Here is a 72,089-nt window from a genome sequence, read left to right on the forward strand (position 1 = left end):
TGAATCACAACCATCTGCATCGCAACCATCTACATCACATCCACATGGATCACATCCCTACATATCACAGCCACATGAATCGCATCCATCCATGTCATAGCCACTCGGGTCACAACCATCAGTATCACATCTACTTGGGTCGCATCCAGCTATGTCGCAGTCATAGGGATCGCAACCATCTTCATCATCGACTCCATATATTGCAGGCCTTCGCCTGCGAGGAAGTAGCTCTGACCCGCCTACACAGTCTTTACATGCCTCTGATACACATGCTTTGGATGGTGATGACGAGGTAGTGCATTATGATCGATATGGTAGGATCATCATAGTCCCTGAGGGTGATGGGTAGGTGTTATTCATTATTTTTGCGTCTATTGATTTGTAACATTTTTACTAAGATATTAATGTATTTTTATTGTTAAATTGCAGGTTCATGCCGGGTAATAAGACTACGAAGATAATCACCAATGCCATCAGAAAGCTTTATGATGGCCCTTATGCGACTTGGACTGATTGCCCATTCTCGCTGAAGGAGCAAATTTTCAATCGATTTAAGGTATAAATGTTCTTTTAAACAGTTTAATAATTTATATTTATGATATTTCCATCTAATATTTAACTTCTCAAATACAAATCAAGTGTGTATGGGAAGACCGCTATAGCGCGGAAGTGACTGCACATTTTCATCATAAAGCTCGCAAGAGATTGGCGGATGCTTTCTCGGATGCTAGAAAGAAGAACAAGAGGCTTGGCTGGTTACTTGAGAATTTGTGGAATGATTTGCAAAGGCAATGGCTTACCGCAGAGTTCTTAGAGAGGAGCAAAAAAGGAAAGAAAGCTCGCGCATCCAAGAAGAGATGCTCCTTGCACACTGGAGGTGCGATCAGCCTAGGGACAATAAAAAGAAGATTGGTATGTAATTGCTTAAATTATTTTACTTTTCTAAGTATATCTATTCTGTTTATTAACTAAATTAATTTATTTTCAGGAAAAGAAGTATGGGCGTCCAATGAGTCATGATGAGTTATTCAAGAAGACAAATATTGTGAAGAAGAAGAAGAAGAAAGAGGGGGATCAAGATAGGTGGGTCGAGGACCGGGCCTCGACTACATATTTAAGCTTTCAATTTTTTTTAAGTATTATAATTTACTTTTATAAAATTTTTGAAATACTGATTTAATTTAAAATAATATAGGGTCGCTACCAAAGTAACATGGAGGAATTCATCCGTAGTCATCCAGTTGGTCAATCGGGTGAGCCAACCCAACCTTCGGATGAGGATGCTGAAAGAATATGGTTGGAGTCTGTTGGCGGTCCAAAATGGGGGAAGGTATATGGGCTTCCTACTAAAAACTTCCATCGCTATAAGAGTGGAATGCGAGGAATAGGGACTTCCTCGCAAGGCGAGCAACTTAATAGGGAGAGCCTCCCCGCTATGCGGGAGACAGTGACAAAGCTCACATCCGAGCTAGAAGCGGCCAAGGAAAGAGAAAGGCTTAGAAATGCTCAATTCCTTGGCATGCAAGCTCAGATCAGAACTCTCCTATCCAGTGGAGCTTTTCCGTAGCCCCGATCTCGTGAGTCATCTCCAGAGGGTCGACCTCCATGTGATCGTTCCTCCCGTCCTGCTCGTGATCGTTCCTCCCGTCCTCCCCGTGATCGTTCTTCCCATCCTCCACAAGACCGTTTTCTATACCGTCTTCTAAATGAAAGTTCATCAGACGGTGATGATGATGTTGTAGAAAATATCCCTTGACTTTTATATACTTTGAACTAGACAAATAGAACCAGTTTTGAACTAGTTGTAATTAGTTTTAACTTGGTTTTGGATTTTTATGTTCAATTGAACTTTAATTTATTAGTTTTAAAGTATTTATTGAATGTTTTGGTTGTTGTTGTTGTGTTGTTGTTGTTGTTGTTGTTGTTGGTATTAGGTGTATTGGTATACTGGCAGGTGGTGTAGCTGCCAAAACAGGCATTTTATGCCAAAATTAAACCCAGAAAGTTGGTCGGTTTTTAATTAAAAAAAAATTATTCCAAAATACCGACCAAAGTTGGTCGGTTAATGAACATTGAATTCCTAGAATTCAACATTACCGGCCAACTTTGGTCGGTATTTTGCCTGCACTGTTGAGGTTACCGACCATAGTTGGTCGGTAATGTTTAATTTTAATTATTTAAAAAAAATATATATTTCAATTACCGACCAAAGTTGGTCGGTTTTTTTAAATTTTAATAATTAATAAAAAAATATAATTTAGTTAAACCGACCAACTTTGGTCGGTAAAATTAAATTAATAAAATATGTTTCCGACCAAAGTTGGTCGGTAAGTACTTAAACTTGTCAGATGGTCGTTTTAAGTTACCGACCAAAGTTTGATCGGTAAGCTATTCCGACCATCAAAACACCGTCCACACCTTAATGGTCGTGTTTTGGTCGGTAATTGGCCATAACCGACCAACTTTGATCGGTTTTTAGCGAATTTCTAGTAGTGTTTCTATTAATGCTAAATTAAAGCCATTTCTTAATTTCCTCATTATTTGCATTAGGAACTTAAGGAATGTGTCTTTACCTTTTTTTATCTGCATTGGAAATTTTAGCAATATTTTTTCAACTCTGAACATTACTTAATTCCCTTGTGTAAAGTATCAAAATTATGTAATTCTATTAAGAGACGGACTATCTTTGTTTTTTTAACAAAATATTCTCTAGTATATGACTCCAAATTTAAGATTAGTTTATATTTCTGTATATAACTTAGATCTAACTTTAAACTTCAATAGTACAGGAAAATTTGCATAACTTTTCAAATCTATTTTTCCCCTAAAGAAATGTGATAAACGCCTTTCATTAATTATCTTTAACTGATTTTCTAATAATTAACACCAAATACTGTACAATCACACTAAAGTACAATTTTCGAAATTATAGTTGGAGTAAATAATGCTGACTTTCCTCGTTCTTCCTCCTGAAGGCTAGCACATTAAACCTTCGTTTGGATCATTGTTACCAATCGTTTTATAATATATTGTATTGTATTGTACTGTATTGTACCGTATCGTTTTATGAATACGACGTTTGGATAGATTGTATGGTTTGTTGTTGTTAAATAATATTTTGTTGTTTGGTTTGACTGCATCGTATTGTACTGTAATTGATAAATTTACTAAAATACCCCCAATTATTTTAAATATTAAGTTTATCAAGAATTACATATAAAAATAATTTAAGAAAATTTATTTCGACTAATTTATCACCAATTATGTCTTATAAATAGATTACACAGTTAAATTCATGCAAATTCTAACAAAATTAGTATAAAAAATTAATAATATTAAAAATAATAATAAGTAAACTCCATTAATAAGTAGATCATAATAATAATAAAATAATAAAATAAAATATTAAGTACACTCTATTCAGAATTTAGATCATATATAATATAATCAAACTTCTCTATAACAACCTCGTTTGTTCCGAATATTTTTGGATATTATAGAGAAGTGTTGTTATAGAGAACATATATTATAACATAACATGAAAATTGGTTTCGGAAAAAACTTGACTTTTATAGTGAAGTGTTGTTATACATGAATGCCGTTACAGAGAGGTCTGACTATATTTCCCAACATGACATATAATCCATAACTTAAAGTACATAACATAATAGTTTTCTAACAAAGTAACATATAATCCATAACGAAATATTCATATTCCATGAAATCCTAGGAATTATACCATAACTAATATTACTCTAACTCAATTGCCATGTGAAAGCAAGAGCAAAAACCTGAAAAATAAGCTTAACTATCATTAAAAAAAGAATAATGATAAAGAAACAAGGAGTTAGGAAGATAAATAATAACACTTTATACACTTGAAAACAACCATACTTGAAAACAACTAATATTATGTCTAATTGGATATTAAAGTAATTAGAATTGGAGTTAAAATTAAATTAGGAGAAAAATCGAAAAAAAAGAAGGCAAACTATACTTTTTTACCTTTGATATTGGAGTTGGCAGAAAAAAAAAAAAAAGGTAAGGAAGACAAAGTGAGTTATAAGTTAGAGATTTGAAGTTAAAATGAAAAAAAAGTTAAAGCGTAAAATAGAATTGTGAAGTAATAAGTTAGAACATAACTGGAAAGAAAAATAAAAAATAATTCTACTATACCAAATTAATTATTTCAAAAAATAAAATTTTTTATTGTTCAATACAATACAACCAATTTTAACTAAATAATCAAAACAAACATTGTTTTGGGATAACAATACTAACATAAAATACATACCATGGGTAACATCCAAACAAGACTAAAGTATTTCCTATCTTCTTTGTTCACTCAAGCCCTAATTCGGCGGAGACAGGGAGGGAAAGAACTGAGAAATGGGAGCGAGCAGCGATCCGAACCAAGACGGGTCCGACGAGCAACAAAGACGGTCCGAGATCTACACGTACGAGGCGCCATGGCACATCTACGCCATGAACTGGAGCGTTCGCAAGGACAAGAAGTACCGCCTCGCCATTTCCAGTTTACTCGAGCAGTACCCGAACCGGGTCGAAATCGTGCAGCTGGACGACTCCAATGGAGAGATTCGCTCCGACCCGAAACTATCATTCGAGCACCCGTACCCGCCCACTAAAGTCATCTTTATACCCGATAAGGAATGCCAAAAACCCGACCTCCTCGCTACCTCGAGCGATTATCTACGGATTTGGCGGGTCGCGTCCGATAACAGTCGGGTCGAAATGAAGAGCTTGTTAAATAATAACCGGAACAGTGAATTTTCTGGTCCGTTGACTTCCTTTGACTGGAATGAAGCTGAGCCGAAGCGAATTGGTACTTCTAGCATTGATACCACGTGTACAATTTGGGATATTGAGAGGGAGACTGTGGATACTCAGCTTATTGCTCACGATAAGGAGGTTTATGATATTGCTTGGGGCGGCGTTGGAGTTTTTGCTTCCGTTTCAGCTGATGGATCCGTTAGGGTTTTTGACCTACGCGATAAGGAGCATTCGACGATAATTTACGAGAGTTCTGAGCCCGATACGCCACTTGTTCGCCTCGGATGGAACAAACAGGATCCTAGGTACATGGCTACTATAATAATGGACAGTGCTAAGGTTGTCGTTTTGGATATTCGTTTCCCTACGCTTCCTGTAGTGGAACTACAAAGGCATCAGGCGAGCGTGAATGCCATTGCTTGGGCCCCTCACAGCTCTTGCCATATTTGCACTGCTGGTGATGACTCTCAGGCGCTTATTTGGGACTTGTCTTCAATGGGCCAGCCTATTGAAGGTGGATTGGATCCAATTCTGGCTTATACTGCAGGTGCTGAAATCGAGCAGCTTCAGTGGTCTTCCTCCCAGCCTGATTGGGTTGCCATTGCCTTCTCCAACAAGCTTCAGATTCTAAGGGTGTGAATTAGCATATGTTCGCTCTTTCAAACAGCTGCGCAAGTAATTTTTTTTTTCCTTTTTGGTATTTTACTCCCAAAAAGTTGAGGCTTATTACTGACAGTAGTTAGACCTGAATAGCTGTGCTTTTGCCCGAGCTCGATTATGGTGGAAGACTGGAATTCATGTGGTCTGTGATTCAGTTCGTCCACATTAATGTGGTTGGTCTGCAACTTCTGTAGTTTGTATTCTGTTTATTGAAAACATCAGTTGGATTAATTAATCATATGTGTTTTGATGTTCCTAGGAGAATTGTTTCTACACTAAGGAACTGTTAATACTTCCACATGCTAGGTTTAGAAATTGCTTGTGTAAGATAAATAGTAGTACTAGCTTAAAGTTCTTATCAACTGATCACAAGAGTTTCAGGCACCATTTAATAACCATTTCGGAAAGTTAGTTCCCGTGGTACTTCTCGAATTGGAGAAGTTGTAAAATGAGCAAAAGGGTAGCAACATGTGTTCCACTTCGTAAATGATTGTATTTAGTAACAGTGTTAACTTCTCACGAGACCTATGATTCCGACGCATATCATTTGATAAGATGTTAGGCATTAGTTCCAGAATCTAGTAGCGGTTTTGTGGATTTAACTGAACTTATTGCTGTCGGCTCAAAATATATATATATATGTGTGTGCGCGTGTGTGTGTGTATATATTTACAAATTTAGAATTTCTACATATAAGATCACACTCATTTCAAACCCACAAACTCTAGATTTACTCTGCCAGTTCGAAGCGTAAGTATCTCCAATGATTTCGGAGTAATCACTGCCTCAGTAATCAGCTACTTCCCAGCAGCTAAATTTGGAACTATGTGCTTGAAATATCCAACTGGAGGCAGTCATTGTCGTAATAAGCGCCTCTGCTTGGTATTGGTGAAGGGTGAAGTTTTTCATCGTTGGAAACAATGATATATGGCGAATCTTTGTCCCATTAATTGGTAGTGTGTAGTTTTTCATTGTTGGAGACTTCAAAACCTTTGGATTGAGATACAGGGAATCAGACTATGTGATACGCTGGAATAAAGAAGATGCTGAAATGCTTTGGCATCTTAGTAGCATCTTCTTTGACTATTTAACATGGAACTTGTCCAACGAGCAGCTTGCGTTTTCCCTGCTATTGTTGTCCCTGGTATCTACTATTCAGTTGATAAGCTTCTCCAGATTAGAATATTCTCATATTCTGATACCAGAGACACCGTCTTGGGCCAAACTATTTGCAGCTCCCAGCTAACGCTCCCAAGTTTGCTCATCACAATAATCACCATGAAGGTTTCATGAATTTCATGCACCGTGATGAAGAGGTATAGTGCACTCTTTCTCTGCAGGTTTTTGGCGCAGCAATTTTTTTAGTCCATTTCACAATCACAAGGAAGAAAAGGGTTATTAAGCATGTGTATTACACAAGTCGTTCTATTATGTCTATGTGATCTTAGAATGGCAGGAGTAGGTACTTTGAGCTGATTATGAAGCTATGTAGCGAAGAGAAATAACCTTTTTGGTTCCCTCACTACTTTAAGTGTGCATGTGTGGATAGTTCTAATTCTTTTGATATTTAACTGGATGCTGCATGCATTTTCAGCTCAACTAGATCACCTCAAGGTTTGATCCTTGTCGTCATGCGGAGCAGTACCCAATCCCTTCTCGTGTCTTGAGAGGAAAGCGCAACAAGGTGATGCTCTGTTTACTTAGTTATTCACCCAGTCTTGTTTTCCTCCTTGTGTCTTTGATCATAAAGCGTGACAAGTCGACGCTCTGTATATTTATTATTCAACTTGAAATTTTTGAAAATCTTCATTTTGTTGATGAGGGAGCGTGAAGGTGACGCTCTGCTTATTTATTCTTTACCCTGGAAATCATGAGTTTTGTGGTGTCTCAATTGTTTCCGAAACTCGAATCTTGGATTTTGTCCAATCGACATGCGACCTCATCTAGTCCATTGAATAATATAGATATTCTCTATTGCTGCTAGTGTTTTTTTTTTTTTTACCAGGGGGGTGGGGGGGTCACTTTGATTAGACACCCAATAGAATTTCAGCTGTAGTAAGCTTAAGTTATCTGATCTTTTTGGCATGTGCCTGGCTATGATGGCACTGGTGATAACTCCATTGATGTCATGTCGTCATGAGCTTGAATGTTGAAGGATCAACAACTTCACTTATTAGCCAGTGACACAACAGTGAAGTTGAGGGGAGATTAGATGGAATTGAGGTGCTTAAATGTAGACACTTTATATATCTAGGCTCACTGTTCAAGGAAAATAGAATGATATATGAAGATGTTGTGCATAGGAGAATTTGATGCGAATAAAATGGGCTATGGATCAACAGTAGAATTTCCCCTTTGCAAGAGCAGGAAACAGGGGTGGCAAGTGGGCCGGTCCGGGCCCTAAACGGGCCAAGTGGGCCAGTCTCGTGGGCCGCGGTCCCGGTCCAGTCCCGATCCTTAAATAAACGGGCTTAGCGGTCCCGGGCTAAACGGTCTTTTTGTAGGAACCGGCCCGGGACCGGGCCCACGAACTCATGGTCCCGGGCTAAACAGACCGGGCCCGTGTGCTAAGTGGTTAAGTGGGCCCAACGGCTAAGTTGTGTTTTTTTTTTAAAATTAAATAGAAATTAGAGACAAAAAGATATTAAAAAAATATCTAAGGCAATGCCTTGTAAATTTATTATAGAATTGTGACCTAATTTTTTAATTCAAATTTAAAGACAAAAATATTGTAAAAAGATATTCAAAGCAATGTCTTGTAATTTTATTATAGCAATAAAAAACATGGCAATATCTTTTCTTAGTCTTCCTTTCCTCCTATGGAATGAGTACAACAAGGTGCTAATACCACCATTGAGAAGAAAAAGGAACTAATCAAGATGTACCAAAATACAAGTTACATAATACATACTAATTTTTGTTCATACAAGTTACATGCTATCTATTACAAACTTCAAAAATCCTTCAAGGTTCGGAGGAATTTCCGTTGGTGGCGGCGGAAAAATAGCTTGGTCATCGCCGCTTCCATTGTTGGGTGAAGCAGCATCTTCAACAAGTTCAGCTAGCATTTTTTCGTAAGCTTCATCTTTCTCTGGTTGTGATTCAGCAAGTCCAAAATTTCTTCTTTCCGAACGGATTCAATCTCTGAAAAGTATTGATTTTTTCAAGTTCTACCTCATAGACGCTTTATAATCACCGATTTGAAGTTTTGCTTGACTGAAAGCGCTCTCCGATGCCACTGTTGAAGCTTGAATAGTAAAAATGTCTCGGGTCATCCTTGAAAGAACCGGAAAGTGTTGTTTTTTGTCCTTCCACCATTGCAAAATATTAAAGGAGCCGTCGGGATTCACTTTCTCAATTTGCTGCGACAAATAAACTTCAAGCTCATTTAGTTGTGAAAAATCATTACTACTAGAACCAAAAGAACCCCTAAACCCCGCTCAAGCACTAAGTACTCTTACTCCCACAGTTCTTTTAGATGATTGAGAATCAGAATGAGTTGGAACATTTGGTCTAGCCTGATTTAATGCAACTTGATAAGCATTATAAATAGTTTGAGCATTTATTCTCTAATTGAGGCTATTGCTTCCGGAAGTTTAGGCAACTCAATAACTCATCATCTTCAAGTGCTAAACCATTATAAACAGTTTCATACCAAAATTGAGGACCTCCTAATTTCATACAAGGATTTAACAAAGCAGCAACACCATAAATAGGGGGAATAGGGAAAAAATATTTTTTAAACTTTTTTCTCATAGAATCAATAACAAGTTTATAAATTTCTCCACCCTTTGAAAATAGGAAAAAAGTGTAATTATAAAAAGTTTGGGGTTAAAATTAAGTTGGAGGGTTAAATGGCTATTTTTTAAATAGCCAACGACTATTTTTTAAAGCCCGACAACTCTTTTTTAAATAGCCAAACGACTAGTTTTTTTTTTAAAAAATATCCGTTGGGCTCGTTTGGCCCGCCAAGTGACCGGTCCGGTCTCGGTCCCTTGGCGGACCAAACGGTTACTACGCAAGAAACGGCCCACGAGACCGGCCCAAGCCCACTTATAGCAGTCCTACCGGTTCCGGCCCACTTAGTCTACTTAACCCGGGGGCCCGAGCCGGTCCTGGGCCCGGATGAAGCCCACTTGTTACCCTTAGCAGGAAAGGGCTGCCAAAACATTTGAAGAAGACTTGGAACACCATATGCTATTTGGTGGTGTATATGGAAAAAAAGGAATATAAGCTGTTTTGAGGATCCGAGAAGCTCAATTTGGCAGAGTCCCACATGAGCAGTGATAGGGAGGTACCTACCGAAGTGAAAAGGCAAGTGCTATAGCGAAGCCAACAATGTTGTATAGGAGTAAATGTTGGGCCTCTAATCCCAACCTATCCACAAGATGAGTGTAACAGAGATGTGAACCTTAAAGGTCGATGTGCTGTCATACAAGATTAAATAAGATGAGAAAGGATCAAATTCGTTAGAAGGAAATAGCGTACATAAACGATAAATTATAACAACAACAACCCAGTAGAATCCCACCAGTGGGGTATGGGGAGGGTAAAGTGTACACAAACCTTACCCCAACCCCGGAAGGGTAGAGAGGCTGTTTCCGGGAGACCCCTCGGTTCAGAGACAATAGATCCGTAACAACAGCAGAAACCAGAAAAAGTAATATCAGCAACGTGAGAGACAACAAATAAATAGAAAAACAGTAACACAAATACTATGCAAAAGTGTGAAATACAACATAAACCGCTAGCAGTCCTAGAAAAAACACTACCAGACTAGCCAGTGCAAAGAGGAAAAATGCTCGACTACCTTAACCTACAACCCTATTACTCGACCTGCACACCTTCCTATCAAGAGCCACGTCCTCGGAAATCTGGAGTCGCGCCATGTCCTGTCTGATCACCTCGTCCCAATACTTCTTAGGCCGTCCTCTACCTCTTCTCGTACCTCCCAAAGCCAACCGCTCATACCTAGGGGTGTTCTCGGTCGGTACGGTACAGTATTTAGACATTTCGGTTCGGTATTTTTGGTATTCGGTTTCTTAAAATCCTATACCAATACCGTACCTAATTAAATTCGGTATGGTTCGGTTTTTCTCCTTTTGGTTTCGGTTTATTCGGTTCGGTAACTTCGGTTTATTCGGTTTGAATACTAACTAGTGGATTGAGCCATAGACCGTAATGTTCTAAATTAAAGTACTCAAAAGTACAAAACTGAAAAAGTTTGTTACAAAAGTTTTGTCCAAAACTAGTAAATATCAACCAATAGAGAGAAAACTGTGCATAAATGAATAAATTTGATCATTAGAAATGTCTTTGTTACTTGTTTAAAGTTAATTGATGAACTTAGAGGATGAAAGAAAGTAAAATTTTAAATTTTTTTATATTTATGTTATAATTGATAATATGTGTTTTGTGTATTATAATATATATTTCGGTACGGTATCGGTATTTCATTTTAAAATACCAAATACCATACCTAATACCATTTTTTTTTAAAACTTAAAAAACCAAATACCATACCGAATACCAGAATACCGAATACCAAATACCAAAATTTTCGGTTTCGGTACGGCAATCGGTATTTACCAAATTATGCACAACCCTACTCATACCTCTTAATCGGGGCATCTAGGCTTCTCCTCTGCACGTGCCCGAACCATCTAAGCCGCGCTTCCTACATCTTGTCGTCCACCGGAGCCACGCCCACCCTTTCTCGAATATCTTCATTCCTAATCTTATCCAGCCTAGTGTGCCCGCACATCCATCTCAACATCCTCATTTATGCTACTTTTATCTTTTGGATATGTGAATTCTTGACTGGCCAACACTCAGCCCCATACAACATGGCCGGTCTAACCACTGCTCTATAAAACTTACCTTTAAGTTTCGGTGGCACATTCTTGTCACACAGGACTCCAGATGCTAACCTTCATTTCATCCACTCCACCCCAATACGGTACTTAACGTAAACGATAAATTAAGAGAATGTAAATCCTTATATAAGACAATTTTAACTTATATAAATCCTTCCCTTTTTCAAATTATATACGCAAAAACTTTTATAATTCAATTATTTCCCCAACATTTAGAACATTGAAATCTAAAAAACTACAAAAATCTGCATGAACTAATATTTTTAGTATTTTGAGGTCAATTATGAACATTCCACTTTGACATTCCATCTATAGTATTTTGGTCATTTAAGTTTAAATTATAAAAAGAGAAAAAGAGAGGTTTTCAATTACTTTCCAGTTCCATCCACATCGCTACTCCTATTCCTATGGAATAGTTTTGTTGGCAACTTTGTTAAGAAGAGAATAACTAGGTAAAACTAGCGGTCTAATGTGAAGAGTCATAAAAATAAGTTAATTATTTCCTTCAATTTTTTAATAAAATAGATAGTTGTTAGTAAATACTATAAATTTCCTCGTTCAAAATTCATCCTCCTCCACTATTACAAACAGGAACATTAATCTCCTCCAATATGTATCACCGGAAATTGATTATAAAGCAGAGGGATGTGGTTGCAAAGCATGTATTCTAAGGAGATTTTTAAGGGCAGCACTCCGTAGCCACACTGGACCTGAGCAAGCAGACACAAGTATTTTAACATTAGCCAAGTATGTTTTTCCAATGGCAGGGGATAGAAACATGGTCTTCTCTCCGTCATCAATACAAATATTGTTGGGTCTCATCACGGCGGGTTCAAGTGGTCCGACCCTTGACCAGCTTCTTTATTTTCTCAAATCCTACTCTATTGATGAACTCAACCGTCACTCTTCTGAGCTTGTCAATTTTGTCTTTGCTGATGCTAGTCCCAATGGTCGCCCTCTTTTGTCTACCGCTAACGGCCTCTGGCTCGACCAGACTTGGAACTTTAATCCTTCTTTCATACGTATTGGGGACAATGTTTACAATGCTGTTTCCTTTCCTCTAGGTAAATAACTCAGAATTCAACCAAGTGTATCATTCAACATTTTTGTAGCATGAGCCTCAGCACATAATATTAGATTAATTCTAAAATTTATGTACATAAAATACCTAGTTTGGCAGTGAAACCGTGAGTATATGATCATATGCATATGTAGTTAAGGGCTGCTTAGAGACGAAGCATTATATGTTAGGCATTATTGGGGGAGACGAAGCATTAAATTGGGGTTTATCGGGACCAATGCTACGAGCTTCCGGAATAGAATGGGATCTTCGTAAAGTTGATCATTATGAGTCTTACGACGAATTTGATTGGCAGGTTCAATGGCAACGAGAAGGGGATTCATTAGCTCGTTATTTAGTACGAATCAGTGAAATGACAGAATCCATAAAGATTATTCAACAGGCTCTGGAAGGAATTCCAGGAGGGCCTTACGAAAATTTAGAAATCCGACGTTTTGACAGATTAAAAGATGCACCATAATTTGGGCACTGAATCCCCTCGGGAGCCATAAATTTCACTTAAGGGTTATGAAAATATAAAAAAATAAACTAAGAAGCTAAGAGAATTCAAGATATAATATATATACATAAAATAACTAAACTTTTGATGTTGCTATACATTGTAATTTTCTGACGAGACACCCCTTAGCCTAAGGTGGCTCCATCACTGCAAGTAGGGATGATTTTCTAACTGCTTTACTGTTTTGAGCAATAATTGCAATGTATAAGGTATATCAAGCTACCAATTACTTAGATTTGACCATAGTTATTTTTTAATGAAATTACAGTAGCTACTTCTATGTCTGCATGTTATTTTGAGCACGCAATAATCAGAAGTAGTATTAAGTATTGGAATGAACAGACAACAAGTGGATAGACAGCAAATGGATTGAAACAGTGGATTCATGAATTTCAAAACCAACTAATTCCATTGATTGATTTAGCTATGAGGTTGCTTAATGGTGACATCATTATAGTATGAGGAAAATTATGAGTTCCTGAGTTATTAATTACTACAAAAAATGCAGATGCCATCTAGTTCATTCGTTATTCCTTTCTTTTACTTAAATCATGAATTTGTCATACTTTCTAATTATTAGGCTTTAATATTGTGCAGCTGATAACCAGCTAGGTGTATATAGCATAAATGAAATACTATAATTGCGTTTCTACTTTTAGCTTGATCAAACTTGGTGCAAATGGATTGTGAACTAGGACATCAAAAGTAACAATTTCATTATAAAATCTTCCTACTCCAAACAACCAAAAATAAAATAAAATAAAATTAAAGAATCCTTTTTTATATTAGTTTTACAGAATTTTGATTGATGTTGTAGGCTTCTGAGGTGGCAAATCAAGTGAATCAATGTGTTGAAAAGGAAACAAGAGGCCTTATCAGAGGAATTCTTTCTCCCAAATCAGTTGACTATAGAACAACACTTGTCTTGGCAAACGCACTCTACTTCAAAGGTGCGTGGGATAAACAGTTCAATGCTTCATTGACAAAACGCAAGGTGTTCCGCCTTCTCAACGGGACCTCTGTTCGAGTGTCATTCATGACTAGTATTAATAGGCAATACGTAAAAGCTTTTGAAGGTTTTAAGGTTTTAAATTTTTCAAAAGTCCGTTATTGAGGTAAATGAAGAGGGAAGAGAAGCTGCAGCTGTAACCTATTGTTCGTGTTTTTTAACGTCATATACGTCTGTGGACACAGTTGAGTTCGTTGCTGATCATCCGTTTCTCGTCCTGATTAGAGAAGATGCAACAGGCATGATATTGTTTGCCGGTAGCGTCCTTAATCCTCTCTCTGAATAAGTCATATTCCACTACATGGAGGTTGATATGTGCTCTTTTCGTCTTTTTGAGTAGTGCTTGGACTTCTTCTCGTGCACAGAGTTGGATCAAATTCCGCCTTCAAGCCTTTTCCATCTTGAAGTAGAAGTAATTTATTTTGGAAGCGTATTGTCATGTACTCTTCATTGAATCCTACTTATGCTTTACGTTCTACTTTGAAAAGATTTAACATCAAAGGTCTGTCCAGTATTTCAGTTTCTAGTTATGGTTGCGATGTTTGTTACCAGGAGCAACAAGATCAGGCTGGTAAGGATTAATAGCCTGTTTGGCCAAGCTTCTAAAATCTGCTTATTTTGAGAAGTGTTTTTCAAAAAAGTACTTTTGGTGAGAATTGGTTTGTGTTTGGCTAATTAATTTGAAAAACACTTTTGAGCACTAATTAGTGTTTGGCCAAGCTTTTAAAAATTGCTTCTAAGTGTATTTTTCTCAAAAGTGTTTCTCAGAAAAGTGCTTTTGGAGAGAAGCTACATTTTTCTGCTTCTCAAAATTTGCTTCTGCTTTTCTTCAAAAGCACTTTTTTCCTTCTAAAAGCTTGGTCAAATACCTCAATTTTTGGCCAAAAGCTTTCGGCCAAAAAAAAGAACTTTTGGCCAAAAAAAAAAAAAAAAAGCTGACAAAACAGGCTATAAGGCTTCATTTCTGTAGCTACATATGTTTTCTAACTGTGGAGAAGTACATGTGTAGGTTTATCTCAAAATCGACCCATGCCTAAAGCAAGTTAGGAATTGCTACTAGCACATCCACTTTTCTATTAAAGTTATTCTTGTTGATGATGCATATCTCATTTAAAAGAGTATATCACTGCGATAAACCATGCATGTATACCAAGGTGTCTTCTCAATAACTTGTTACAAACTTTCTGGTCCTTGTAAATTATCGGGTCTATCTTTAGATGATGTAATTCGAGGTCTAAATGACAGCCTAATAAGGCTACTTTGAAATATTATTCTAAAGCAAATCAAATACCTTATGATTTGATAAACGTGAGTGCCTCTATCCTTTGCCAAGCATTTATTAACATGAAATCTTTTATTGTATCAATGTTTTTATATGATAGTAATCAATGTAAATTTTAATCTGTTTCGTTTTAAAAGCCTATTAGATATGTTGTCTTATTTCCATCAATGTAAATTTTAATCTGTTACGTTGTAATAGCCTATTAGATATGTTGTCTTATTTCCCTTGCTCTCTTTATATAAACTTATCTACACTTCATTGTATAACTAGCTAGCCAAGCTGATTTTCTTGGAAAATGGAGAAAATTCTGGCAGATTAATCTTGGTTAAGTGGTTTAATTCTTCCGGCCTTGAAATTTGATTATCCTAATCATATAATGTGTGTTGGGGAACTTTTTCTTAATATGCTTGTGGTTGGCTGGTTCTTTAAATATTCTTGTAATCTAATTTGGCGAGATGGATTTAAAAAAAAAAGCAAATTATACTACTAGGCAGGCTGCCTAGTAGCTATTTTATTAATAATAAAAAGAAAAAATCACAAAGGAAGAGTACAAATAAAGGGGGCAAAAGCTGCAGTCGTGTTGCCTCTATTACCTTGGCCATATAATTATCCATGTGCGCCTCCATATGACAGCCTCATGATATGGCTCATGATGTGGCTGCTGGCAAAGTCTCACGAGGGCGGATGATCTCATAGCCGTTTGGATACATTCCCGACAGCATAGGACATATAGCAAACACATACTGAGTTAGATCTTACCTTACAATTCCTATTGAGGCATGAACAACCTCAACTACTAGCAAACATGTAAAAAATAAGAACTAGAACGAACTAGATATTCTATGATCATTACAAAGTTTATAACACACTTTATGATGATATTACAATGATGATGCTAATAAAATGATAAAATAAAATGAAGTAGAAATTAGAGTAACCCCTTCATTGACATTGCCTAATAGAGTAACCCCTTCATTAGAGTAGAAATGAAGTTAAAATGATAACACACTCTTTGCCGCTGCTCTCATAGGAAGTTGCCTAATAGTAACCCCTTCATCGACATTGCCATCAAAACTATTCTTCCTTGTATGTGCCTTCTTTTCGCCATACGTGTTCGGTTGTTTTTTTTTTTTTTTTTTTTTTTTTTTGTTATATTTCATTGGACGATAAGTATTATTAATAGTAGCTTAAAGTTTTATCGGCTATCAATGCTGTGACCTAATGGTCAATTAAATGGAAGGAAAATTATGAGGTCTTAGGTTCAAGGCTAAAGTTGTGGTTTAATTGAAAAATTGAATTATGAAATTTTGAAACTCATTCACTCATAAAATAAGTACTGATATTGATACTTATCGAGTATGGAATAAATTTCTTTTTCTTTGTTCCTACGAGCTAAAATAATATGTTGATATCTCTAGTAAACTCCATGAAAGAAAAAATTAATGATTCATAAAGTTTTCGCAGGAGAATAGTCAATAAAATGAAAGAAAAATTATGAGGTCTTAGGTTCAATTCTCAAGAATACAAGAAATGTGATTTCTTTCCATAGTGCACGAAGACTAATCCAAACACCATTGTTAATCAATTATGTTACCAACCGGCTGGGTTAAACTTGTATATAAATATGAAAACATTAAAATTATCGGTTGTCTTGAGCCAAGAGTTTATCGGAAACGATATTTTTATCTTCATAAGGTATGAGTAAGGTCTGCAAACACGCTACCCTCCTCAGACCCTACTTGTGGAATTTCACTGAATATGTTGTTGTAGAATTATTTGTTGTGTATGTATAATAGTAAGGTCTCTTGTCTCCCCTAACTCTAAATTCTAAATTCACTTATGAATTCATCTCCAGCCTCGGCAATCACCTGCATCCTAACAACTAAATTTTACAACTATATATGTGCTTTAAAATTGAATAGGAGGTGTCATTGCCACATTATATATACTTATTACCACAGACTTCTATCATTGGCGAAGCCACATGGTCATAAGGGTGGTCAACTTCGTCGAAAAATTATACTGTGTACATAAGTAAAATATTACGTTTTAGAGGTATATAACACATATTGAACATCTTTTTACACTTCTTTTAAAATTGAACACTCTTGAAGAAATTTTTAGTTTCGCCGCTGCTTCTGCTTAGAGCTGAGATTTCCATCGTTGGAATTCGATAAATTGGGAATCCACATAATCCTAGATTCCTTGGTATTATTAGAGAGTGTACTATTTCATGGCTGGAGACATTAAAAAAAAATTAGGATTGAGATATGGTTAATCAGAATATGCGATACGATGGAAATATGGAATAAAGTAGATTCAAGAATTGCTTTAGTATCTTTGGCAGAATCCTCTTTGACTATTTAACACACAACTTGTCCACTCTTTCGTCTAGTTTAGACTCCTTAATTATAATTAGGTACACGTAAATATCAATCTATTTTAATCATAAAATAAGCGTTGAAAATACACAAGCGATAAACATTGGCTGGGGCTGATAATATAGCATAGGCAATCACGATTGCACAAGTACATTATTGTCAACTTCTCAACTACGTGGGTGCTAAAATATTAATCAACATGTTTTTGGAAATTTGGCCGAAGCTAGAGTGGCCGAAGCTCTGTTCATTCGTAACTCTTTCGTCAGAAAGTCACACTATATATAATTTTTTTTAAATATATGTATAATATACGTTGATTCCCTTGATAAGATTTCATGTATTACTATTGTTGACGTTGTTGAAATATATGATAACTTAATAGTTCCTGAATTCCTGAGCCGAGGGTATATTGGAAACAACCTCTCTATCCTCACAAGGTAGGGGTAAGGTCTGCGTACACAACCTTCCCCAGACCCTGCGGTGTGGGATAATACGGAGTATATTGTTAATAATTCCTGAATTATTCACTACTGCATTTAATTGGTTCTTTGAGGTTTTTGGCGCACTGAATACCAGTGCCTTTTAAGTTGCTCGACCTTATCTCTAACTGAGTCGCTTCTCTTTCAAGTTTAGAATATGGTATAGGCAAACAATTGTCCAGTCAAGATTTTAAGTCGGTAAATATAATGTATGATATTATTAATTACTTAAATGAGCATTTAAACTTGATCGATTATATGAATTTGAATTCGTGAAACTTCTTTGATATTGTGGTCCATTATTTAAAGTGATATTTGATCTCAATTCTTCAAACTAATTTATAATTATAAAATAATAGTAGGCAGTTGTTAACGTAAGAGAGAGATCCATTTTTATGATTGTCTTTTTCCCCATTCTTTCTTTGTCCGATTCGACATGCCAGATTTAGTCGCTTACGTAATCAAAGCATTATGAAAGTACTAATTTAGAGTTTATTTATTCTTTTTATTTTTATGGATTGAGATTCATAATTTTTTTTCTTGTCAAATTAATGTTTTTTTTTTTATAATTGTGTAGGTCTTATACGGATTACGTCTGATCGCAAATAGCCTAAATAGTACCCAAAATAGTACTAATTTAACGATAGTGGTCATCATGTTGACCTGAATGCAAAAAGAAAATTAACTTTTTAAAATGTTTGTGGTGATGGAATCCATTATATAAGGCAGATTAGAAGTACCTTTAAGTAGAGAAAAATAAAAATAAAAATAAAATTATTCTCTTTTTTAAAAAAAGATTGATAATATTTTCTTATTAATTTGTTTAAAAAAAGATTGGTATCTTTCAATATTTTCTTAATAAAAAACATTGATAACCACATAAATTTTATGGCAAATTTCAGATCACAAGTTTTAAAGTTTTACAGCCATATAAGTGCTATGACTTATTTAACACCATATATCCCAAAAGTCTTCCCTTTTTTATTAAAATTTGTGCGAAGTCAAGCTAAGACAATCTTTTTGAAACAGAGGAAGTAGTATGTTTCTCTAAAATTATTTGTATTAATTTGTTGTTTCACTTATACAACAACAATAACAAATTAATTCAGTGTATTCCCCATATCTTGTAAAGATAGAAAATTATTTTCGATTGATTCTCGACTCAAAAAGAAATGAAAAAGAAGACGAAACAAAAAAAAAAGTAATAATAGCAAGAAAAGATGAATAAAATAATCGAGACGATTATTGTTTCACTTATCAGTTAGTAAATTTTATTGATCAAAACGTTACGCTTCAAACTGTAAATTCTTACTATGATTAAGCCTTTTCTTACTTTGTTAAGTATGTAACAAAAAACAAAATATTTGTTAATTGGAGGATTAGTAGGTGGATGGTCCCTTTAATTTGGACAGTAATGATTCCAAAGTGAGTATGGTGGAGCAACTTGCTATTTTTATTTCTGTGAGATCAGCAACTTGCTATATACTTCTTTAGATTATTCTTTGGTTCCTTTTCTTTTAAATCTCATAAGACGCAAGTGGAGTCTCTTTTTGGTTAATCACAACCTTTTTTTTCGTAAAAGAATGTGTGACATAATATTACAATAATAAGAACAATAATAATTGCAGTCAAAGCTAGTGAGAAATGAAAACAAATAGGAGATAATTAACTGTAACTTGAAAGAACAACACTAAAAGCAGAATAATATTTGCAATTAGCCTAGATTTCCACTCTTAAATGTTCTATCTCACACACACATAATATATACTGTATATATATAAGAAGAAGATGGGTTAGCATTTCGAGAGAGTTTCACATGCTTCTATATTTTTTATCTCTTTTTGAGAGATTTTTTTCGTTTATTTTTCTTGACAAAATTATACTATAATCTTTTCTGACAATTCATCTGATGAAGTTGCCAACCCTCCAGATGAAAACGGTAAAGGACAAATCAATTAATTATGTCTTAATTTTTAGTCGGGGTCAATTATATAAATTTTTTGAATATTGAGAGAATTCATTAAACTTTAATTACTTTAGCACCACTAATAATGTAAAAATACTCTACTACGATAAAAATTTATCTACTGTAGTAGCTTACATACTTTATTTTCATATTATTAATTATGAACAGTAGTTCTAGTTATTTTTTTAAAATACATAATAGTATAAAAAATACACTATCATATAATAAAAGTTAGTAGTAAATAAATAGTAGTTGTCAATATCTACACTTTTTCTTTTTTATTCCAAGTTGGAGCCTTTTATATTTTCGAAAATGTGGTCCTGATTTGCTCTTGGTGCAGCTGTGGTTTGTAATAACACTACCTAAAACTACACAAATGTTGTCATCACTCTGATTACCCATAATGGTTCAAACATTAATCTAATATTAATTCCTACTAATCCCTCACGCAATATAATCATCTCTGCTTAGCACGCTCCAATCAAATTTCTCTTATTTCGCGCCCGAAAGTGTTACGAGCTTTTTTTTTTTTTAAAAACTTTTAGCCCGCACCATAAATTATATATATTCGGTAGTCGAAAATGTGTATATATTCAAAAAATATATATATTTTTGACAATTATTTTAAGAGCGGCTATACAATATTATTTTTTTCAAGTGTTTTTGTTCTAGCCAAACCACGCGCGATTCTAGGAGCGTGTATAAAAAGTTCTTTTCCTTTTTATTACTTGTATAATAAATAATTAATACATGCAAGTTGATGTTTTTTTTGCCCTTTTTAAACATTTTTTTGTTTACGTCAGAGAGCATCTGAATAGAGTAATGGATATTAAGAAAGTGGCAAACACACAATTCCTACTCACAAACACTGTACAAACCACCCACCCAAAAAAAAAAAAACAAAAAAAACCACAAAGAAGTGCATGAATTTAGACCTTTTTACTTTTACCATTTTGAGTTTCATTTGCTCTTTCTTGAGCTAAAGAATCCAAAATCAATTTGTACTTGTTTGTTGTGAATGTTGGATTAGATGGGGGTGTTTTCTTGATTTGTAGTTGACTTTATAACGGGAATCCCCAGAGTTTTAGAGGGGTTATTTTGGGGGGGGGGGGGTTAGGGGGCAGGTGGTGGGGCCAGTTCTTTTGTTAAGAGGAATCTTCTCTTGTAGGCAGACTTTACTTGAAGAGAATCATCAGAGCTAATGACAGATAATAGTAACTAAGAGAGAGAGAGAGAGAGAGAATAGGTGGATTTGTGATTGGTGGGATGTGGAGGGAAATTGGAGGGGAAGATATAAGAGGGACATTTAGTCCCTACACATGTTTTGTTGCTGATGTTGCTTCTTCTTAGACAGCCACACAAGAACATTTCCAGCCAAAGTTTACATTTTTACTGCACAAAAAGAATGAATAGAGCAAAGTTTTGACCTTTGGAATATCCAAGAATCTTTTTTCATAGTGAGTTCCTCTTCCTCTCATTTCCTCTTTTGTCTCTATGTTCTCAACTTGGATCATTCATCTTATCTCAACTATGTCTCCAATTATTTTCTGTTCTCGTCAATTTTCTTACCTTTTTCTCCGTTCAAAATTGTTACTTTTACCGTTGGTTTTATGTCTCATACCCTTTCTTCTCATTTTTATAACTACTCTATCTTGAATTCTTGCAACTTTCTTTTGTTATAGGCACTGTTGTATAGATCTATATTTTGGTGGTAGCTGGTTATTTCTTCTACTTTTTGACTTTGGAATCAGATATGTATACCAAGATTGCAAAATCCAACTTGGTGGAATATGTTGATATCTACATATATTTGATTCTGGAACTAAATAATATTTGAGAAGTTCCTCTTTTTATTGTTGTTTTGAGATTCTTTGGTTCCTCTATCCTTTTTGCTTTACTGCTGATTCTAAGTTAGAACATAATTTTGGCAGATTTGGTTTTCCAAGGCTGGAGCTTTCTTAGGTTATATTGTGTCTGGAAGGATTCTTAGTGATTACCATAAATTTGGATCAAGTACAGTACTAATCTTAGGAATTTGAAGACAGATTGAGTGCAAATGGATGAAAGCGTTATTCCTTCGAATCCTTTGTTGACAAACCAATCTGATTATCTCATGGATTTGGATTATATGGATGGATTATTGTTAGAGGGATGTTGGTTGGAAACTACTGATGGTAATGAATTCATGCAAAATAGTCCAGCCACTTTCAATGCTCCATTTGATTCTTCATTTATGTGGCCTAATACTATAGATACCAACAGTGTAGATTTTAGTGAGATCCCATCAAAAGATAATCAACAAGAAAAGCAAATTCAGCTTTTTGGTGAGAATGTAAACAATGCCATGTGTACTTCAGGTCAATCGGAAAATCATTTAGTTGAAGCTCCAGAGTTGAATAGAAGGTGGTGGATTGGACCAAAAGCTTCATCTTCTGTAATGGATAGATTGATTTGGGCACTTGGACACATAAGAGATTGCTCTAGGGATAAGGATATACTTCTTCAACTATGGGTGCCGATAAATAGGGATGGAAGGCGTGTGCTCAGCACAACTGATCAACCTTTCTTACTTGACCTTAATTGCCCGAGGCTTGCCAACTACCGTCAAGTCTCTGTAAACTATCAGTTTCCTGCAAATGAAGATTCTAAGGAGATTGTTGGATTGCCAGGCCGAGTGTTTGCAGATAAAGTTCCTGAGTGGTCGCCTGATGTTAGATTCTTCCGGAGCGAAGAGTATCCGCGTGTTGAACATGCTCAGCAGTATGATGTACGGGGCACCCTTGCTGTTCCTGTATTTGAGCAAGGTAGTCGTAACTGCTTGGGTGTTATTGAAGTTGTCATGACCACACAGAAGATCAAGTATCGCCCGGAGCTTGAAAGTGTGTGCGAAGCTCTTGAGGTTTGTCATTCCCTCTAATTTCTTTTTGTTAGATAGCTTAAGTTTTATATTCCTGCTAGGCTTCGATAATATAAAGCTCAGTATAAAGAAATCTATTGCTGTTTCGCATGTTAGTTAATTTGTTGTGGTTTTAAAGTAGTATCACTGACAATTTCTTGGTTGTTTTAGGACAGTGCTCATGGGCTTTGAAATCTTTATCTCACTTAGCCAAGGAGTGGAACTTTTAAAACTGTAATCATTTCTTGTGATTTCTTGGTTATCAGAAAGAATAATTTTGTGCTTTACTTATACAAAAAGATAGTTCACAAAGATCAAGATGAAATGCCAATTCCAAATGAATTAATATTCGATGAAGTTACAGAGATTGAGACGATAATAATTAAGTTTACAAAAACTACATTACTTAGTCAAAAAAAAAAACTAGTAAAGTTAGCAAATCAGAAGGATCTGTAACACGTTGAGTTCCATTAGTACTTGTTGCTAATTTCTTCACTTTGCTAATTTATCTAATCATTTGATGTTCCTCTCCTTTATTTAATCCTCATTATTGCTCTTAGTTAGGGATCAGATTGTTATAGTCTCATAAACGGCATTCTGTTTAGTCAAGATTTTCGGTGTTTGTTTTTAGTGTGCATAAGTCTTGCTTTTGTTATCCACGTGGAATTGCTTGTTTGTCCACACTTTGGTAATATAGTGAGGTTCCAGTTTCCTGAAATTCTCTCAAACTTATTATTTCTTTATAGGCTGTTAATCTCCGGACTTCCGAAGTTTCAACCACTCAGAATGCCAAGGTAATTGGACTGAACTTGCAAAAGAAAGCATTTGTTGAAGACTATAAAATTTTTCAGCATGATATATTGAATAATTTTATCAGGAATGTGATTTGAGCTACCAACCGGCATTATCTGAGATTCTAGAGGTTCTGAAATCTGCATGCGAGACACATGGATTGCCATTAGCTCAGACATGGGTTCCGTGCGTTCAACAAGGCAAAGGAGGTTGCCGCCATTCTGAGGAAAACCTTATTCATTGTGTTTCCACAGAGGATTCTGCTTGCTATGTAGCTGACCCCCATGTTCGGGGTTTTCATGAAGCTTGCTCTGAGCACCATTTGCTCAAAGGGCAGGGTGTTGTTGGGAGAGCATTCATGACTAATCAACCATGCTTTTCAGCTGATCTGACCTCTTATAGCAAGACGGAGTATCCACTTTCTCATCATGCACAAATGTTTGGACTGCAAGCTGCAGTAGCTATACGTCTGCGGAGTATCTCAACTGGTTCATGTGACTTTGTTTTGGAGTTCTTTCTACCCTCAGACTGCAGAAATCCTGAAGAACATAGAAGAATGCTTACTTCATTGTCCATTATCATACAAAATGTTTGCCGGACTTTGAGGGTTGTGACAGACAAAGAGTTGCAGGAAGAAGCTGTTTCTATAGGCGAAGCGGCAAACCCCTCATTTATTAGATCCAATAAAGAACACACTGAAACTTCTCAAGAAAGGACATCGTGGACCTCTTGTGACGCAGAGTTCCAGGAGAGTTCTACTGTTGTTTCTGCATTCCAGGATGAAAAACCAGATGAAACGCTAAGGAAAGAACCTGTGGAGTTTAGGCACCATAATGATTCTGGTTATGGGATGAATTTTGCCTTAAATGAAAACCGTTGTGCTTCTGGGGAGGGTGTCTCTCGTAATGGTAAAAAGGGAGACAGGAGACGCACAAAGGCTGAGAAGACTATTACCTTGGAAATTCTTCAGCAATATTTTGCCGGTAGCTTAAAAGATGCTGCGAAGAGCATTGGGGGTAAGCATCAGTTGTCAAGTAACTTTCATGGATAAGATCCAAATGCATGCCCTTTTTTACCTCTGCTTTCTCATTTTGGTTTATAATTTTTATACTGATCCTATAGGTTGCTTTATCCTGTTGGACCTTTAACATACAAAAATTTTAACCTGTCTTTTGCTGCTTCTTCTGTCCCCTTCTTTCTAATTCTTGAATTACAGTTTGTCCTACCACTCTGAAGAGGATATGCAGGCAGTATGGAATTAAACGCTGGCCTTCTCGAAAGATCAAGAAGGTTGGTCACTCCTTACAAAAGATCCAACGTGTTATTGATTCAGTTCAGGGTGCCTCTGGCTCTTTACAAATTGAATCCTTCTATTCAAACTTCCCAGTGTTAGCATCTCCAAATGTATCAAGATTGAGCCCTTTTGCAGACTCAATGTCAAATGAACATCAAAAGGCCTTGAACGCGCAACAAGAAGGATGTGTTATGAGCCCCCATGCTGCTGCATCTAAGTCACCCTCATCTTCTTGCAGTCGAAGTTCCAGTTCAAGTCAATGTTGTTCATCTGGGACAAAGCCACAATCTTCCCCTTTGAGTATTGCTGGTAATGACGATCCAATTGTCCAGGAAGAGTCTGTTGATAACACAGTGAAAAGGGTTAAAAGTGAACCGGAGCTTCATTTATCAAGTGAAGCACTGAAGATTTTACCAAGATCGCAAAGCCATGCATGTGTTGCTGAGAATCCTAAATCAGAAAGCCTTCTAGTGAAGAAGGGTCCTTTGAGATCTCAAGAAGAAGCTCCACGAGTAAAAGTAACACACGGAGAAGAAAAGATTAGGTTCCGGATGCAAAACAGTTGGAGATACAGTGAACTGTTGAGAGAAATTACTAGGCGCTTTGGCATAGATGATCCCAGTGGACTTCAACTCAAGTACATGGATGATGACTCTGAGTGGGTTTTATTAACATGCGATGCAGATCTAGAAGAATGTATTGATGTTTGCATGTCTTCCCAAAACCAAATGATCAAGCTCATTTTAGTTCGTGATTCGCAGCATCATATTGGAAGCTCTTTCGGTAGCAGCAGTCCCATATTAGTGCAGTAGAGAAGTGGTGTAGCTCTAGTTGCAATTAGTTGCCAAAATGGACATAGTTTCCTCTTTTAGGATTAGATCTGAAATGTTGATTGCTACACATAGTAGATTCACTCTATTTGAGTTTCATGTAAGTCAATCCTTTTGACTATTACAAATGTATTAAGCCATAAGGCAGTAATTGTTTCATTATGCATGGGAAGAAGGGCATTCAGTTTATTACAAAGGTTATATGTAAGATCCTCCTCAAGTTGAACTCTAATGAAGAGATGAAAGGGTTTGATTAAGGCTGTATGTAGATACTGACAATCCTTTGATAACACTGACTTGGAATATTTTAAGAGAGCCATGACTATTGTTCATATTCGCAAAATTTTAGGCGATTCGGATCCGGTAGCTCGGATTCATGCAGATGGTGTGGACTATAGCAAGCGAAAATTTAAAAATTAGCCCGAATTCTTGTTTTTTCGCCATAAAGTGCCAAAAATCGAGGAATCGTGCCGAAGCCATAACTATTGTTCATTAGGTCATTTGTGATGGCCCCAAAAGTTTTAGGCGATTCGGATCCGGTAGCCCGGATTCATACAGATGGCGTGGACTATATAGCACACAAATTTGAAAATCGGCCCGAATTCAAGTTTTTTGGCCCTAAAATGCCAAAACGAGGAACAGTCATGCCGAAGCTATGACTATTGTTCATTAGGTCATTTTTTATGGCCCCATAAAATTTTACGCGATCCGGATCCGGTAGCCTGGATTCATACCGATGGTATGGACTATAACACACGAAAATTTGGAATCGGCCCAAATTTTATTTTTTGGCCTTAAAATGCCAAAAAAGAGGAATGGTCATGCCGAATCCATGACTATTGTTCATAAGGTCATTTTTGATGGCCTAGTAAAATTTCAGGCGATTCAGATTCGGTAACCCGGATTCATGCATATGGCATTGACTAGCCCACGAAAATTTGAAAACTGACCCGAATTCTAGCTTTTTGACCATAAAATGCCAAAAGAACAAAGAACGATCATGCCGAATCCATGACTATTGTTCCTTAGGTCAATTTTGATTGGCCGGTAAAATTTTAGGCGATCCGGATTCGGTCGTCCGGGCCCATGCAGATGGCGTGGGCTATAGCGCACGACAATATGGGAATCTGGTGGAATTCTAATTTTATGGTCCTAAAATGCCAAAAACGAGGAACGATCACAGCGAGGCGATGACTATTATTCCTTAGGTCTTTTTGACAAGCCGACAAAATTTTAGGCGATCCGGGTCTGGTCGCCCGGGCCCATACATATGGCATGAGTTATAACACACGAAAATCTAGGAATCAGGTGAAATTCCAGTTTTACGGCCTTAAAACGCCAAAAAATAAGGAACGGTCATGGCGAGGCGATGATAAAAGTGATAGGTATGTGTTATTTCTTGGCACTCTCTTTCTATATTATTCCAACCTAAAAAGAGCGATGGAAAGTGGATTTCAGGTTTGATAGTCTCGAGAAGGTATTAGCCACCGGTGACCATACTTTCGTAAAAGCACCACTGGGCGGTGAGAAATTGTTCCTTAGGTCGTTTTTGATGGGCCGACAAAAATTTAGGCGATCCGGGTGATCCACGTTCAATCCGCACTCAATAGTGAGTGAAAACGTTCGTTGGAAAATAGTACCTAACAAGAGTCGGGGTCGATTTTCTTAAGGAGTTACAACGGGTGTTAGGAATATACACTTGACGAAAGCGAATAAGATAACTAAATTGCACTTCCACAAAATATTTTGATTTCTAATTCTAATTTAACTCTAGCAATTATAAGCTAAGAAAAGAAACTAAAAGCGAATGATTGTTTTTTTTTTTTGTTGGTATTTTTCCAAATAATTAAAAAGCCTATGGATGTGACCATAACCTACGTGTTCGCCTAATGGATTAAATACGTTAATACTTGTTTTGTTAATTGGGGTGTATTATAGCTCTCAACTCTACGTTACCCACTCAATACCTCTCGGTCAAAGAGTAATTTTTTCTAATTCGACTTTCTCAAGTCCGAGTGGGTATCAAACAAAATATTTGATATGAGCTAAAGTTGGGTTCTCACTATCTCTAGTTTGAACCGTTTAATTACGCTAATCAGACCCTCAATTAGCCCAATCAGGCCCTCAATTAACCCAATTCCTTGTTAACCAAGTTATCCTAGACAAGGTCCCTCTTTCTCAAGTAGAGACTAAGTCAAAAAGGCATGAATCAATGTTCGATCCCATTAATTTTAAAATTGAAGCATAAATTAAGCTAAATAATCAACACCCAATCATAAACAAGCATTAAATTAGGTACCCATAAGGTTTACACACTAGGGTTGGGTCACAACCCTAGTAAGAATCTAGCTACTCATAGTGAGAATTGAAGAAAATAAAGAAGAAATGCTAAACTCATAATCTAAGATTAGAATGGTAAAATATGATATTTAAGACCTAAAACAATCACAAAATTCCTAAAATGGCAAAATGTAACGGTTACAACAGCTTAGACTTCGAAACTTGACATAAAAATGTGAAACTCGTCTATTTATAGTGACCCAAAATTTACTGATAAAAATGCCCCTCGGGAGGTTCTGCGGCCGCACGATTCCATGTGCGGTCCGCATATTTCTTCAGTTAGCAAGATCTTGGATTCTGCAGCCACACAATTCTGGATTGCGAATGCAAAGCATCTTCTGCGGTCGCATAATTCTTGTGCGGTCCACACTTCAGCAAGGCTTCGGGTCTTGGTCTTTTTGCACACTCTCTGAACTTTGAATCATTTGTTAGTGCAGACTTTGTTATGCAGCCGCACATTTCATGTGTCGTCCGCACATTAGCCAAATTCCTGCCAGGCCCTTTCACTTGATCTGCTGCCGCAGATGGAATTGTGAGGTCCGTACATTCTTCTGCGGCCGCACAATTCCTTCTGCGGACCGCACTTCTTAAGTTCTGCACCCTTTCTTGCCTTGTGATTCGGAACACTCTTTTTTGAGTCGAATTTCATCATGGGAGATCAAACTTCCAACATTCCTGCAATTGCAAACTTTCATTAGTTTCGGGAACATAAATCAATACTTTAGGACTAAAACAAAAGCAAAAAGGTGCTAATAAGTAGTCAAAATGTCCACTTATCAAGTCCCCCAAATTTAAATCTTTGCTTGTCCTCAAGCAAATAAATTAGTTCCCAGCTCCTAGAGTTAAGGATCATTTTAGCGAGTCAAAGGTGAGCAGTCATATATCAATCGGGACCAACTATTACCCACACTACTCATGCATTATCAACAAGGTGACAAGTCAATTATTCATGCACATATAGTTCTAATGTGACATTTGAGCTTCAAGAATTGACTTTACTCATCACGGACTCTTGTTCTATCGTGTAGGTCATGGTGGACTCCAAACTCTTCCTCCTCTACTTTTCATTTGCCAAGCTCACTTAAGAAATTAGTACTCAATCTTAAGATTCATGAAAGGTTCACTCATCTCTCACAAGAGAATGTCACAAGTACGACTTCAAGTACCATAGGCTTGCCCCTCTTGTAGATCGCCACTAATGTAAGCTCACTCGATTTGAAATCAAGTAAGACTTCTTTTGGGTTGTAATGAGGGCTTTTGGATTAGGGTAGGATACCATATGGATAAGTGGTTACACCTTTCCTTAAGCACTCCACATTTTTATTTCTCAGCTCACAATTACCAATTCTTAGAGGCATTTTCTTTCCATTGGGGGACTAGAGAGACTTAACATCACTTTTTTTGTTCATTTTATTATTTTTCTCCCTTTTTGATTGCTTATGCTAGGGATCATTACCTCTTTTTGAATCCACCAACCCTTCAACTTATTCACGTTTTGCATTTTTCTTTTTGTTCTTTTCTTTTCTTGCTTTCTCTTGTCATAGAGATCATTTCTTTTCTCTTTTTGTTCCTTGATACCTTTTTGAAATTCCTCGACTCTCCCCCAAACTTATGTTTTAAGCCACTTGTTTCACAAGAGTGTTAAGGAAATTCCGGGTGCCAAGAGAGGATAATGACAAAACGGGTAAAGTCTTATAACGACAAAATGGGGTATCAAACAAAATAGTTTATATGATTAGAGGAATTTGAAAAAGGTATCAAGGCACAAAAAGAGAAAAGAAATGATCTCTATGAAAAGAGAAGGCAAGAAAAGAAAAGAACAAAAAGAAAAATGCAAAACGTGAATAAGTGGAAGGGTTGATGGATTCAAAAAGAGCTAATGATCCCTAGCATGAGCAATCAAAAAGGGAGAAAAAGAATGAAATGAACAATAAAGAGTGATGTTAAGTGTCTCTAGTCCCCCAATGGAAAGAAAATGCCTCTAAGAATTGGTAATTATGAGCCGAGAAATGAAAATATAAAGTGCTTAAGGAAAGGTGTAACCACTTACCCATATGGTATCCTACCCTAATCCAAAAGCCTTCATTACAACCGAAAAGAAGTCCTACTTGATTTCAAACTGGGTGAGCTTATATTAGTGGCGATCTACATGAGGGGCAAGCCTATGGTACTTGAAGTCGTACTTGTGACATTCTCTTGTGAGAGACGGGCGAACCTTTCATGAATCTTAAGATTGAGTGCTAATATCTTAAGTGAGCTTGGCAAATGGAAAGTAGAGCAGGAAGAGTTTGGAGTCTACCATGACCTACATGATAGAACAAGAGTCCGTGATGAGTAAAGTCAATTCTTGAAGCTCAAATGTCACATAAGAACTATATGTGCACGAATATTTGACTTGTCACCTTGTTGATAATGCATGAGTAGTGTGGGTAATTGTTGGTCCCAATTGATATATGAATGGCTCACCTTTGACTCGCTAAAACGATCCTTAACTCTAAGAGGTGGGAACTAATTTATTTGCTTGAGGACAAGCAAAAACTTAAGTTTGGGGGACTTGATAAGTGGAAATTTTGACTACTTATTAGCATCTTTTTGCTTTTCTTTTAGTCCAAAAGTATTGATTTATGTTCCCGAAACTAATGAAAGTGTGTAATTGCAGGAATATTGGAAGTTTGGTCTCCCATGATAAAATCTGACTCAAAAAAGAGTGTTTCAAATCACAAGGCAAGAAAGGGTGCAAGACTTAAGAAGTGCGGTCCGCAAAAGGAATTGTGTGGCCGCAAAAGAAATTACGGACAGCAAAATTCCATCTGCGGCCACAGATCAAGTGAAAGAGCCTAGCAGGAATTTGGCCAATGTGCGGACGACACATGAATTGTGCGGCCGCATAACAAGGTCTGCACTAACAAATGATTCAAAGTTCAGAGAGTGTGCAAAAAGATCAAGACCTGAAACCTTGCTGAAGTGCGGACCGCTCAAAAATTGTGCGACCGCAGAAGATGCTTTGCGGCCGTAATCCAGAATTGTGCTGCTGCAAAATCCAAGATCTTGCCAACTGAAGAAATCTGTGGACCGCACATGGAATTGTGTGGCCGCAGAACCTCCCGAGGGGCATTTTTGTTAGCGAATTTTGGGCCACTATAAATATACGAGTTTCACATTTTTAGGTCAAGTTTCGAAGTCTGAGCTGCTGCAACCGTTACATTTTGCCATTTTAGGAATTTTGTGATTGTTTTAGGTCTTAAACATCATATTTTACCATTCTAATCTTAGATTATGAGTTCAATTAGCATTTCTTCTTTATTTTCTTCAATTCTCACTATGAGTAGCTCGATTCTTACTAGAGTTTTGACCCAACCCTAGTGTGTAAACTTTATGAGTACTTAATTTAATGCTTGTTTATGATTGGGTGTTGATTATTTAGCTTAGTTTATGCTTCAAATTTAGAATTAATGGTTGCAAACATTGATTTATGCCTTTTTGACTTAGTCTCTACTTGAGAAAGAATGACCTAGTTTAGGATAACTTGGCTAACAAGGAATTGGGCTAATTGAGGGTTTGATTAGCCTAATTAAATGGTTCAAACTAGAGATAGTGAGAACCCGACTTAAATCATATTAACTATTTTGTTTGATACCCATTCGGACTTGAGAAAGCCGAATTGGGCAAAATCACTCTTTGACCGATAGTTATTGAGTGAGTAATGTAGAGTTGAGAGCTATAATACACCCTAATCAATAAAATAAGTATTAACGTATTTAACCCATTAGGCGAACACCTAGGTTATGGTCACATCCCTAGGCTTTTTAATTATTTGAAAAAACACCCCAAAAAAAATAATTATTCGTTTCTAGCTTCTTTTCTTAGCTTATAATTGCTAGAGTAAAATTAGAATTAGAAATCAAAACCTTTTGTGGAACTACAATTTAGTTATTCCGTTTGCTTTCGCCAAGTGTATACTCCTAACACCCCTAGTAATTCCCTGTGAAAATCGACCCCGACTCTTGTTGGGTACTATTTTTACAACGACCGTTTCCACTCACTATTGAGTGTGGATTGGACGTGGATCAATTTTTGGCGCCGTTGTCGGGGAGTTAAAACGGTGTTAGCTATATATTTGGGTTTGTTTTTGGAATATCTTCTTTTCCTTCCGTGTTACTAACTTTTGTGAGAAATCTTTGGTACAACCATGGCGAACAATGAGCTCGAAAATTTGCCTTTGGGGGATTTGGAGATGGATAAGGAGCAAGTAGAGGAGGTACCTCATGAACCACAAGCCAATCGGAGAGGCCGGGTACCTCATGACAATGTGTCCGTTCCACCCCCACCTCCACCATGAGAGGCTCTACACCGGATATTGCCCAACGAAGGTTATGCTAGTGCAATAGTTCATCCCCGTATTAGGGTGGGCAACTTCCAAATACTAAGCATCACATTAGTGATTTGGAAGTTGCCCGCCCTAATACGGGGAAGGACAATTACACTAGCATAGATGCTTAGTAATTTTCCTGCCCTTATCACCGAGTCCGGTTGTGTGGGCCCATAGAGATGGTGTGGGTTATAACACATGAAAATCTAGGAATCGGGCGAAATTCCAGTTTGACGGCCCTAAAACGCCAAAAAATGAGGAACGGTCATGGTGAGGCGATGACTACTGTTCCTTAGGTCATTTTTTATGGGCCAGCAAAAATTTAGGCGATCGGGGTCCGGTCGTCCGGGCCCATACAGATGGCGTGGGCTATAGCACGCAAAAATCTGGGAATCGGACGGAATTCCAATTTTATGGCCCTAAAACACGGAAAAATGAGGAACGGTAAAGGCAAGGCGATGACTATTGTTCCTTTGGTCATTTTTTGTGGGCTAACAAATTTTAGGCTATCCGAGTCCGGTGTGCTCGGGCTGATGTGGATGGCGAGGGCTATAGCACACGAAAATCAGGGAATCAAGCAGAATTCCAACTTTATGGCCCTAAAACACCCAAAAATGAGGAACCGTCATGGCGAGGCGATAAATATTGTGCCTTATGTCATTTCTGATAGGCCGGCAAAATTTTAGGCAATCCAGGTCCGTTCGCCTGGGCCCGGCGTGGGCTATAGCATATGAAAATCAAGGAATCAGAAGAAATTTTAGTTTCATGGTCCTCAAACGCCAAAAAACTAGAAACGGTCATGGCGAGGCGATGACTATTGTTCCTTAGGTAATTTTTGATGGGATGGGGAAATTTTATGTGATTCGTGTCCAGTCACCCGAGCCCATGTAGATAGGGTGGGCTACAACACACGGATATCTTGGAATCTGGCGAAATTCCAATTTTACGACTCTAAAATGTCAAAAAATGATGAACGGTCATGGAGAGACGATGACTATTGTTCCTTAGGTCATCTTTAATAGGCCAGCAAAATTTTAGGCAATCCGAATCCGGTCACCGGGGCACATGCAGATGGCGTGGGCTATAACATATGAAAATTTGGGAATCGGGCAAATTCTAGTTTTATAGCCCTGAAACGCCAAAAAATGAGGAACAGTCACGACGAGGCGGTGACTATTGTTCCTTATTTAGTATTTGATGGGCCTGAAAAAGTTTAGGCGCTCCGCGTCCCGTCGCCCGGGTCCATGCAGATGGCGTGGGCTATAGCACATGAAAATACGAGAATCGGGCAGAATTTTAGTTTAATGGCCCTAAAACACCAGAAAATGAGGAACGGTCATGCCTAGGCGATGACTAATGTTCCTTAAGACCGGTAAAATTTTAGGTGATTCAGGTCCGGTCGCACGGGCCCAAGCAGATGGAATTCCAGTTTTATGGCCCTAAAACTCCAAAAAAGAGTAATAGTCATGGCGAGGAAATAACTATCGTTGCTTAGGTTATTCTTTATGGGCCGGAAACATTTTAGGCGATCTGTGACCGGTCACCCAGGCCCATGCAGATAGCATGGGCTTGCTCACAAAAATTTGAGAATCTGGCGGAATTCATATTTTATATCCCTAAAACGCCAAAAATGAGGAACGGTCATGGCGAGGCGATGATTATTGTTCCTTAGGTCATTTTTGATGGGCCGAAAATTTTTTAGGCAATCCGAGTCCCGTCACTTTAGCCCATGCAGATGGCGTGGGCTATAGCATACGAAAATCTAGGAATTGGGCAGAATTCCAGTTATATGGACCTAAAACGCCAAAGAACGAGGAACGGTCATAGCAAGGCGATGACTATTGTTCCTTAGGTCATTTTTCATGGCTTGATAAAAGTTTTTAGGCAATCCGGGTATGATCGACTGGACCCATGCAGATGGTGTGAGCTATAACACAAGAAAATCTGGGAATCGGGTAGCATTTAAGTTTTATGGCCTTAAAAATACCAAAAATGAGGAGCAGTTATGGCGAGGCGATGACTATTGTTCCTTAGGTCGTTTCTGATGGATTGAAAGAATTTTAGGGTATCCGGGTTTGGTCGCTCGGGCCCATGCAGCTGGCGTGGGCTGTAACATACAAAAATTTGGGAATCGGGTGGAATTCCAATTTTATGGCCCTAAAACGCTAAAAAACAAGGAATAATCATGGCGCGGCGATGTCTATTATTCCTTAGGTCACTTTTGATGGTCCGGCAAAATATTAGGCGATCCGGGTCCGGTCGCCATGACCCATGTAGATGACGTGGGTTATAGCACACGAAAATCTGGAAATTTGGCAGAATTCCAATTTTATGGCCCTAAAACACCGATAAACGAGGAACGGTCATGCCGAGGCGATGAGTATTGTTCCTTATTATTTTTTATGGGATGCCAAAAATTTAGGCGACCGGGGTCCGGTCGCCCGGGCACAAGCAGATAGCGTGGGCTATAACATACAAAAATTTAGGAATCGCTCGAAATTCCTGTTTTGTGGCCCTAATATGCTGATAAACGAGGAACGGTCATGGAAAGGTGATGACTATTGTTCCTTAGATCGTTTTTGATAGGCCGACAAAATTTTAGATGATCCAGGTCCGGTCGCCCGAACTCATGCAGATTGTGCAGGTAATAGTACACGAAAAGCTTGAAATCGGGGGAATTCCAAGTTTATGGCCCTAAAATGCCAAAAGATGAGGAGCGGTCATGGCGAGGCGATAACAATTGTTTCTTACATTGTTTATGATGGGCCGGCAAAATTTTTGGCGATCTAAGTCCGGCCGCCCTGGCCCATACAGATGGCGTGGGTTATAGCACATAAACATCTAGGAATCGAGCGGAATTCCAATTTTATGGCCCTAAAATGTCAAAAAACGAGGGACGGCCATGGCGAGGCAATGACTATTTTTTCCTTAGGTCATTTTTTTATGGGCCAGAAAATTTTAGGTTATCTGAGCCCGGTCGCCCTGGCAGATGCAAATGGCGTTGGCTATAACACACGCTAATGAGGGAATCAGGCAAAATTCCAACATCATGGCCCTAAAGCGTCAAAAAAGAGAAACGGTTATGGCGAGGCGATGGATATTGTTATTTAGGTCATATTTTATGGGCCAACAAAATTTTAGGTGATCGGGGTCCGGTCACCTAGGCCCGACATGGGGCTATAGCATATGAAAATCTGGGAATGAGACAAAATTCCAGTTTTATGGCCCCAAATGCCAAAAAAACAAGGAACATTTATGATGAGGCGATGACTATTGTTCCTTAGGTCATTTTTAATGGGCCGGCAAAATTTTATGTGATTCATGTCCAGTCGCCCGAGCTCATGAAGAAGGCGTGGGCTATAGCATACGAAAATCTAAGAATCAGGCGAAATTCTAATTTCATGGTCCTAAAACGCCAATAAACGAGGAACGATCATGCCGAGGCGATGACTATTGTTTCTTAGTTCATCTTTGATAGGCCGGTAAAATTTTAGTTGATCTGGGTTCGGTCGCTCGGGCCCATGCAGATGGCGTGGGGTATAGCGCATGAAATTCTAGGAATCAGGTAGAATTCCAGTTTTATGGCCCTAAAACGCTGAAAAACGAGGAACGTTCATGGCGAGGCCATAAATATTGTTCCTTGGGTCACTTTTGATGGGCCGAAAAAATTATAGGCGATCTAGGTACGTCGCCCGGGCCCATGCAGATGGCGTGGACTATAACACACAAAAATATGGGAATCGAGCGGAATTTCAATTTTATGGCCCTCAAACGCTAAAAAATGAGCAACAGTCATGGCGAGATGATGATTATTGTTCCTTAGCTCATTTTTATGGGCCTGTAAAAGTTTAGACGATCCGGGTTTGGTCTCTCGGGCCCATGCAGATGGATGGGCTATAGCACACGGAAATATGGGAATGAAGTGGAATTCCAGTTTTATGGCCCTAAAACGACAAAAAATAAGAAACGGTCATGGCGAGGCGATGTCTATTGTTTATTGGGTCATCTTTTATAGACAGGCAAAATTTTAGGTGATCCGGGTTCGGTCGCCCTGGCCCATGCCGATATCGTGGACTATAGCACTCAAAAATCTAGGAATCGGGCAAAATTTCAGTGTTATGGCCCTAAATGCCAACAAACAAAGAATGGTCATGGCGAGGTGATGATTATTGTTCCTTAGGTCGTTTTTGCTATGCCAGAAAAAGTTTAGGTGATCCGGGTCCGATCGCTTGGGCCCATGCACATGAGGAGGGCTATAGCACACGAAAAACTGGAAATCGAGCGGAATTCCAATTTTATGGCCCTAAAGTGCAAAAAAACGAGAAACGATCATGGCGAGGCAATGACTATTGTTCCTTAGGTCATTTTTTATGGGATGGAAATATTTTAGGTGATTCAGGTTCGGTCGCTCGGGCCCATGTAGATAGCGTGGGCTGTAGCACACGAAAATCTGGGAATCGGCCAGAATTCCAGTTCTATGACCTTAAAATGCTAAAAAACGAGGAACGGTCATGGCGAGGAGATGATTATTGTTCCTTAGCTCATTTTATATACGTCGGCAAAATTTTACACGATCCGGGTTTGGTCTCCTGGTGTCACGACCCCAAATTCCCTCCGTAGGATGTCGTGACGGCACCTAGTCTCTAAGACTAGGTAAGCCTATCAATACGGAATAATAATAAATATCTGAAATAAATAAACTACAATTCAAACAATTTCAACTCCCAAAACCCGGTAGAAATAAGTCATAAGCTTCTAAGAATTTATTCTCTATGTCTCTAAACATCAGAGTCTAAAGCAAATAAGGAAGACAACATAGTAAGATAGAAGGGGACTCCGGAGTCTGCGGACGCTGGCAGATATACCTCGAAGTCTCCTCGTACAACTAGTTTACTGATGCGTGGTATGATAAGATGTACCTGGATCTGCACAAAAAAATATGCAGAAGCGTAGTATGAGTACACCACAGCGGTACCCAATAAGTGCCAAGCCTAACCTCGGTAGAGTAGTGACGAGGTCAGGTCAGGCCCTAGTGGAGAATAAATAATGGCATGGTAAAATGTATAAATAATATTATAAGATAAAATGACAATGGAAATGAATCAATTAGTATGTCACATTTATTTACATCAAATAATGGCAAATAAATACCTCGTGGAAACAAAATAGAATTCTTTTTAACTTTAAGAAAATCACAACAATAATCAAAGGCAACTGCGGCCATAAATCAATATCAACAAGGGCACTCCCGAGCTACCGCCTCGTAGTCCCAAATCATAAGCAAATTCACAATATCTCATTTTCTTATATCACCACGGGAGCCTTCACAATTTATTTTTAAAAAAATATTTTTCCCGAAATAGCATCCCGTATTTTAGCCATCCTTATCACACCGCATGACTTCTAGTAGTTCCCCCTACTAGCCAAGCGTATCAAACCACCTTTATCTCACCGCATGCATTTCAATACCCAGACCTTATACCACCGCATGCGTAATCAATATCACAATATATCACAATATATCACAATTTGTATCTCAGGTGCTCAAATAATTTAACTTGCCAAAATAATTCAACAACAATATTTTTTCACAATAAAGAGCTCACGGCTCATGTCAAAATAATTCAACAATAATATTTTTTCACAATAAAGAATTCATGGCTCATGTCAAAATAATTCAACAATAATATTTTTCCACAATAAAGAGCTCACGGCTCATGTCAAAATAATTCAACAATAATATTTTTTCACAATAAAGATCTCATTGCTCCATCACAATGAGTACGAAAATCTTACAAAAATATTCAGGGGTAAATAATTCAGGAAAGCAATATTTCAAAATCTTTAATACGTTGCTTCAATATCAAGTTTAAAAATGTCAAATACTTCATATTAATAATATTTAATTTAAAGAAAATCAACCTTCAAATAATGCACAGAATAAATGAAATCAAGTTCCAACTAAACAAATAAAATAATTAGCAGGAAAAGGTCAAACAAATTTAAAATATAAACATTAAATCAATAATGAAGAATATAAAAAAATAAAATAATTTAGTTAATGCGCAACAATGATCTACACAATTTAAAACATAATCTTTCATATTTAGCCCGTGTACATACTCGTCACCTCGTGTACATGACTTTCCACATATTACAATTATCAATCCTAGGAAAAATTTTCCCCACACAAGGTTAGACAAGTCACTTACCTCGACTTGCTCCAATTTAACCAAGTATTATGCTTTTTCCTCAATTTTCCGACTCCGATCGACTCGTATCTAGTCATAATTAATTCGATATAGTCAATAAAAATTATAGTAATCAATTTCATAAGAAAATATTACATTTTTTAATAAAATTCGAAATTAGCTCAAAATTTGCCCGTGGGGACTACATCTCGAAATCCGGCGAAACTTATAAAATCCGACAACCCATTCAATTACGAGTCCACCCATACCAATTTTACCAAATTCCGATAATAACTCGACCTCCAAATCTTAAATTTTCGTTTTTGAAAGATTTTGCAAAAATCTTGATTTTTGTTCCACAAATTCACGGATTCATGATGTAAATGTGTATGGAATCATGAAATATAATCAATATAGGATAAGGAACACTTACCCCAATGTTTTTTCGTGAAAATCGCCCAAAAATCGCCCAAGAATCGTGCTCCAAAAATCCAAAACAAAATGAAGGAAATGACCATTTTTGGTCCTTAAGTTTCTGCCTATCCGTCATTAAAAGTCCATTTTCCGTCACTAAAAGTCCACTAGAACTTGCTTGTACCAGCCCTCCTTCAATCGATCATAAATTTATGCACAAATGTCCAAATGATTAATGGTCTAACCTTATGGAAACTAGAATCAAACAACTACAACTTTCATGTTTTGAAAATATTCTGATTCCTTATGAATTGCGAGATATAAGCTTCCAAAGTCGGCTCCACGCATCATAAATTTCTGGCGAAACTGCTCTACCAGCCTTCATTCAATCCATCATAACTTTCTGTACAAATGTGCAAATAATGAATGGTTTAACTTTCGGAAAACTAGAATCAAACGACTATAACTTTCATGTTTTGAAAATCTTCCGATTCCTTATGAATGGCGATATATAAACTTCCAAAGTTGGCTCCACGTACCAGAAATTTCTGGCGAAATTTCTGCAACAGAAATTTCTGGCGAAATTTCTGCAACAGAAATTTCCAGCAACCCTCTTTGTCCGAAATCCATTCCGTTTACCTTCTGAAATCCACCCGAGACCCTCGGGACCTTAACCAATTATTCCAACATGTCCCAAAATACAATACGAACTTAGTCGAGGCTTCAAACCACATCAAACAACATGAAAACGACGAACCGCACCTCAAATCAAAATCTATGAACTTTGAACTTTCAAATTCTATATCTTGTGCCGAAACACATCAAATCAATTCAGAATAACTTCACATTTTACACACAAGTCATAAATGACATAACAGACCTATTCCAATTTCCAGAATCAGATTCCGACCCCAATATCAAAAAGTCAACCCCCTGGTCAAACTTCCTAAAAATTCAACTTTTGGCATTTCAAGCCTAATTCCACTACGGACTTCCAAATAAAATTTGGATCACGCTCCTAAGTCCAAAATCACCATACGGAGCTGTTGGAATCATCAAAATTCTATTCCGGAGTCGTTTGCACATAATTCGATATCCGATCACTATTTGAACTTAAACTTTTAATTTTTTATTAAAATTCCATATCTCGGGTTATGGACCTCAAAATTTGATTCCGGACATACGCCTAAGTCCCAAATCACGATACAGATCTACTGGAACTGTCAAAATACTGATCCGAGTTCGTTTGCTCAAAATGTTGACCAAAGTCAACTCAATTGAGCTTTAAAGCTCTAATTCACATTTTAATCCATGTTTCACTTGAAAACTTTTCGAAAAATTTTTCGGACTGCACACGCAAGTCGATGAATGATAAATAGTGCTTTTCGAGGTCTTAGAACACAAAATTAATTATTAAATTTAAAGATAACATTTTGGATCATCACACCGGGCCCATGTAAATGGCATGGGCTATAACACACAGATATCTAGGAATCGGGTTAAATTGCAGTTCTATGGCCCTAAAATGCCAAAAATAAGGAACGATCCTAAAGAGGCGCTGACTATTATTCCTTAGGTCATTTTTGATGTGCAGGAAAATATTTAGGTGATCCGGGTCCGATCGCCCTGGCCTATGCAAATAGCAAGGTCTATAGCACTCAAAAATTTGTAAATCAGGTGAAATTTTAGTTTTATAGCCCTAAACACCAACAAACAAGGAACAGTCATGGCGAGGTGATGAGTATTGCTCCTTAGGTCATTTTTGTTGCGCCGGCAAAAGTTTAGGTGATCCGGGTTTGATCGCCCGAGCCCATATAGATGGCGTGGACTATTGCATATGAAAATCTAGGAATCAGAGCGAAATTCCAGTTTTATGTCCCTAAAATTCCAAAAAATGAGGAGCGGTCATGGTGAGGCGATGACTATTTTTTCTTAGGTTATGTTTGATAGATTGGATAAATTTTAGACGATCCAGGTCCGGTAGCCCAGGCCCATGTAGATGGGGTGGGTTATAGCACACGAAAATATGGAAATCGAGCAGAATTTCAGTTTTATGGTCCTAAAATGCCAAAAACGAGAAACGGTTATGGCGAGGCGATAACTATTTTTACTTAGGTCATTTTTTATGGGCTAGCAAAATTTAAGGCGATTAAGCCCATGAAGATAGCGTGGGCTATAGCATACGACAATTTGAGAATCAGGTGAAATTCCAGTTTTATGGTCCTAAATAGCCAAAAAAGAGAAACAAACATGGTGAGGTGATGACTATTGTTCCTTAGGTAGTTTTTGATAGGCCGATAAAATTTTAGGCGATCCTTATCCCGTGTCCGGTTTCATGCAGATGGCGTGGGCTATAACACGCGAAAATATAAGAATTGTGCGAAATTAAAGTTATATGGCTCTAAAATGCCAAAAACGGGGAACAATCATGGCGAGGTGATAACTATTGTTCCTTAGGTCATTTTTGAAGGGCCGACTAAATATTAGGAGATACGGGTCCGGTTGCCGGGCCCATGCAAATGACGTGGGCTATAGCACATGAATATTTGGTAATCAGACCGAATTCCAATTTTGTGGCCTTAAAACGCCAACAAACGAGGAACAGTCATGGCGAGACGATGACTATTATTACTTAGGTCATTTTTGCTGGGCCAGCAAAATTTTAGGCGTGGGCTATATGACACGAAATCTGGATAACGGGCGGAATTCCAGTTTCATGGCCCTTAAACGCAGAAAAACGAGGAATGGTCATGGCGAGGTGATGACTATTGTTTCTTAGGTCATTTTTGATGGGCCAACAAAAATATAGGTGATCGGGGTCCAGTCGTCCAAGCCCATGCATATGGCGTGGGCTATAGCACATGAAAATCTGGGAATCAGGCGGAATTTCAGTTTTATGGCCCTAAAACGCCAAAAATGAGGAACGATAAAGGCAAGGCGATGACTATTATTCCTTCAGTGGTTTTTGATGATCCATCAAAATTTTAGGCGATCCAGGTCCGGTCGCTCGGACCCATGCAGATGGCGCGGGCTATAGCATACAAAAATCTAAAAATCGGGTGGAATTCTAATTTTATGGCCCTAGAACGTCAAAAAACAAGTAACGGTCATGACAAGGTGGTGACTATTGTTCCTTCGGTGTTTTATGATAGTCCACTAAAATTTTAGGCGATCTGGGTTTGGTCGGTGGGGGCCCATGCAGATGACGTGGACTATAGCATACGAAAATCTTAGAATCAGGCGAAATTCTAGTTTTATGGCCCTAAAACGCCAAAAAAAGAGTTACAGTCATGGCGAGTCAATAACTATTGTTCCTTAGGTCATTTTTATGGGCCGACAAAATTTTAGGCAATCCGGGTCCGATCACCTGGGCCTATGCGGATAGCGTGTTCTATAGCACATGAAAGTTTGATAATTAGGCGGAATTCCAATTTAATGTCCCTAAAATGAAAAAACATGAGAAACGGTCATGGCTAGGCAATGATTATTATTTCTTAGGTCGTTTTTGATGGGCCGGTAAAATTTTAGGACATCCAGGTCCGGGATGACGTGGGCTATAGCACACGAAAATCTTAGAATTGGGCGGAATTCCAGTTATATGGCCCTAAAACGCCAAAACCCGAGGAGCGATCATAGCGAGGCTGTTACATCCCGCATTTCGTACGTTAAAGTTTTGTCGTAAGTTAATCGACGTAGACTCGATGATGAGATATTTTTTGAGGTTAAAGGGTAAACGAATCAAAGGAAATGAGTTTCGTTGAAGGTTGTCAATTTGGAATAAAATATGGTACGAGTTATAATACCCGATATTTATGGACTAGTGTCATACAAGATACCACATGACCATGATAGTAAGGTGTATAGAGTATGTTAAAAGTGAGTAGTATTTCAAGTAATTTGAGATAATTCTTAATTATGTGGATAAATAGGTAATTAATGAATTTTAGTGGGAGATAATTAAAAATCCTTGGATAAAGATAAATAACCTTACGTGGCAGCTTTTGCCTTGGAAACATTGTGACTCTTACAATCATTAAAATAGGTGGCGTGAATCAAAATGAGACTTTGAGAAGGGATAGTTGGCTGTGGCAGTATTTAAAAGTAAGGAAACATAAGTTAATTCCAATTCCTTCCATTCAGTTTAAATTTAAGGAACATCTTTTGAAGAACGAAGATATTGTATTTTCTTGGGTGATCCGCAAAAACTAAGAGCAGACTCGTATCTATCTGCGGATTTCAACAACAGCGAGCCCTAAAATATTGAGGTATGTTAAGGTTAATCCTTCTTTCTTTTGGCATGACTCAAGTAACGATACATAAACGTAATGTTATTTCATAAATGGTTCTACTCTTAGTAACTAAGAAGGTCTACGTTATTCATTCCTGTAAAATAATATTCAAGTATGTCTAAGTATGTATCTAGTTCCTTATTGAGGTATTTGATAAAGATGTTAATATTCATAATGGTATTATATGCATCATCATTTACCACCGAGCTACGGCCGTTTGGGCAGTTACATATTTACCACCGAGCTACGGCCGATTGGGCAGTTACACATTTACCACCAAGCTACGGCCGGTCGGGCAATTACCACTGATCAGTTGGCCAGTTAACGTCACGAGAATGATGTAATCAGAACTATTATTTTGTAGTATATATATATATATATATATATATATATATATATATATATACGAGATTGGTATTATTCTATATGTTATGGCCTCAGCGGTAAGTCAAAGGTTATAAGTTGACTTTTATCCCTCTCTGCGATAGTATCTTAATACTACGTTTCATTTCTGCCTTACATACTCGGTACATTCTTCGTACTGACGTCCCTTTTCTTGGGACGCTGTGTTTCATGCCACGCAGGTGTAGATAGGCGAGGGGAGGACCATCCACTATAGGCTGCCTCTAGATATCAACTTTTGGTTGGCGAGCTCCACTTCTTTCTGTAGTATTGCCGAGTCACATTCTATATATGTTATTTTGTTTTATGAGGATGTCGGGAACCCTGTCCCGACTTATATATTATGGTCATGTTTTCTTAGAGGTTTTGCAGACAGTGTCTTGTGTATAGTTTTAGGTATGACATGTCAACGACCTTGTCAGCCCCTATGTATCTATATAAATCTTTTTGAATTAGTTATGTGAGTTAAGTTCTAATATTGTTAATTATATATATAGATGTGGCCTATCATCGCCCGTGACGAGTCTTATAGTAAAGAAGGATAAGGTACATGGTGCTTGGTTGAGTAGGCATTGGGTGCCAGTCGTGGCCCTCCGATTTAGGTCGTGACAAACTTGGTATCAAAGCAGATCTGTCCTAGGGTTGTCTGCAAACCGTGTCTATTAGAGTCTTGTTTATAAATGTGTTGTGCACCACATTGTATAAACAGGAAACTACAGGCATTTAGAGACCGGTTACCCTTCCTTCTTGATATTAGATCATGCAATAGAGTAGAGTCATAGGGAATAAAGCCCTTGACCTTTGACTTGTTTTATATATACAACGATGCCAATGACCAGGAAAGCTACAGCCAGTCAGAAGGGTAAAACAGTGGCAGATGAGGGTACGAGTAGAGCACCAATGTCTAGTGAGGGCCAGAGTGAGACCTCGAGGGGAAGTATGACACCCTCGCATAGTTCTCCGATTTTGCCAGCACCTGAGGAGATTAGGAGGAACCCAGTACCTCTACTTATTTCTCAGGATGAGGATGTGGATATGCGGAGTGTAGTACAGTTGTTGACTAGATTGGTAGCCGCTCAGGCTCAGCGCCAGGTAGGTACAAGTGTTGGTAACGTTGACAGGGTTATTAGTGCAAGAGTTCGAGACTTCATCAACCTGGACCCTCTAGTGTTTACCGGATCCAACAAGGATGAGGACCCGCAAAACTTTATTGATAGGATGCAGAGGACTTTGAGGGTGATGCATGCATCAGATACTGAGTCAGTAGAGTTGGCCTCTTATCGATTGCGGGATATTGCGGTTCAGTAGTATGAAGCTTGGGAATTGTCTAGAGGGACAAATGCACCTCCAGCGGTATAGGAAGAGTTCTTAGGGGCTTTCTTGCGTCATTACTTGCCGGTAGAGATTCGTCAGGCAAGGATAGATAGGTTCTTGTCTCTTAAACAAGGGAATATGAGTGTGCGGGAGTATAGTCTCCGGTTTTATTCCTTGGCGAGGTATGCCCCCTCGATTGTGGCTGAGATGAGTGATCGAGTGCATCGGTTTGTGGTAGGACTTGGGCCGTACCTGATTAATGAGTGTTTCATGGCCGCTCTACTTAATAGTATGGATATTTTCCAACTCCGAGTTTATGCTCAGTATTTGGAGGATCGGAAATGGCAACAATACGAAAATCGTAATGAGGGTCAGCGTAAGAAGTCTAGGTCTGCTAGACAACCTGATGATTTTTCGGGTGATCCTATGCCACCATATCCTATTAATAGTTCTGACAGTTGTAGAGGCCGCATTATGAGGGATCTGTCTATTCTGAATCAGGTCAGGGCTCGAGAATTTTGGGTAAATGATGATGCATATAATACCATTATGAACATTAACATCTTTATCAAATACATCAATAGGGAACTAGATATATACTTAGACATGCTTGAATATCATTTTACATGAATGAATAACGTAGACCTTCTTAGTTACTAAGTGTAGAACTATTTATGAAATAACATTACGTTTATGTATCGTTACTTGGATCATGCCAAAAGAAAGAAGGATTAACCTTAACATACCTCAATATTTTATGGCTCGCTGTTGTTGAAATTCGCAGATAGATACGAGTCTGCTCTTAGTTTTTGCGGATCATCCAAGAAAATACAATATCTCCGTTCTTCAAAAGATGTTCCTTAAATTTAAAGTGAATGGAAGGAATTGGAATTAACTTATGTTTCCTTCCTTTTAAATACTGCCACCGCCAACTATCCCTTCTCAAAGTCTCATTTTGATTCATGCCACCTATTTTAATGATTGTAAGAGTCGCAATGTTTCCAAGGCAAAAGCTGCCACGTGAGGTTATTTATCTTTAACCAAGGATTTTTAATTATCTCCCACTAAAATTTACTAATTACCCATTTATCCACATAATTAAGAATTATCTCAAATTACTTAAAATACTACTCACTTTTAACATACTTTATACACCTTACTATCATGGTCATGTGGTATCCTGTATGGCACTAGTCCATAAATACCGGGTATTATAATTCGTACCGTATTTTATCCCAAATTGACAACCTTCAACGAAACTCATTTTCTTTGATTCGTTTACCCTTTAACCTTCACGACGCTTACTTATCGCTTGTTATAAGTAGCATAAATGCTTATAACCTCAAAAAATATCTCATCCCCGAGTCTACGTCGATTAACTTACGACGAAACTTTAACGTATGAAATGCGGGATATAACATCCTTCCCCCCTTGGAAACATTCGTCCTCGAATGTTTAAACTTGCAAGATGTACATAACTTACTCATCAATTATAAATGTATATATTTTCCCGGGCTATACTCCAATGAAACAAATATCAGGCACTCACGGGGTCAGGACATCGTCCCTCCATAAAACTACTTCATAATCCATTCGTCACCTACGATTCTGTTAATCTATCTTCTAGGCGCTGACACCTACTGGTTGTAATCTTAATAACCGGGTTCGTTACTTTCTATTCCATTATACTAACTTCCCCAAAATCTTGCGTACTATATGTTGTTTCCTCCCTTGGGCATTAGAGCTATCAGAGTTCTAACTTCTTAATGTCCTAGGTTACTCCCCTCTCCTCCCTTAGTCCACTATCCCCGGGTTCTTACTTTGCTTTTCAAACTAGCCTTAGTTTCCCTCAACCCTTCAGACGTAATGCCAACTCACTTTTATATTAATCATATTAACTAGGCAATTTGCGTTAATAATATCGAACATTACCCATAGTCACAGTACCTAACACCTCATCCGGTGTAGCCACTGGGTCCTGATGGCCTGCCAAAGCATACATGCGGTTCTCACTACCGCCGGAGCTAGATGCTCCACCCCTGCCTCTACCTCTACCAGTTGATGCCTGAGGGCCTCGCTCTAGAGGGCGTACTGAAGAGGTGGAGACTATTATAGATCTGGTGGGCTAAACCATACCTCTTTTGTACTTCATAGGACAAGCCCTCATGTAATGACTAGGGTCTCCACAAGTATAGCATACATTAGATCCCTGACGACATTGTCCAGAATAGGCTCTACCGCATTGGCTGCACCGCAGAGGAGGCGCCCTCATCTACGCTGAATCCCTCCAACCGAGCTACGGCCGGTTAGGCAGTTACACATTTACCACCGAGCTACGGTCGGTTAGGTAGTTATACATTTACCACCGAGCTACGGCCGGTTGGGCAGTCATGCATTTACCACCGTGCTACGGCCGGTCGGACAGTTAACATCACGAGAATGATGTAATCAGAACTATTATATTGTAGTTTTATTTATATATACGAGATGGGTCTTATTCTATATGTTATGGCTCTCAGCGGCAAGTCAGAGGTTATAAGTTGACTTTTATCCCTCCCTGAGATAGTATCTTATTACTACGTTTCATTTTTGCCTTACATACTCGGTACATTCTTCGTACTGACGTCCCTTTTCCTGCGGCACTGTGTTTCATGCCACGCAGGTGTAGATAGGCGAGATGAGGATCATCCACTATAGGCTGCCTCCAAATATCAGCTTTTGGTTGGTGAGCTCCACTTCTTCCTGGAGTATTGCCGAGTCACGTTCTATATTTGTTATTTTGTTTTATGAGGATGTCGGGAACCCTGTCCCGACTTATATATTATGGTCATGTTTTCTTAGAGGTTTTGCAGACAGTGTCCTGTGTATAGTTTTAGGTATGACATGTCAACGGCCTTGTCGGCCCTTATGTATCTATATAAATCTTTTTGAATTAGTTATGTGAGTTAAGTTCTAATATTGTTAATTATATACATAGATGTGACCTATCATGGCCTGTGACGAGTCTTATACTAAAGAAGGATAAGGTGCATGGTGCTCGGTTGAGTAGGCACCGGGTGCCAGTCGTGGCCCTCCGATTTGGGTCGTGACAGAGGCGATGACTATTGTTCCTTAAGTTGATTTTGATGGGCCGTTAAAAAATTTTAGGCGATCGGGGTCCGGTCACCTAGGCTCATGCAGATGTCGTGGGCTACAGCTTACGAAAGTCTGAGAATCGGGGAAATTCTAGTTTTATGGTCCTAGAATGTCAAGAAACGAGGAACGATCATGTCGGGGCAATAACTATTATTCCTTAGGTCGTTTATGATGGGCCGGTAAAATTTTAGGCGATCCAGGTCCGTCCACCCGGGCCCATAAAAATCTGGGAATAGTCACTCGGGCACATAAAAATGTGGGAATCGGTTGGAATTTCAGTTTTATGGCCCTAAAATGTCAAAAAATGAGGAACGGTCATGGAGAGGCGATGACTATTGTTCCTTAGGTCATTTTTTATGGACCGACAAATTTTAGGCTATCTGAGTCCATTCGCCCGGGCATATGAAAATTGCATGGGCTATAACACACGAAAATTAGAGAATCGGGCGGAATTCCAACTTCATGGCCCTAAAATGCCAAAAAACGAGAAACAGTCATGATGCGATGATGAATAATGTTCCTTAGGTCATTTTTGATGGGCAATCATTATTTTAGGTGATCCGAGTTCGGTCACCTGGGCCCAGTGTGGGTTATAGCATATGAAATTTTGGGAATGAGACGGAATTCTAGTTTTATGGACCTAAAACGCCAAAAAATGAGGAACGGTCATCACGGGGCGATGCCTATTGTTTCTTGGATCATTTTTGATGGGCCCACAAAATTTTATGCGATTCCAGTCCAGTTGCCCTAGCCTATGTAGATTACGTGGGCAATTGCACAAGAAAATCTTGAATCAGACGGAATTTTAGTTTTATGATCCTAAAATGCCAATAAATGAGGAACGATCATGAGGCGATGATTATTGTTCCTTAGTTCATTTTTTATGGACTGGTAAAATTTTAGGCGATCCGGGTCCGGTCACCCGGGCCCATGCAGATGGCGTGGGTATAACACACAAAATCTAGGAATCAGATGGAATTCCAGTTTTATTGCCCTAAAATACTGAAAAACGAGGAACGGTCATGGCGAGGCCATGACCATTGTTCCTTAGGTCGTTTTTGACGGGGCGACAAAATTATAGGCGATCCGGGATCCGGTCCCCCTGGCCCATGCAGATGGCGTGGGTATAGCATACGAAAATCTTGGAATCGGGCGTAATTCAAGTTTATAGCCCTTGAATGCCAAAATCTGAGGAACGGTTATGGTGAGGCAATTGACTATTGTTCCTTAGGTCCTTTATGATGGGCCGGTAAAATGTTAGGCGATTTGGCTCCTGTCGCCTGGGCCCATGCAGATGGTGTGGGTTATAGCATACGAAAATCTAAAAATCGGGCGGAATTTCAACGGTAATGACGAGGAGATGACTATTGTTTCTTAGGTCATTTTTGATGGGTTGGCAAAATTTTTAGTGATTCGGGTTCGGTCGCTCAGGCCCATGCAGATAGCATGGGTATAATATACGAAAATTTGGGAATCGGGCGGAATTCCTATTTTATGACCCTAAAATACTAAAAAATGAGGAACGGTCATGGCGAGGAGATGATTATTGTTCCTTAGCTCGTTTTTTATGTGCCGACAAAATTTCACGTTCATATTATGGCGTTTAATGGTCATGCAACACAAATTTATAATTATATCTATTTTTTTGTGTGTATTAGTACATACTGACTTTGTAGAATTTTTTTAACGGACTCCGATTGGCCTGGATTTTTGTAGGTCCAAAGAAAACGGTTTAGTAATCAATACCCATTGCTTCGCTATGACTTTCGGGTTCATTTTTTGGCATTTTGGAGCCATGCAATACGACTTTATGATTATGCACTTTCGTATGCATTAATACATGATGATTTTGTGAAATTCTTTTTACGAACTCCGATTCGCCTGAAATTTTGTAGGTCCATAGTAAACAGCCTAGCGACCAATACTCGTCGCTTTGCCATAACGTTTTGGTTCTTTTATTGGTATTTTGGGGTCATGTAACACGAATTTGTGATTATATTCACTTTTTCGTGTGTATTAGTACATATTGATTTTTTAGAATTTTTTTACAAACTCCGATTGGTTTGAAATTTCATAGGTCCATATGAAGCGGCCTATTGACTAATACTCATTACTTTACCATGACTTTTGGGTACATTTTTTGATATTTTGGGGTCATACAACATGAATTTATGGTTATTTTCACTTTTTCATTTGTATCAGTACATGCTAATTTTGTATAATTTTTTTGACGGATTCTGATTGGCCTGAAACTTCGTAGGACCACAGGAAACAACCTAGTGACTAATACTCATAGATTCGTCATGTCTTTCAGATTCATTTTGTTGTGTTTCCAAATCATATAACACGGATTTATGAGTATATCCATTTTTTCATGTGTATTAATACATGTTAATTTTGTAGAATTTTTTTGATGGACTCTGATTGGCTTGAAATTTTATAGGTCCACAGAAAACTACCTAGTAACCAATACACATCGCTTCCTCATGACTTTCGGGTTCATTTTATGGCGTTTTGGGGTTATGCAATACGAATTTGTGATTATATCCACTTTTTCGTGTGTATTAGTATATGTTAATTTTGTTTTAAAAAAAAGTTGACAGACTCTGGTTGGCCTGAATTTTCATAGGCCATAAGAAACAACATAGTAACCAAGACATATTGCTTCGCCATGACTTTCGGGTTCAAGTTTGGTATTTTGGGTCATGCAATACAAATTTGTGATTATATCCATTTTTTCACGTGTAGAATTTTTACGGACTGCGGTTGGCCTGAATTTTCGTATGTCCATACAAAATGGCCTAGGGACCAATACTCATTGATTGCCATGCCTTTCGGGTTTATTTTATGGCGTTTCATAGTGATGCAACATGAATTTGTGATTATATCTACTTTTTCATGTGTATTAGTATATGCTGATTTTATAGAATTTTTTTGACGAACTCTGATTGGCCTGAAAAATTGTGATGACCAATACTCATTGATTCACTATGAGTTTCGGTTCATTTTATGGCATTGCAAGGTGATGCAATACGAATTTGTGATTATATCACTTTTTCGTATGTATTAGTACATGCTGATTTTGTAGAATTTTTTTGACGGACTTCGATTGGCCTGAAAATTTGTAGTTCCATAGTAAATAGATTCTCAATGTATAGCAAAATTTGACTGAAAACCCAAAGATATATATATACCTTTCTTTGTTCCTTCTTTTACAGAGAATATAATTGTATTACTTTACAATTAACACAGCTATTCTGATGTGTTCTCCAGAAGGTTATACAATGTAGTCATGGACATTCAAGGGCTCCCCTTTCCCTACTCCCCCTCCAACTCAATAACTAGAGAAAAAAAGAAAGAAAAAGAGAAAAGAAAAGACTATGTATCCCTACAAAAAGGCAGCTCTTTCAATGTAGCTTGTATCGGAGTTGTGCTGTAGGTAAATTACAAACATCAAGTCATGGCTTCTGAGAAAAAAGATTAGCTCTAACACCTGATTAGATTAGAATTGGGAAGATGTAGATGGCCGATCCTCTTGCTTCTCTACGAGCACACATCTTGATGGTGGACCAAACATGCTTAATAGTACCTGCAGAGGAGAAGCAAGTGGAGCATTTAAGGCTCGTTTGGTACGACGGATAAATGACAATTACTCCCGGGATTAAATTTGAGATGAGTTTATCCCACGTTTGGTTGGAATAAAATCGTGATATCACTAATCCGGGATTAGTTATACCGGGATTGTAGTATTTTTTTTATCCCTATGGAAGGGTGGGATAACTAATCCCGGGATAACTAATTCTGTGATAATTAATTATGGGATAACTTGTTTCCCAAACAAACGACCCCTTAGAAGGCATAACCAAGGTTGCTTCAAATTTCAAGATCTCCGTGAATTAAACTTTAGTTCAGTAAACATTTTATCTTTTTAACTCTTCCTCTCTTTTTTGTGGTGCAAAATGAGTGCAACAATTGAAATACAGCAATCCTACGTTTCCACTAAGATCATTAATTTTTAGTTAATGGATATGAATTTAGAAGGTCATCGTGGTCGTTTCAAGTTCTTTTCTCTATTTTGTTATTCTTGTGAAACATAATAATGAATTTGATTTCAATGGATAGGATAAAGTACACTTTATGCTATATGATGTCTTTCTTATCATTCGGAATAGTTGTTAAATTCAAGTCACTTACAGGTAAAAATACGAGTCCATGTAGAAAACCAAGAAGAACCAAAGCCAGGTACATTTGGAAGTAGTAAACCTGCAAAATGTAGATTAAGATGAGGACAACCAGAACAAGAGTTTCACTCTAAGACTTTGTGTGCAAGTAGACATACCACAAAAACTTCTGTCCTTGAGAAACAAAGAACAAGGACACCGACGAGCTTGGTAAGTGTGATACCACTGCAAAAGGTGAGAACAATAAATAAGTGAGAATTCTTTTCCAGGTATATATTTTCTTCAATGTCTACCATATTTAAAAGACAGATATTTATTCTGTTGCTTTGCATTATTAACTTCGAAGTCATAGGTCCATTAGCTTTCTCTGTGGCTAGTAAACATCGTCGAATGGGATTAGATCCTTTTCTCGATTTGTTATGGCAGCTCGTTATAGGACCACGTAATTCCTATTTTTCAAATTTGATTTTCACATGATTTATCCTTCCTGACAGTTCTTCATTTTATATTATGACGCTATGTGCTAAAATTCGATCTGTTATGGACATGTATTCATATCAAGTTAACATCCTGCTAGCCGTTAATTCCTGTTCTAGAAAGTATTGCCTCATAGTTATATCTGTTTATAAACAAGCTGACTCACTATTTTTAATCCTATTGATAAAAGTCAACAAGTAGACTTGATTAAAGATAGTTTCACTGAATTGGTAAAATGGAGAAGCAAAAACAAAAGGATTTTTTAAACGTGCTCTAACATAAAGAGAGATCAGAAGACATAATCCATTATATCTTCCCCAATAGTATAAGAGAATGTCAAACCTGAATACAGAAGCGCCCATAGTAGTCAGGGCCTCCTTCATGCGCTGATTTCTATCCCCACTGCTGACCTGCATAAAGTGCATAAGAATATTAAAGAGAGAACTCTAGGATGAACGCCTCTAACTGAACATACAGAAAAACGAATAAAGATAACAAATAATATTGTCGTACACCAACCACCCTGAATTAACCTGGCTCAATGGGGATATAAAGCCAAATAATCTTGTTTCGACTTCCTATTTAGGGTCATAATTGACTGCCCAAGCCAAGGTTTGCGGCAAATGTATAATTCGCTGCAGGAGGTTCATCGCTAATAACTCAATGAAAGACATCATTTGAACAGTTTACTTAGCAGACAGAGCACTAAACTTTTACTAGAACTTATTAGTCATTATTTTTACTCAATCGGACAAAGATTCCCTTCTCAATCTCTTTGGAGACAACTACATTTGTTCAATATACAGTAATTCCCTAACTGGACCTACTCAAGTTGAGCTCTATTCTCCCATTATTTTAAAAATAGTAGACCACATAGATCACTGTGATAGAAGACTAACCAAGAAGGCATGTGTTATATGGACACAGAATTCAACAGCAATACCGACGGACATCACAAGGTTAACAACAGATACAGCATTGAGCTGGATTTTTAGAATTGCCATTACTCCCTGCAAAACAATGTACAATGTCACAGCTAGAGAGAAAAAAAACAGGTACAATGATATGAACTCAAACGATTGTGCATAGAAGAACATATACCATAAGATCCAGAACAATCATAGCCAGCACAAGCAAGATAATTGCTGAAGTCCATAAACTGGATGTAGCAAAAGGTATAAAGAAACAGAGTTAATATCACAGATATAAAAAATAAATAAAGGTGTTGTTCCAGGAAGCAAGAAAGAATTGAAAGGAACGGCATTCCAAGTAAGAGATAATCTACTAACCTACATGTGATCACTAAGCATACAATAAATACAGCACCTGTAGAAAATGAAAAAGATAATTGATTAATGTTTCTAAATGGCTTGTCATTTTAAAAATACCCAATGTTTCCTAATTGAGAAATGATAAGCGACATATATAAAGAGCATAAAGAGAGATGACACTGACCAATAGCAATAGCTAAGTTAATTAGGGCTGTCCTCCATATGCTCAGATATTGCTCAAAGAACATATAAAACACAGCATATGGGAAGATCTCCATCTGCACAAGACAAAGAAGTAAGCCATGGCTAACACACAGAATTTTAAGAAAATGCAGGCCAAGTGTGTGATTGTCTGGAAGAAGATAATGGGACGAATCACAGATTGGTAGCAGTTTACTTATGGGGTTTAATTACAGGCTCTAAGAACTCTTTCACTTGGCACAATTTCCTTTATATGCCACATAAGTTTTTCTTCCTTTTTACCTCGACTCTTATAAATACAGATAATTATATTCTAGTTATATAAAATTTGCAAGACACCACGACACGAATATCTAACCTCCAAAATCTCTTGAAAGTTCCTCAATGAAAATTTTAGTTTTACTAAACTTAACAAAATTTTAATAATACAACTATAACTTGCCTATGGTTTTTGGATAAAATAATCCCTATTTCAGATCATCTTTCCTTCTGTTTGGTTCAATCAGAATTGGCATAAACGACAGTAAGAGTATTCTCTTTATAAAATGACCTAACTGTAGCTAGACTTCTCAAATTACCATATTTACTAGCTAACAACGTACTTATTAAGAGCGTATTCACATTCATGATATCAACTATGAATAACAAAAGTAAATGTGTTTATCTCCTACTCTCATCGATCTTGCACAGCCTACCTCCCCTCGACCGTCAGCGTTTATAATCAGAAGAACAGCTAGATGAGATTAACCAAATTTTCCAGCAGTAACTGCCTCTGCACTGCAGAAAAACTTTCTTTTCGAATATCCATTATCTGCTACCCTCATGAATTTCAAAGAATGAGTTGCAATGGGATTTCTGACAACGATCTTGACATAAAAGTCTTGATATGCGTAAATAAATTGCATTAATTACTAAAACACAAAGAAATGAGTTGAATACACGAATGACAATGCTCTAAAGGCTATAATGAGAAATAAAACAGAAGTACAACCAAACTTAATTGCAGATAGTAGCATTAGTTTATCACCAGAATGTATATACTAATAGTTGAACAAATAAAAACAAAAGAGATAATCTTGGTACAAAAGTAGATTGTCACTAGAATTGTCATTAAAAATAGTAGAGACAACAAAGAGAGGCCACACAGTTAAGTTCCTGAAAAGGATACCAATACTTCATTGCGTTGCATTCAGAAATTACCTTTAGAGAATCAGAAAGCCTTGAACTGAAGTCTCGTGCAGCCCTCATGGAATTGACATAGTCAACCTGAAGAAAATGGCTTGAGATTGAAGGCATGGACCTCTACACAAAGTTTAGTGAACTATAAGGTAAAGGATTGGGAATGATTACATACTTGTTTGTTTAGAGGCGTGTGATATGTACGAAAGGCTGATGCTTTAATAATACCATCCTCATAGCCTGATGGTCAACACAAAAGGAGCAAAGTTAAAATTAATGGGAGCTGGTTCAGACGAACAATTGCTACTGACTGCAAGATCTATATCACATTTAAGGGAAACAACCAACAATACATATAATCGGTCAACCTTCAAGCTCCACATTGGTGGTGTAAGCCCCATTGCCACCTTTAGCACAATCACTGGAAGGTAAAGCATTCAGGAACCATGGAAGCTTCTCTCGAAACTGTTGAGTTGTGGGGCGACCATTTGCTAAATCTGAATGACGGAAACACTGAAGGAATCCAAATGTTAGTCAAGTACTCAATTCAACAGTTTTCTGTTGGCTTAATGATTTTCATGTAACTGAGGCATTCATAGGCATGACTCTAGCTAAACGTGGAAAATGTCCAAGGAAATTTCAAAAGCCAAAATAAAAAAGATATTTGAAACTGAAGAACACATTTTGCTTACTGGCACATTGCAATACAAATCACAAATAAAAAATTATATCAGATAGAAATATTTGAATTACCGTTGTGCAATCCTTGCATACGCTGTTCGGGCTACAGGAGCCACTACTGGGCGAACAACATGGGGGCTGAAAGAAAAGAGATACTTTCAGTTAGTAATAGAATATTATTAAATAAAAGAAAAGTATATCAAAAAGTAATAGCAGTAAACTCTTTTTTTGTTTTTTGATAGGGCAATAGCAGTAAACTTTTAGCGGCAGTGATGTGAGATGTAGCACAAGAAGGACGCCATACTATGAACTAAACGGCAATTCTTGAGCCCAAAACGCTTTAAAACATCGCAATTTGTAAAGTTCTATCACATTTCATTCAGTTATTTGAGCACGCAAGAAGTGGTGAACTTAAAAAAGAGTGGTCTACTTCAAAGCAAATTGGAAAAACACACATGACAGTACAAAAAGTAGCCATTTTAAAGCTGTAATAGTACAATTGAAAAAATATTAGACTGAGAACAGAGTATAACAAGTCAAACACCTTTTACTATGAAATGTTGGGTAAGCATTCCAGTCATGACACTATTCTTCTTAAGAAAGAAAGTAACCGAACCTGATCATCAGGAGGACAAAAACTACTATTTGTAAATTTTCTACAGCACCCAAAAGCTTCTGGAGATATCCAAACAAGAAAATCATCAAGCCATGAAGCAGCCGGTTTAGCAATGTAACTTGATTCTGGTGTTAAAGATGCTCTGGCTATCTGCAGAATACAAAGTTAAGCTAAAGTAAAGCATGAACAATATGAGGAAAATATCTCCTTAAGCAAAAAAGATTTACAAACCATAACACTCGCATCAATGAAGACCATATGCAATAAACTTTAGAAAGCACATGATCCAAGTGGGATGAGCTCAAGAGTTAGGGGTCAGCAATAAACCAAATGCTATCCCTTTCCCAAACCCAGCAGCCGAAGAAACTTAATCCAGGACCAAAAATATTATTCCTCTCAGATGAAGAGAGAGACAATTCTACATGTAGCTTAATTCTAGGAGAGACTCCGCTTCACAAGAACATGCCAATGATATGATTCTTCAAAAGAAACACGTGTTTTACCTCATTCAGTAGAGAATCGGAGTCACATTGACTGATGGAACATAGCTGGTTCGTTTGTCTTGAGTCAGAGCTGAGAGAGTAAAATCACATTCTCAATCATTAGGACTATTGAGTTCAACATTCACATTTGTCTCCAATAATAGCTCAAAGTTCTGACATTTAAATCATGCAAAAGCCAGTTAACCAGCCAATTGCATGTTCATAGTTTGAACAGGGTAAGAAAGAGTTTTGTCATAGGTATGCATAATCATTTCAAGAACAATTTCTCTTATATATTGATATGAATTCTTTTCTTCTCAAGCATCCACAAAAGAACTTCCTTGGCACCAATCTACTTTAGCAACATGCTTAGACAAAAATTAAACACAATTCTAACTCTCAGCAGGCATCCTCTTATTCTCTCAAATATAATCTGCATATCTTTGATGATTACGCATATCACAACTAGAATGTTTTAAAACATTTCTAAAGTTCTTCGTCAAAGACACAGAAAGAAGTCGGCATGTTGCTAAATAAAGGAGTATATTATCCATGGTACCTATAGTTATAGTTCTTGACAACAAAGTACAGTGGTGGTCCAACTCTGAGATAGTCCGAGATATTGTTGAAGTAACCCTGCATAAAATAATGCAAACAAATATCACACTTCACAACTCTATGAAAACTAATTTTGTAAATGCACATTAATTAGGGTACTAAACCTGAAGGTATGAGTCGCGAGGAAGAACAATTTGTTGTTCCAAACCAGGTTCAACCCTTGTACATAATGCCTTTTAAGGATATCACGATAAAAAGATCATTCACCCCCAGGTTGCTCGATATAATAAAATCAGCAGAAAGAGACAAAGATTACATAGTAAAAAGGTGGTGCAACTTACAATACTCGCCAACGCAAAAGCAGCAAAGACACATATGACAACAAGTTTTACTCCCCAGAGACTTAAGATGGGGGCGTGAATATCCTACAAGTGAAAAAATCAAAATAAATCAAATTGGTTACTAAATGCAAATAAAACAGCTCCAGTTACAAGAACATCAAGTAGTGTAAGATATAACATGTACAGAACTCTACACTCATCAGCAGCATAAACCTACCAAGATGTACAGAGCTCCCATAAAGTTACCAAGATCTCTACCATTACAAAGTCAAGATGTTAAAGCACGAGTCAAATAATCGATTATGATCATGGGAGGCATTACTTGGGTGCTGGAAGGAGAAAGAAAGGAAGAGGAGACATAAGGCTTCGGAAGATGATAGAGATAATTTCGTATTTCTTTTTGGTATCCTTGCAGTACTCGATCATGTCCAGATGATAAGACAGCTTTGTAGAATGGAACTTCTCTTAATTAGGATTCCAGATTTCCCCTTGAGTCAAGACATTTTATTCACTTATCGAAAGAAGAAAAAAATAATCAATGCATAATCACAAACAATTTCCAGTCCTTCGAGATCTCATATGGCTTATATGTAATAAGTACAGCATAGAGATCTTTAAGATAATAGCTGCAATATGAGAAATATCATCAGAGTTCCTCCTGATAGTCATTAAGATTTCGCATGGTCAACCTAGAAGTCTAAGACTTTGAAAGATAAAACAAAAAGAATAGCAGGATCAAACATCTATTTTAATAATAAATTAAAACAACCTTAGATGGTATTGTTGATTGAGAGTACTGAGACATGTTCGCATATAAGTAAATATGAATACGCCACCTTTTGATTTAGATTTAGCTAGACAAACCTTGTACTAGATAAAGAAAACAAACATTAAAAACGTTTCTGAGATCATATGCATCAGTTCAGAGAGGACAAAGGATGAAATTTCAGAAACATTTAAGACCATCCATTACCTTCATATACCGTACCAGCAATCCAGGTTTTCTCTGTTGATTACCTACAAAATTGTTTGATATAAGGGCTTCATCAGATAGGAAAAAAAGTAAAGAGCCTTGCTGAAAAGCTCCCAGATTTACCTTTGTCGGGATCAGCATTTGAACCAGACACTTTAATACATGGGAAACAATCAATCCTGTTATCTTCGGCTCTCAAAAAATCAAAACAAATCAAGGCAACAAATGCAGTAACTTGCAGAAGGAAGTCCAACAAAACGGCCAATGCTGCAGCCAAAGCAAAGAAAAGGGATAAATAACAGAAGCTCTAAACACAAGTATGCTAGATATTTTACAATAATTAGCAACTCTGTAAGCCTAGAATCAGGCTATTCCTGACCTGCGAACATGGAAAAAACGCGGCATGCCGGCATTGGAATGAAACTTCCAACTGCAAATGCTAAAACCTCTGAAAGACTAGCCAGTGTAATAGATGGTCCAACTTCTACAAGAGCATTGCTAATTCGTCCCTCTAAAGGCAGTTCCATTGGCTGCCGCTTAACAGCATTCACCAGAATGCACATGTTATCTACTCCAACCTGAGAAAATATGGAGATTGAGAATGATCATAAAGCAAGAGAAGGGATTGTAAGTAAATTATTTTTAGACAAAAAGGATCAGCAAGTAGAGACAGAGCAAAGTCAAAGAAGAGGAGACTGTCGAAATACCACTTACAGCCAAGACAAGGAAAGGGATCACTTCCATTATAATTAGGGTTGATTTTACACCTACTGCACTGAAGAAACCAACTGATCCAAGAACAGAGAGCATGACAAGTATAACTCCTGAAAGACCAAGCAAGACCTGGAAAACAACAATCCATCAAAAGCAAATGTCAAAAAAGAATATAGAAGAAGGCTAATATAAGCACCACCTTTCAAGTGAGAATGAAAAAGTCAAACGAAACCATTAAGTATGTTGATGATGATTCTCATAGTATATTCTTTTACAAAAATCTAAAATGTGTTAACTGAATAGGACCAAAAATTGCAACAGTCATGAGGATGGTTGATGGTATGAAGGGTCAAAAGCACTGTACCTTAGAGGAAATGTAACAAAAGGAAAAACGGGGAGTATCGCCCAACGTCAAGGATATATAGGCAAACATCACAAGATAGCTTATCTGGAACAGAGCAAGTACAAAAGGAAACGGTGAGCTGAAGCAACCGAGGAAGTGCATGATATAATCGTCATTAAGGTGAGGGAGAAAGACATGTCAAAGTAAATATGAAACCATAGTGGGTCCACTCCCTTACCAAGATAGTAATAGCATCTGCTGTGCTCTCCCTTTTCAACTCTTCCTCAACAGAACTTTCTGATGAAAAAGCAAGGCTCAAATTCTTTGCTTGCACCATTGGCAAGATCTCATCCTGCCCATAGTATCAAAACTGATTAGACCACATAGTCAAAATCTAGTATTAGAAAATGATTAATGCTCAAATGTTTCATTTAGGATCTCTCAGTGACTTCTTATGTTATCAAGTTTTTTTTTCTTTGTGCTTTTATCTTATAAAAAAAATGTTATCCAGCTTTTTAGAGTCCTCAGAAGGCACGTCATGGCATAGAGCTATTAGTGAAAGGAACATATTACAACATGCAGACCTTCACTAACTGAATGAAAGCCTTCTCCCAGGCCACTGCCTTCTTAGAATAGTTGCCTTCTTTATCAATTGCATTATTCACAGGATAGGTCACAATGAAAGCAGAAGCCTGTCTCATAAACATTTATACATCAGGATACAGCTTAGACCAACATTGCATCAGTTCTTTGAATCACGAAATTTATGGACAAAAGGCAAACGGAGGTACCTCAGAGTAATTGTTACCAGAGAAACCACCAACGGCAGTGCTTGGATCAAGTGGAGCTTTAAAAGCACTCAAACAGCTCTCTGCTGAAGTATAATGCTAAAAGACAGCAAAGAAAATTGATGATGAGCTTTAACATTATTCCTTTAGGTTGTGAAGAAGTATGAAATGAAAGTGGATGTCAAAGATTGAGAAAGAAACAAATTAAAAGGAAAAATAAGCACATTGATTACTTTCTGATTCTTTAAACTCAAGAGCCAAACTTTCTCCGCTGTTCACTTCTTAATATTCTATTGAAGACAACAAGAATTGACTGATTTTACAAACTTAACCTGTTAGAATATCGAGTTCCTTGGTGAAGAGATCTCGTAAGCACCCTGAGTAGACACAAGTTGAAGGACCTCTATTTATTTGCTCATCCAATCAATTAGAAGCAACTAACTCCTCACATGAACTTAGAGTACTATCAAGATTTGGATATGCTTTGTTTAGAGTAGAATGTATCAGGTTGTTTCATGTGTTGTCTGCAGATTTAAATAAAAATGACTGTCAATTTGATTTAAGTTGTTCTTATTCAAACCAAGTCATATGTTCAAATCCCAGAATTTCTACAGTCATTCAATTTGAGCATGGATATCTCAACTTGATGTGTGCATGCTAGAGGAATACACTCTACCTTCTTTTTTTTTGATAACCATGGTGTCCGGCCTAGCTAGCATTCACCTCGACTAATTTCACAATGTACCTGCTACCTCTCACCAGCACAGGTACCGGGTAACTCTGTCCACCATGGCTTGGACAAATGGGACTCCGTTGGGATTTGAATCTGAGCCCTCATGGTTCTCAACCCATTAACCACTAGGTCACACCCTTGGGTGCAATACACTCTACCTTTATCCAGGCTTAACTAACTAATACAACTCCAATCAGCAGTAGCACCTTTAATGCTGTTCTGCTTGATTTGAATGTATGCAGCAAACAGCATTGTGGACCAAAAAAGCAAGTTACAAGTAAAACCGATAAAAAGAAATGAAAAAGAATATTATAACAGTGACCAGAGACAAAAAGGAAAAGAAAAATAAAAGTAACTTTATCAGTACTGCATCACAAAGTTAGATCACAACATACCTGAAAACAGTACTGAACATGCTCAACGCCTCCATAACTATCGAAGTTATTGCTGTCCATTTTGAAATACTACAAATCATATAAGTGGGAATCAGTTGCAAGACATTTAAGGGGAAGTTGAGAGATTTCTTTAACAGACATCTGTAATAGCAGCCATGATTGACAATTAATAGAAGTAGCAGAGTCACAAGTAATTAGGTCTAGTGCCAAAAGACATCGGTAAGAGAAAAACAGATAGCATTTGGACCATGAAGGAAGGAACAGGAAGTTAAGGGAATCCCATGCAGCAGACAACATCATCTACGCAATGGCATGTCAAAGTGCCAAAACATTCAATCATAGAGCAGAGAGAAAAAAACAAGACCATTTCACAGCCCAAGGAATTTGACGTTGAACTTTTCACATTTTTCTCCCGTATGTACTCAATATTTAACTCAATCTTCAGATCATGACATTCTTCAATAAGAGATCACTGACAGGCTTAGAGAACTTGCTTCGAAATATTAATAAGTTCAGTTAATGTTTGCTTTACTACGAGATATATAGCCAAAGCGTAGAAGAATTAACTAATATAGTGTTGTACCTGAAGAATACTTTGAGTAGCGCATTCTGTGCCAAGTGGCTTCATACAAATGTCAGTCAGAGATACCATTGAGCCAGAATAGTTCCCTTGGATAGCATCAATCTATTCAACATGGGGCAAACTTAGTTTCTAGGAAAAGAAGAAAATATTAAGAATAAACTTTGCATGTCAAAGCAAGTGCAAAGTTTATTCACTCCTCTTGCAGGTAATTAGATGTCACTCCTCTTGCATGTTGAACAGAACTGTTCTGGCTCAATCATGCACAGAACTGTAAATCAGATGTCACTCCTCTTGCAGGTAATTAAAGGAAGCATGATTCTGTTCAGTTTAAAACAAAATTCAAGAAGATGTATTACCTTTTTTTGTATGTCAAAGAGTAACTTGATGTTGTCTTCAGTAACAATAGGAGGTGATTTTCCATTATCTGCGTCTGAGATTGTACCAATTATGAGCTGCAATTTTAATAAGGTGATAGTAATTTCCATGAGATTCAAAGGTCATCCAGTCCACCCCCACCTCAAAACAAGGGAAAAGAGGAAGAGAAAAGAAAGCCCCCTTTACCCTGATAAATGGGAAACGTGGGATTCAGCTACATGAATTTAATGATACTAATGTAATAAAAAAGGCAGACTTGAGAAACATAGTTTAAAGTACATCCAAACTGTAACTGGATCCAAACATGACCAGAATGGCAGGCCTGTTTCTTAAAAAAAGATTTATAAAGTTCTTAAACTATAAATTAAGTTGAAAAGGCAACAAAACAGTGAACAGCAGCTAAACAAAAAAAGCTCCATTGAGCTAGCAGTTGTCAGCAATAGCATACCCTAAACCCTCACAGAGTTTCCTTGCTGTAAAATTAGGATAGATGCAGATAGTCAGACAAGGAAGCCTCTTTTGTTTGGCAAAGACCTATCCAGACAAAGACGTGAAAGTTACAAACTTTTATTACATTTAACGTGAATGCAAAGACTAGTTTGCGACATGAAAAGACGATACAGCTAAAGTCTACAAATGGATCAGGATTCAACTAATTCTACTACAACTACACCTCAATCCCAAGCAAGTTGGATGCATCAGGATTCAAGTTGGAAAATTTTCACTGTCCAATTTTAGATGTCTTGCATTGCATGATCAGTACTGAATCGAGAATTCTCCAACTGAAGAAAAGGCTCTGTCAGTATTCAGGGTAAAACCTTTCACCCAATCAGTATCTGAGAAATCATTTTCATGGCTCTTTGGGAGGATGGATGTAGGTGTTCATCTTAACCAAGTTCAGTGCAAAATTTTGGAGAAGCCCAAGTAGTAGTAGCACAGTAATCAAATTAACCACAGTCAAGCCTTTTCAGCAACTGAAATATTAAGATGCCAGCATGTTAAATGAACTGGCATAGGTAACCACTCCATTGTACCAAATACTTACATGGAACCCCAGGTGCTGGAAACAACCAGCACTACGAGGTGAGACATATCTAAATCGGTAAGGTTACTGAGTGCTTAAAGCAATTAGAGGCCATCAGATCAATCTTTGTCAATATATAAAACAAGTCTTCGTTTTATAGGTCTTGCTTTCTCAATTCCATAGTGTTAGTTTTGACATCACTTTGAAGTTACTCCTGAGAAACACTCATCCACAAAGTACTCAAGTCAATTAGCGTGAGAAACATAACATACATGTGGCACCAGAATTATGGATCCACAGGCAAACTATTGGATACTACAATCGTGAAATATTATACCAAGTCTGACTTAACTACATAACAAACAATGACAAAAGTATCTAGCAGAAAACATAATGAAGTAGAACCTGCTCAATTCTATAAAATGGTGCAAGGTGGCTGTCAAAAAATAGTTTCTCCTCTGCAGCTCTACTCCCACGGCCGACCCATAGCTGAAAGTATCAATGTGGAATCTCAGGACGTGAATGCAACAAATTAAAAATATTAAAACAATGGTATATACAAGCAAATATAAGTGGATGAAATGATATAATAGGAAATTGAGACAGCTAAGCCACATCATACCTTCTCAGGCCTTGTCTCAACTTTAAAACGGAAAAGGCCTAAGCAGAGCACCAGGACAATGAACAACGATGAACACAATACAAGGATTGGATTTCTAGCCACCCATGTTCCATATCTCCTGAAAAAGGGGTTGTTTACAGATGCAACTATTTCTGTAAGAACAATCCTCAACCAATCACTGGTCTTAACTGATTAAAAGTGTATAGAATCACCTGTAGAATTTTGACATATATCCCTGTACAATTGAGAGTTGAATACCACTTGAAATTTGAGGGACATCTTCAAGCATCTGAAATTTTTAAATGAGTTATAAACGTGGGGAGATGATATTGAGATATCTCATGGTGAAACTCCCATTATCCAGCCAGCTATGACCCAAAAGTTAACTCATAAACTATTACAATAAATAGAACATTGAAATTTTGAGGAAAGAAGCCTATAGAAGAAACCAGCCACCTTTCACAGTATTTAAACTACAACTTTTGGCCTATGCTCAATGGTGTTAGCTAGTAGATTCTTTAGTTCATATAACTGGATAGGAATTTAAGCTGGGAAAACAAAAGGAAAGACACATTTTATACACATGATGATTCGCCAAACTCATGTTTTGAGATATGGAAGGTATTAAGGTAAAGGAAAGTAGCACTAATATGAAAAATACAAAATGAGCTATCTCAGACAAGCAAACAAATCACTGAGAGGTTGCAAACTGGCATTCACCTGCATGGGAATATTCTCATCCTTTTGCCTGCTGCTTTGGCGGATGACACCATTTCCAGTTGCACGGATCAATGGCTTTGTTCTCGAAACAGGAGTCTCTTCTCTTTTTTTATGGAGAAAGCCCCATCCAAGAAAAACGGAGACTAGTACAACATACAGAATTGTGACAGCAACTTCAATACACTTCACCTGCACCAATCAAGAGTTGGAACAGCATAAATCATGTATTTTCTTGCAGTTCTACCGATGCAACAAAGTCAGATTTAATGAGCTATGCTGTAAAGCTGAAATTCAATCTGAGCTATGTGTATGAATTTAAGAAGCAAGTAAATCAAGTGACTCTCTATAATTGGTGTCTTTTCACCTTGAGAGACCCAATTCTCACTGAACAAGAATCTTCTCTCAGCGCAGGAGGAGGAGCCGAACTTGAGCAGGCCGAAGCCGAGGGGCAATCACCACATGAACAGCCTAGTGATGTATCACCACATGAATATGTAGACACGTTCATAGGTGTCATTCCAGATGACTCAGGAGCAGTTGGTTTGAAGTTAATTGCATATGGAGATCCGGGGACTCCAGGTGCTGCTCGTCTTCCAATAAATGCATACCACTCTGTCAAATTAAGTGTCAGCATGGCATGCAGATTACCAACTAAATCAAAGAAATCATACTATTATCCACCTTCACCCCAATACTCTCTCTTGTTCTCTCTGTCTTGCATAACCAAAAGAAAGAGCAACTGCCAGTTATACTTATAAATTATAATGCATGTGTGTGAAACCTTTTCAACCCAAGCCAACAGCCCTCCTAATAACAATAAAGAAAAGCCAAAAGCTATACTTACTGAGGCATGGTAGCATGAAGACATGCACACCTTTTTACATGTGTGCATCTATTCAAAGTCAGGAACCAAGGAATGGACAATTTACCTCTAAAATTTTTAGCTCCTGCACCAATGAATTCTATGGCTTTGGTATTCATTGTACCAAACTTTACATCCTTGCAAGATTCGTACAACCCCTCACCAAAAGTGTCAGTTATGAAAAAATCAATTCCATCGACAGTAGAATTGCTTTTGACCTGAAAACCAAAAAAAATCATGAATTGCCTATTCAAAGCAATTTAGGACAATTGGTGCACAGTGACAAACATGATAGTTTAGCTTAAATCAGCTTCCCCGAAAGTGTTTAGGACAATTGATACAAAGTGAGGACGAAATTAAATAGCAAACTGGCCACATAGGTAGCACTTACCTTGGAAATAGATGTAACATTGATAAACTGGCTCTGGTTCGGAGAGCATGTAAGTTCACAAAACAAATTCAAAAAGTTTCTCAAGCATGCTGGACAGCCCACAAGAAACGGAATTGCCTACAAAAGAAGTTAATTGGATACAGAGGATTTCAAAACGAGAAAGAATCGTGAGAAGAGAACTGCCATTGTTTACACTCAACTCAAAATGAAAAAGATTTCAGCCCAACACCTCCCAAAGAAGAAATATATAGATTATATACACGCACATATAAGAGGAACAACGTGTTTTGGAGTAAAACTATTTTGAATCCTATAGTATTTTTACTACAATGATACTCTTATAACCACCCTACTAGCCAGAAAAGAGAAGCGATGGAAGAGCTATTGTATTGAATGCATAGATATTTCCTTTAATTCCTTTCTTCTACCTTCTATCTCCACTAGCATATGCTATTATTATCTCTCAACTTGCGTTTATTCTTCAATGACTTCTGCCAATTAGAATTATGCACAGTGTGCTCACCAGTATCTAGTGAGTAATATTAATCAGACTAGCTGTCCTAAGTAAAGGAGTTAAAATAAAATTGAAATATGATTCAGCAGATAAGCTACAAGATCTCAGTTGTGACAAGAATCAAGATTTTTCTCAAGTAAGAAGGCTACAGAGCCATCTCCAACTCAGCTCCTGTCACACAAATACACAAGACCCCGTTACTTGACAACCATCAAATGTGAGAGCTTATCACTAAAGCACCAATCTCAAGCCTCCTAAATAGCCCATGCCAAAGAAAAAAGACGCTCGGTCATACAACATTAGATTTGTTCAAATCACTTGGCTACAAAGACCCTCCAAGTTATCAAAATTATACTCATAATATTCTTTGTTGTTAACACCACTCATTTTTCAGATAAGCATTCTCAAAATCAGGAGCTGGAAGAGTTTTACAGCATAAAAATCTTACTTGCTGGACTTGTGCTCGCAAGGTATCAAATTGACCCTCCGTACAACAGACGTTTCCAGTTATCGTTGGACACAAACTTTGAATTTTCGATGAAAGTAGCTCACCTGGCTGCAGAGCACAAATATTGTACATAATGACATTAAAATATCAGGTTGAATATAATTTGGATATCCAATAGTTTTAGAGTAACACAACCAGGAGAACCACATATAAGTCTCTGAGCATGTGCATGTGATTCCTTTTTTTCCTTTTGATTGGAAGGGAAGTCAAGTCAGCAAGACAAAGATGATAGAGTGCGGGGGACAGGCCAGATCTTGTAGAGGCCAACAACTATGAATGGCTAGCTTAGAATAGCCACCGAACCTCTATCAAGTGATCTATGATAAACCAAATACAAAGGTACCAAGATGGTTCATCAATAGTTATCTAACAGTATTTACCTTCACAGAAGGGGAACCAAAGGGACAATTCAGAACTTTCCCATCACTGCGTGCTCCGCAAATGTCATACATGGCACAATATCCTTCAGCATGCCTTTGTCTAACCAAGTGAAAAAATACTATAAGGTGTTGCACTTTATGAAATTCATGAAAAATGAGACAATTTAGTTTTTGTTTAGGTTTATTGTATAAAATAAAATAACAAAAATAAGGCTATCCAATTCTTCTTTGTTTATGCTCCACAAGTGCATATTTTAGTAATTTGCTTCGCTTCATTTAGTTCAAGTTAAATTTTAGTTTAGGTTTGTTTGTAAAATGTAAAATTCAATAAAAGAAAAAATATATAAGGGAGCTGACTGCCTTGGATTAAAATGTACATAGATTTTCTTTCAGCAGGAAAAGATATCAATATCACAATTCACTTAAAGATATATATAAAACTTACACTCCAGAGGACTTTGATGTTTGTGCAGTCACCACAGAACCAAGAAACAAAACCTGCACAGGTAAATTTGAGAGTACAGCTCAACGCAGTTCAAGAAGGATTTTCAGAGCCATTCATATCAGAAATTATTTTCATTTATTGTATTTCTCTACTCCTTCGGGCAGGGGTAAGGTGTGCGTACACACTACCAGACCCCATTAATAGGATTTTATTGGGTTGTTTTTGTTGTTGTATCAAAAGACGCATATGCCCCACATTGACTTTCTAGGCATCTCTCTCTCTCTCCCTCACTCTCTCCCTCACTCTCTCTCTCACTCTCTGTGTATGTAGGAATCAAATATTAGGCACAATTCAGTAGAAGTCACGACTAGAAGTTAGCCAGCTTATAAAATTCTTCAGCAAATTACTGCTCGAGTAACCATCATCTTAAAAAAAAAGATATTAATTTACTATAGAAATTCGCTTGAAAGAACACATAAAGATACTTTTTTTTTATGCCACAAATTATAGACATAAATTTGTTAGGTGAAAGAATACAGAAAGACACCCTTTTTTTTTAGTGCAGATGACTGCATTCAAACTCCTCATAAAGTTGAATTTTGCAATATACTTCACAGGTATCTCATCAAGTTGTTAAAAGGCTATAGATTATCAAACAATTCCGCAAGGAAGGCAGCAAAATTTCACAGCAACAGTCAAGTTTTACAATTAAAAACCGAAAATTGAAAGAAAAATAAAGCATTTCAATCAGAAAGAGAAGTCCAAAATTTTCAGAAAACAGCAAAAAACGTTTCACTCGCGAGCATTAATTCATTTTGAAAAATGCCGAAAATCAATGATGGAAAAAAACGAGTTTCTGCACAACGATATTTGTTTCAATCAGAAAGAGAATTCAAAATTTAACAATTGAAAAGCGAAAAAAATAAATAAATAAAGGAGCTTTAATCAGAAGGAGAAGTCCGAAATTATCAAACAACAGGCAAAAGCATTCTTCTGCAACTTCTCAGTTCTCACTCGCCTCTATTCATATGATAAACACAAAACGTGCTTCTACTCAACCGAAGTCAGAAATTTTCAGCCTGAGTAATACCTGAAACAAACATAGCGCGAACCAAATCCGGATAAAATGAAGCATCATTGTTCCTATGGAAGAAAACTCCGCCATTGCTACTTCCCGGAGCTGAGTCCTAAACTCAGAAAACTCCTTTTCTAAAGATTTTGGTTCCAGTTATCAACAACTTTATAGTCCAAGTCCGTCTTTTCTGTACAGAATATGAGATGGAAAGAGAGAGAGAGTCAAATGATAAATCTGTAGAATATATAGGACTAAGCTTAGTAAAGAGTGCTTCTATTCCATTAAATACTGGAGTTTTTAAATTCTAATGTTCCAGTCTGGAACTTCACGAGTTTTAAGGGACAAACCCGGTCCCCGGCTTTAGGATAAAACACTTGTACTACAAAATATATACTTACTTAATTTAATAATTTAAGTTATTTTACGGAATTACCCTTGCTTTCGGTTCGTATTGTCGGGATGCATTTTAATTATGTTTCCTCAAGGCTCGCGTAATTGAAAGCGTATGATTCCTTCTTTTTTTTCGATTTGAGTTAATCATCATGAAAAGCGCATGACAATTCTTACCGTTAATTCGATCAATCAACGGTGTGCTACTCCAACTTCAGATATATTCTGGATATGAAGTTGCATTTGTCAGGAATGTCAGAGACGGCTCCAGGATTAAAATCTTATAAGTTTAATTTTTACGGTTTTTAGTATTAAACCCATTATTTTTTTAAAGTTATGAGTTCATATCTATTTTTTTTTACTATTTTAATAAATTTTTACTCCGCGTCCAAAGTTATGAGTTCAATTGAACCCATCAACAAAACACTACATCCGTCCTTAGGGGAGTATTTTACAATCCAATATGAAATTTTTCTGCGCAAATTTGAATTTTGTTTGCCCAATGCGGTATCGGTCACCGAATGAAAAACAAAAAAAATAGTGTGTTGTGCTGTGTGAAGGTGATTACAGTCATTTTGATTCTATAATTGGAAACTTTAGATCATTCTTGCAAAAGTGCAAATATACGAGTTAAGTTTAAATTTTGGTAAATATACATAGATTAGTAGGTTCAGAAAGTTTATTTTCTTTTTTATTTTTCTGTATGTGGAAAACTAAAGCTCATATGAATGAGATGTTTGTTTGACAAAGAAAAGTAAACCAGAACTCATTAATTGGAGAACTTTTTAGCTAGGATTACGTGTCTGCGTACTTTATTTTATTACACACTTAATAGGGTAGAGAGAATTTAACTATAGAAGTTAGAATTTGTAATTCCCGTGATATTTTTAGGTAGGCGACAATACAAGACTAAGGATGAAAGAATACAGAACGAAAAGAATTTGAAAATACCTAGGTAAACCACTCTGAACACGAGACAATAAACATTGGTTTGTTATAAATATATTATATTATGGATGTTTATTTAGTACTCCGTTGTAAATAAGTTTCTTGAAGAAGCTTATCTATATGAGACTCCGCCGTAAATATGTTTATCTATTTAGTACTCTATTGGAAATAAACCTTCTGAAGAACCTTATCCTTTCGGTACTCCGTTATGGATAAATATTACTTATGGTAAAAGATTATCTATATCTGGCACAACAGCTTAGAGTAACAGCTTACAAGCAGCTTACACAACAGCTTGCAGTAGCAGCTTACACAACAGCTTTCTTTCTTCTATAAATAGAGGAGAATTCAGTTCATTATGTACATAAGTTTCAAGTTTGAATAATATATCAGTTTCTCTCTATACTTGTCTTTACTTTGCTGTCTTTATTTTATAACATGTTATAAGCACGAGACTCTGTCATCTCGAGAAAATACTTTGAAAGTATCAGAGGTACGAACTTTTTTTTTCTAAATAATGTCAAATCTTTCTAAACTTGAGTTTGTAGTCCTGGATATATCGGGCAAAAGCTACATGTCTTGGGTGTTTGATGCCGAAATTCATCTTGATGCGATGGGTCTGGCAGACACCATCAAAAATAAAAATCATGAATCAAACCAAGACCGTGCCAAAGCAATGATATTCCTACGCCATCACCTTGATGAGGGCCTGAAAATGGAATATCTTACTGTTAAAGATCCAGTCATACTATGAAATAATTTGAAAGATAGATATGACCACCTGAAGATGGTCGTTCTTCCACAGGCGCGTTATGATTGGACTCATCTAAGGCTACAAGATTTTAAATCTATTAGTGAGTATAATTCTGCTATGTTCAGAATTATTTCCCAATTGAAACTATGTGGTGACAATATTACTGATCATGATATGTTGGAGAAAACTTTTACCACTTTTCATGCCTCGAATATGCTCCTACAGCAGCAATATCGAGAGATGGGATTCAAAAAGTATTCTCAATTTATCTCACA

At 37.4% G+C, this 72,089-nt stretch overlaps 3 protein-coding genes and 1 pseudogene across 4 annotated transcripts; 3 read left to right on the forward strand and 1 right to left on the reverse strand.

Annotated features, from left to right (window-relative positions):
• Positions 1-4,310: 4,310 nt before the first annotated feature.
• Positions 4,311-5,686, forward strand: LOC104114040 (WD repeat-containing protein LWD1). The gene has a single exon (XM_009624383.4). The coding sequence runs from the start codon at positions 4,390-4,392 to the stop codon at positions 5,428-5,430; it is 1,041 nt and encodes a 346-aa protein (XP_009622678.1). The 5' UTR covers positions 4,311-4,389; the 3' UTR covers positions 5,431-5,686.
• A 5,171-nt stretch (positions 5,687-10,857) lies between these two features.
• On the forward strand, positions 10,858-14,467 carry LOC104114048 (serpin-ZX-like; annotated as a pseudogene).
• Positions 14,468-21,168: 6,701 nt separating this feature from the next.
• LOC104114041 (protein NLP5-like) lies at positions 21,169-26,025 on the forward strand. 2 transcript variants are annotated; one of them, XM_070200303.1, is made up of 5 exons: positions 21,169-21,481; positions 21,707-22,923; positions 23,667-23,714; positions 23,798-24,728; positions 24,929-26,025. In XM_070200303.1, exons 2-5 carry the CDS (start codon positions 22,081-22,083, stop codon positions 25,816-25,818), a joined length of 2,712 nt encoding a protein of 903 aa, XP_070056404.1. In that variant the 5' UTR covers positions 21,169-21,481; positions 21,707-22,080; the 3' UTR covers positions 25,819-26,025. The 2 variants fall into 2 exon arrangements, with proteins under 2 accessions (XP_070056404.1, XP_009622679.1); XM_009624384.3 differs by having other exon boundaries at positions 21,956-22,923.
• A 25,428-nt stretch (positions 26,026-51,453) lies between these two features.
• LOC104114042 (uncharacterized) lies at positions 51,454-70,059 on the reverse strand. The gene is made up of 39 exons (XM_018776933.3): positions 69,738-70,059; positions 68,648-68,700; positions 68,203-68,302; positions 67,763-67,870; positions 66,801-66,917; positions 66,477-66,627; positions 65,912-66,159; positions 65,548-65,736; positions 65,040-65,116; positions 64,828-64,945; positions 64,611-64,694; positions 63,163-63,258; positions 62,807-62,908; positions 62,224-62,292; positions 61,099-61,194; positions 60,892-60,999; positions 60,546-60,659; positions 60,329-60,412; positions 59,965-60,093; positions 59,630-59,828; positions 59,374-59,517; positions 59,251-59,294; positions 58,278-58,361; positions 58,101-58,169; positions 57,938-58,014; positions 57,400-57,469; positions 56,897-57,046; positions 56,353-56,418; positions 55,968-56,112; positions 55,775-55,839; positions 55,621-55,686; positions 54,404-54,497; positions 54,238-54,274; positions 54,050-54,107; positions 53,848-53,958; positions 53,291-53,358; positions 52,630-52,696; positions 52,485-52,553; positions 51,454-51,879 (listed from the first exon to the last, which is right to left on the reverse strand). The coding sequence occupies exons 1-39, from the start codon at positions 69,810-69,812 to the stop codon at positions 51,793-51,795; spliced, it is 3,888 nt and encodes a 1,295-aa protein (XP_018632449.1). The 5' UTR covers positions 69,813-70,059; the 3' UTR covers positions 51,454-51,792.
• Positions 70,060-72,089: the final 2,030 nt, after the last annotated feature.

The sequence above is a fragment of the Nicotiana tomentosiformis genome, chromosome 4, assembly GCF_000390325.3.
Source record: "Nicotiana tomentosiformis chromosome 4, ASM39032v3, whole genome shotgun sequence".
In the NCBI taxonomy this organism is placed as follows: Eukaryota; Viridiplantae; Streptophyta; class Magnoliopsida; order Solanales; family Solanaceae; genus Nicotiana; species Nicotiana tomentosiformis.

What these genes read in the sequence shown, in the direction of transcription:
- LOC104114040 (XM_009624383.4), top strand. Translation starts at nt 4,390, where the DNA reads ATGGGAGCGAGCAGCGATCCGAACCAAGACGGGTCCGACGAGCAACAA.
- LOC104114041 (XM_070200303.1), top strand. Translation starts at nt 22,081, where the DNA reads ATGGATGAAAGCGTTATTCCTTCGAATCCTTTGTTGACAAACCAATCT. An exon ending in CAACCACTCAGAATGCCAAG is followed by an intron (nt 23,715 to 23,797) that starts GTAATTGGACTG and finishes TAATTTTATCAG; the next exon opens with GAATGTGATTTGAGCTACCA. An exon ending in TGCTGCGAAGAGCATTGGGG is followed by an intron (nt 24,729 to 24,928) that starts GTAAGCATCAGT and finishes CTTGAATTACAG; the next exon opens with TTTGTCCTACCACTCTGAAG.
- LOC104114042 (XM_018776933.3), bottom strand. Translation starts at nt 69,812, where the DNA reads ATGGCGGAGTTTTCTTCCATAGGAACAATGATGCTTCATTTTATCCGG. An exon ending in CATTTTATAGAATTGAGCAG is followed by an intron (nt 63,259 to 64,610) that starts GTTCTACTTCAT and finishes TTAAAATTGCAG; the next exon opens with CTCATAATTGGTACAATCTC. An exon ending in TATGCAAGGATTGCACAACG is followed by an intron (nt 56,113 to 56,352) that starts GTAATTCAAATA and finishes GGATTCCTTCAG; the next exon opens with TGTTTCCGTCATTCAGATTT.